The 71,377-nt window shown below is 40.5% G+C and overlaps 2 protein-coding genes and 1 long non-coding RNA gene across 7 annotated transcripts; 1 reads left to right on the top strand and 2 right to left on the bottom strand.

Annotated features, from left to right (window-relative positions):
* The first annotated feature begins 1,177 nt into the window (after positions 1-1,177).
* Positions 1,178-15,072, top strand: LOC140525581 (uncharacterized). 2 transcript variants are annotated; one of them, XR_011974064.1, is made up of 4 exons: positions 1,185-1,502; positions 4,180-4,367; positions 13,257-13,306; positions 14,390-15,072. It is a non-coding gene; the product is annotated as an uncharacterized lncRNA (long non-coding RNA). The 2 variants fall into 2 exon arrangements; XR_011974063.1 differs by lacking the exons at positions 13,257-13,306; positions 14,390-15,072 and adding an exon at positions 5,677-5,901 and having other exon boundaries at positions 1,178-1,502.
* Positions 15,073-25,622: 10,550 nt separating this feature from the next.
* ODF4 (outer dense fiber of sperm tails 4) lies at positions 25,623-31,299 on the bottom strand. 4 transcript variants are annotated; one of them, XM_072641098.1, is made up of 5 exons: positions 31,153-31,299; positions 30,497-30,741; positions 26,569-26,742; positions 26,085-26,219; positions 25,623-25,970 (listed from the first exon to the last, which is right to left on the bottom strand). In XM_072641098.1, exons 1-5 carry the CDS (start codon positions 31,167-31,169, stop codon positions 25,894-25,896), a joined length of 648 nt encoding a protein of 215 aa, XP_072497199.1. In that variant the 5' UTR covers positions 31,170-31,299; the 3' UTR covers positions 25,623-25,893. The 4 variants fall into 4 exon arrangements, with proteins under 4 accessions (XP_072497199.1, XP_072497198.1, XP_072497200.1 ...); XM_072641097.1 differs by having other exon boundaries at positions 25,623-25,995; positions 31,153-31,297; XM_072641099.1 differs by having other exon boundaries at positions 25,623-25,995; positions 30,497-30,746; positions 31,153-31,296.
* A 10,626-nt stretch (positions 31,300-41,925) lies between these two features.
* ARHGEF15 (Rho guanine nucleotide exchange factor 15) lies at positions 41,926-53,546 on the bottom strand. Its single transcript, XM_072641103.1, has 16 exons — positions 53,441-53,546; positions 51,499-52,155; positions 50,764-51,084; positions 50,189-50,228; positions 49,757-49,812; positions 49,445-49,629; positions 49,060-49,220; positions 48,689-48,841; positions 48,395-48,524; positions 47,715-47,789; positions 47,547-47,639; positions 46,877-47,037; positions 46,639-46,791; positions 46,332-46,414; positions 46,075-46,179; positions 41,926-45,344 (listed from the first exon to the last, which is right to left on the bottom strand). Exons 2-16 carry the CDS (start codon positions 52,103-52,105, stop codon positions 45,184-45,186), a joined length of 2,484 nt encoding a protein of 827 aa, XP_072497204.1. The 5' UTR covers positions 52,106-52,155; positions 53,441-53,546; the 3' UTR covers positions 41,926-45,183.
* Between the last annotated feature and the right edge of the window lie 17,831 nt (positions 53,547-71,377).

Genomic DNA, 71,377 nt, shown 5'->3' on the forward strand with positions numbered 1-71,377 from the left:
TGAAAACTGAAAGGTGGATTGTGGTTGTTTTGGGAGCGAGGGAGATGAAGGTACCTGGCTGGCCTTGGGAATATGGTAGAGAAAGTCCAAAGAGTCAAGAGAGCAGCCTAGAGAGGAAAGAAGACTTAGCTGACCTGGCCCTCTTCCCTAAAATGGGGGAGTCCTGGGAAGAACAAGCCATTCATTCAGAGGAGAGGCCAGTGTGACAAGTAGTAGTGAGTTAGAAGGATTAACTAATGCAAACTGAAATACTGTTAATGGACTTGTAAAGTGATCCAGTGATTCAGAAAAGCAATTTAGAATTCTGGGTTTTTATTTTTAAGTAACTAAAAGTCTTTACATTTTAACCAGATTGTGCTGGTAAATGTTTAGCTCAGCAACTAGCTCTCTGGGAAAAAAATGTGCACCTATGACTAACGTGAAAATGTGTTTAATAGGAATATGTGTAGAACCCATATAAGATTGCATGCCGTCTCAGGGAAGAAGGGAGAGGAAAAAATATAAAACTTATGAAAGTGACTGTTGAAAATTGAAAACAAATAAATTAAATAAAAAGGGCCTTCCTTGAAACTTAAAAAAAAAGTGCACTTGACACACAAGTGTAATCTGCATTTTCTCCTAAGCCTTCGCATTCAGCAAAACAACAATTTTAAAATATTTATTATTTATACCCTGATTTGTAGTGTATGCCAATTTCCAAAGTATAAAGGTCACACTGAAAATTCAACAATCCTCCCCCACTCCTAGGAGCTGGTTTTGAGTAGGCTTCATCATGCCCCTGCTTTTTAAACCCAGAAATCCCACTGCCAGGCGTATATCTCAAAGAGGTCAAAAGCAGATGCCTGTAGATTGGAGACAGTGCCTTACATTACGGTGGTGGTGATTTTTTTTTCTTTTAATAACAATAAAAGACCAATTCGTTTCCCTTGTCCTGCATCAGCCCTCAGGGCTCCCGACCCAAGTGCAGTAAGAAGAGTAAAGGCACTGGCATTCACTTAGAGTGTAAGTGGACAGATCAGGGTAACCAGGGAGAGGTGAACACGAAGGCGCTAGGACCCTGCCTGGCGGCAAGGGAAAGCGGGAGGTGGAGTCCATCCCGTCGGCCTTCCAGCCCCAACCGTAAACTTCCGTCTGCGCATGACCGTCTACCCGGGATTCTTAAGAGTTGCGGGGGAGATGGGCGGGGGGAAGGGAGGGGTGGAAAGGGCAAGATGGACGTGGAACCAGATGGAATGGCTACGGGCTTGAAGGGCTGGGCTGGACAAACCCAAAGCTGGTAGCAGTTCAGGAGTTTCAGAATTGGCCGGGGGAAGGTTGCGGAGAAAGGGACGCCCTACCCTCTTTGGCCTCCCCCAACCCTAGCTGGCTGCCGGGGCGGGCCCACGGAACTACAATACCCAGAAGCCCCAGAGCGTCTCCGGCCGCCTAGTGTAGGCCTTTAGCCCAGGGCGGAAGTGGGAAGTGACAAAACACACGGCTCTCCTGCTTTCCTGCTTCGCCGGGTGAGAATCGAGAAGCCTGGGTTCCGCGGCATTTCGAGGGGTTCTGGTTCCACTTCTTCTTTATAATTGAGGTTCAAGTTGAGAAGTTGGGAGTATCTTTAACATCTTAAAGTGATTAATCCTGTTCCTGAACGTGGAGTGGGGCGTGGCACCTACTGGCTTTGTGATCATGGGATTCACTTCAGCTTTTTAAAAATATTCATTAAATTTAGATCGTAGTTATTTTTTGTTGACTTTTCCCCCTTCTTTGTGGGGGTGTTGAGGTTGGAGGGGTGCTGGGGAACCCCAAAATACCACCCCCCTGGGTCCTGTTCGGATGAATTTGACTCAAGCTCCTTAAAGTCAAAGAAAGACAAAGTTTATCGAAGATTTGCCATTTTGGGTTGACTCTTAGGGATCCTAAGGGGGCGGATAGATTGTCACCTAGGCAGAGTCTGAGCTGGATTGAATCCCAGCGCCTTCATGGACCTTAAGTACAGGGAAGACTGTAGGAGGGACCTGGGGTGGGTGAGGGGAGGAGGGGTTTAGGGAGGGTCTCCTCAAGACGTCCAAGGAGGACCTCAGTGGGACAGGGGTGACTGGTCACGGGTGGGAAACAGCTGGAGGCCATCAGGAGATATCAGACAATGGAGAGCCGGGGCCAGAAGCGGGTGTCTCCAGGTGGTCTGGGGTCCCAGGGGTGGTCTCCCTAGAGCAAACCCAGGGAGCATCCTGATGCTCCCATCAGGCTGGTAATAGGATCAAAGGGAGGAATATCAAAAGAATGCTAAGTAGAAGGTGGGAGAAAGGGAATCCAAGGAGACCCCCCCCCAAAAAAAAGCCCTCCAGATCCAAGGGAAAAAGGTCTTGGCTGGGGCTTGTACCTCATCAAGGGTGGGGGTGGGGGTGGGGGTGGGGGTGGAGCTTGTTACACTCTGGAGGGGTAGAGGCATACAAGGGACATTGTAGGATATAAAAACAGCAAAAAAATCGATCTAAAAATAAAAGTACAGAGAGGAGAACAGAAAGAGGTTAAGAAGAGATCAAACAAGCAGTGCATCGTGAACTAAATTTAATATTTAACCTGAGTATATGCTACATGGAATTTGGCTTTCAAATGTTTTAGATCCAATCCCTTCTGTTCTAGGTACATAGGAACGTTCATGTTTCTTAATATTTGTTATAATAATAATTTGTTATAATAATTTTTGTCATAATGAAATGTGGAAACTTAACAAAAAAAAAAAGCAAATTAAAAGAAACAGCAAAGGAACAAAGTGTGACCATGGCACTAGAAAATTAGTATTTCTATTAGTATTTCTAATAGCTGTAACAAAATCCAGTAGGGAAATCCTATTCAAAAGAACTACAAAATGCATAAATAATCTCAGGCAGTCCACCAAGACACATGCAAGATATATAAATGCTTATACAGATGTCTGATCTTTTCAATATTTACCCATTGATTTTTTTGTGCAAGTCAAACCTACTCTGAGATAAAGGTAACAAAAGATGGAAACTTATTCAATGGATTATAGGAAGACAAACACACTAATACACTTGGTGGAGTTGTAAACTGAGCCAACATTGTGAAACAATTTTATTATGCTAAAAAAAAGTTTGTACCTTTTACTCAGAAATCCACTGCTAAGTGGGTATACCTTCAGGAAAGTCAAAGAGAAAGAAAGGTCACATGTATGCCAAAATATTCCTTGAAGCACTTTTTCAGGTAGCGAAGTATGGGAAACAAAGTAGGTGCCCACCAATTTTGAGAGGACAAAATTGTGGTACATAAATGTAGTGGAATATTTCCCTGCTGCAAGAAAAGACAAATATGATAAGTACAGGGCAACATGAGAAGACCTACATGAACTGATGGAAGGCAAATAAGCAGAACCAGGAAAACAATGTACACAATGACTGTAAATGGAAAGGCAACATTAAAACAATTGAAATGGAATGCTATGAAATTATAATGATCAATCTGAACTCCCAAGAACTGTCAGACTTGGTTGATGTGCTGGTTAGTTTTACTGAACTCCCTCCCCCCTCAGTTTTGTTTTTAATTATAAGGGATAACTCTTTGGAAGGGGTAAAGAGAAGAACATATTGGGAAATGTAGGTTATATAAAAACTCTTTAAATTATCAAGATACTGAATATAAATTCATAAAAACTAGGGAAGAAAACCAAACTGATAGAATAAAAGAAGCAGAACTAGGAAAACAACATACAACATTGACTATAACAATGGAAATAGAATAGACAATAAGGGAAAACTGAATGCTTGTGAAGCAAACCTGGCCCTGGGTGAGAAATGAGATCTCCTTCCCTTCTGTGGAGAAGTGGGGAGCCATGGGTGTGTAATATTGCATGTACTGTTAGACATGGTCCATGTGATAGTTGATTTTGCTGAGTTGTTTTCCTCTTTTCTTTTTTAAATCTTTGTTCCTAAGGAAAGCTTATAGGCAGAAGAAAAGTTGTGTGATATTGTATTGAAGATCAGGTCCTAAAGTTTGAGTTTAGCACAGATAACAGTAGGGTGGTGTTCTTAATTTTTTGTGGGTCACAAATCCCTTTGGCAATCTGGTAAAGCCTACAGACCTTTTCAGACTAATTTTTCAAACGCACAAAAGAAAACATATAAAATTACAAAGGAAATCAATTATGTTGAAATACATTTTTTTTTTTTAACCCAGGCTAAGAAGCCCTGAAAAACAGAGGGAGCCATTGAAGTTTTTTGAGCAAAGTGGGGATGTGATGGAGATTAGGTATTTAAGCAGTATTAGAATATTTAAGCACCTGTTATTTAAGAGATTCCTTGACCTGTCTTCAGACCCATCGGATCCACTTGGAGCTTCTTAATTCTCCTGGATATGGGATAAAGGTATGTCTTTCTTGTTTCCCCATCTCCTGTGACAAGGCCATTTGGAGTCTTATTATCATGGTTGTGGATGAAGAGCTTTCTATTCTGATTAGAGACAACCCCATATGCTTAGCACCCTCTACCATAAAATCGCCTTTTCTTACCAACCTACTTCACTGATCAAACCAACTCCCATGCCCCCAGCGTATAGTAGTGGAGCTATCCTTAGAGCAGTTGGAATATGCTGTTTTAGGACTCAGCGAAGTTTAAAAGTGTTGTTCTCTGACTAAACCAGGAGGAATTAGAAATGGTGCACCCTGCTCAGAGGGATGTGATTCTGGAGATACACCAGACTGATCTGTCTGAGTAAGGAATCTTAATGTCTGTCTTGTCTATCCATTGGGGATTCTCAATTTCCTTCTTTGTGGAGTCTCTGAAGTCAGCCATTCATTTTGTTATTTATAAGTCAAGGACTTAGATTCCTAAGCACTCTGGGCACAGAAGTAGAACATTCCTGTTTTGGTTCTAGGTGATAGGTCTAATTAGTTTACGTTGGAAAAAGAAAGACTATTTTTGGAGTCAAAGGACCTTGGTTCAAAATGTGGCTCTTGCACTTATTGATTGTGGGCAAGTCACTTAACCTCTCCTGATCTCACTTTCTTCATCTGTAAAATGAAGGGGTTAGACTAGATTATTTTTAAGGTCTATTTCAATTTTAGAATCCTATGACTCTCTGTATTGCCTAAAAATTGTTTTGTAGTTCTGTTGTCTGTTTTGTCTCTTCAACTAGATTATAAGATGTTCAAGAAGGACAATTTTATCTCTGTTTGCCTAGATTATTAAAATAATTTACAGTTCATCTCCTTGATTCTGGCCTATTTTATATCTAACTGCTAGAATAATTTTTAACCAACACCAACTGTTAAATTTCCTTCTACACCAAATCCAAACTCTTTAGCCTCGCAAGCCCTTTACATTTTTCTCTCTTCTTATCTCATTTACTTCCTGTTATGAATTCTGATTGCAATGACAGCTCCTTGAGTTATTATTTCCTGCCTTCAAAATGCAGCTCAGCTCAAGTCTTCCCAGAAATATTCTGTGAATATTCCCTGTGGTAAACCACACCCTATCCTATGAAGATACCCCTTTTTCCATCTTATTTCTCTACTTCTATCCTGTTTCTTCTCAGGTTGCTAGGCAGCATTTAAGAGAGATCAAAGCCACACATTCCTAGTATCTTTAACTCCAGGTTTAGTAGCCTGTTTCTTAACCATCCTTACCCCCAGCTCAAAAACCAGATTGCATCTATATTTTCTGTTTTTTATTTCAGTTTATGAGGCAAGAAGTGATATTCTGTAGAAGTGGGATCTCATAAAGTAGTACCAGAAAGACTCTTCAGGAATATTCCCCCCTAGGAACTCAATTTTGAAGAAAACCATAACCGTAAAGGAAACTCTTCAAGAAGCAACAGAGAAATCTTATGTATAAGAGATTGGTGAGCTTTCCTTTCCAAGACCAGTATTCCAGTCATTCAGTCAATAAACATTCAACATCTACTATATGCCAAGGATCATGCTAAATGCAGTGGTTACAAAGAAAGGCAAAAGATAGTCCCTATCCTTAAGGAGCTCCCAATCCAAAGGGGAAGACAACATACAAACAACTACATGCGAACAAGATATATTGGAGGTAATCAACAGAGGAAAGAAGCTAGCAATAAGGGGGTTCAGGAAGGCTTCCTGTAGCAGGTGACATTTCAGCTGGAACTTTAATGAAAGCTAAGAGAGAGAGAGAGGAGGAAGGGCATAGGTAATAGCCAGTGGCTGGATTGAAGAGCATGTAGTAGGGGGATGAGAGGTATAAAGTATAAGAAAACTGGAAAGGAGGTGGAAAGAACTAGGTTCGGAAAGGCTCTGGAAACCAGAGGATTTTACATTCAATCCGGGAAATGATTGGGAATCACTGGAGTGTATTGAGTAGAGGGTCTGACCTGCATTTTAGGAAAATCACTGGAGTGGGAAGAGACTTGTGGCAGGCTATTGCAATAGTATAGGCATGAGGAAAAGAAGACCTGTAGCAGGGTCCTCAGAGACACGGAGGAGAGAAGGGGGTAGATATGAGAGTTGTTACAAAGGTTAAATCGACATGCACTGATAATGGATTGGATTGGGGGGAGGGATCAAGGGGTTTAATACATAATGAGGAGGTCCCTCCCATATGTTCTAATTCTTCTATACAACATGACTAATATGAAAATATGTTCAATAAGAATGTATATAGAGAGCCAATATCAAATTGCATGCAGTCTTGGGGAGGGAAAAGGGAGGGAGGCAGAGAAAATTTTAAATTTAAAACTTATGAAAGTGAATGTTAAAAACTAAAAAGAAATAAATTAATTTGTAAGATAAAAACATGACAAAAAAGAAAATGAGGAGTTAAGGATGATACCTAGATTGTGAATATAGGGGAATGGGAAAATAATGGTGCCCTAGGGGATGGGAATAATGAAGGCACCTACCTTGAAAGGTTGTTGTAAGGATCAAATGTAATAGTATTTGTAGAAAGCACTTGACAGAGTGCCTGGCACATAGTAGGGGCCATATAAATGCTTATTCCTTCTCCTTGACAGCATTAGGAAAATTTGGAAGGGGAAAGGTTTGAGGGGAAAACCAATGGGTTCAGTTTTGGACATGTTGAGTTTAAGGTGTTTACAGGACATCTAGTGTTAGATTTCTAGTACAAAGTTGGAGTTTTGAGACTGGAGGCCAGCAGAGAAACTAGGGATAGATAAGTAAATTTGAGAATCATTAACAAAGACATGATAATTGAATCCACAGGAGCTGATGTGATCAACAAGTGAAGCAGTCTAGGGGAAAAGAAGTTAACATGGCCAGGATAGAGCCCTGTGTAAAACCTAGACGAATTAGATACAGTACTAGAAACAGTAAAGGAGACAAAGAAGGAATGATCGGTTAGGTAGAAGGAGAACCAGGAGAGAGTGGAACACCGAAAACCTACAGGGAAGAAAGTATCAAGATGAGAGTGATTGATAGTGTCAAAGGCTTCAAAGAGGTCAAGAAGGATGAGGATTGAGAGAAGGCCACTGGATTTGACGAGCGTTTGATTGAATGATGAATCCAGAAGCTGGAATGGAGAAGGTTGGGAAGAGAGTGAGAGAAATATAGGTACCTATTTCTCAAGAAGCTTAGACACAAAAGGTAAGAGACAGGACACAGTAGTCACTGGGGATAGATGGATTAAGTGAGGGATTTTGAGGATGGCATCACATGGAGATGTTTGTAGGCATCAGGGAAGCAGCCAGTGGACAAGAAGAGATTGGAAATAAGTGAGAGAGTGGTGATGATATAGGGAACAATTTGCTAGAGGAGACTTGGTGGAATGGGATCACTTGTGCAAATAGAGAGGTTAGCTTTGGTAGAAAGGCCCACCTCTTTGTGTGACAGGTGAAGGAGAAGATAGTGGCAGAAGGCTTCTAAATGATAGGAGATGAGGAAAAAAGAAAAAGAGGGAACTTTCAGGTTTTTTTGCCCTTAGTAATATCTGAGACAAGGTTCACAGCTGAGAGTTTGGGGGAGCCATGGGAAGTTTGAGGAAGGATAAAAAGGTTTGGAAATGCTGTCACTATGAGTGGAATAGTGAGTTAATTAGGTAAATATAAAAGGATTCCTAAGCAGTAATAAGGGGTCAGTTAAGATTAGGTACCTTAAATTTGTAATGAACAATTAGGGTAGTTACATGATTTTCTTCAATAGGATGTATGTTGTAGCAAAGACAATAGATGGTGGGAGTGATCCAAGGTTGAGAGTTGGCAATGCACAATGGGTGATTTGGTAAGGGGGCAGAGAAGAAGACAGTACAGGCTTGAAGTGGTTCATCAAAGGGTCAATTCAGGAGGAGAGAATGGATAGTGAAGGAAAGATGACCTGGGAGATAACTGAAGAGTCAAACAATTAGAGGTCATGGAATGTTTGAAGAGCAGAGTTTGGTAAGGGAAGGCAGAGGGATATGTGGAATGTTGTTGGGGTCCCCTAGACCATTTCGGGAATCCCTAAACCCCGACCCAAGGCTCTTGTCCAGCAAGAGGCCTTGATCTAGTGAGTAACGAAATGAGGTGGGAGACAAGGTGGTGAGAACTCCGTTTATTCCAGCTAGCTCACACACTTTTATAGCCTTGGTTACATAAGCATACATTGCAAGCCTATCACATAACTGATTTCCTTATGTGGATAGCTTCTTCACTCTATACCCAGAACTGCCACATTGTCAACCGGGGCGAGACCCTTCCTCCTAATGCCATCTTGTTCCACCCCTACTGACAAGCCACTAGTTTACCTAGGCAGGCTCTCAGTGTGGCATCCAGAGATGGGCAGGGGTGGGCTCCAACTCGTCCCGTTACAGAATGTTAATAGAAAATGATCAGATAAGGGAATTTCAGAATTCATGAACTTTATGGATGATAGCAAGATCAAGGGTATGACCATCTTTGTGTGTGGCTGAAGTAGGGTGGAGGAATAGGTCTTGGGAAATAAGTTGAAACCAGAAAGTTAGGGTGTTTAAAGAAGTATCAATATATATATTGAAGATCCCTAGTATGAGAGCAGGTGTTAGGGAGAAGAGAAAGATTGTGAACAAAGAATTGAATTCATTGAGGAAAGGGAGTGGTGGTGGTGGTGGTGTAGGTGTGGGTGCGGGGGGGGGGGTGTCCTTGAGGTCTATAGACAATAACTACCAAGGTTTTACCAGAGTAGTAGATGTGGATTTCATGAACCTCAACAGAGGAGAAGTTACTAAGTGATGATGTAATGGGAGAATTTGGAAATTGCAATGAAAATCAAGAAGTATTCCAAATCCTGTACCTCAACCAGTGAGTTGAGAGAAATTAGTAAAAGTGCAGCCAGGGAGACTGTCATCAGGAGAAAGCCAGGTCTCAGTGAAAGCCAAAAGATGAAAGGAGTGAGAAAGGAAAAAAATTAAGATGAAAATGAGTTTGTTGTCATGGAAAAAGCATTCCAGAGGGCACACAGTTAAAGGGGTAGGGAGCTTTTGGTTGAGAAGTGGTGTGTTCAAGGGAATGAGAGTAAGGAACTGGACAATAAGAATGGTGAATGAGGTTTGAATGAAGACCTATGGGGATTCATGGGATAGAGAGGGTATGACCATGGGGGAGTGGTTTGTTAATCATTAAATGAAAATTTTAAAGAGAATTTTAAAGTTAGTAATATTGTGACTTTTGGATGGAGTCTTTTCAGAGTCTTGGGAAGTTTAGGTGAGGGAACAAGAAGTTGGAGCAGAAGGAGTAGTGATACTCTCCTTTCCCCAAGACAGGAAGCCAGTTAGAAATGTTGACCTTTACCTTCCTCTCAGTGCTGGATAGTTAGGATGGAGTGGCATTTCTCTTGTTTCTGCAGGAGGTTATAGATCAAGCAGGAGAATTATGGAGATCTAGCAGGAAATGAGAGGGACATGATGATAAGGTGCTCTCCTTTTCTCTTCCCCCCATAGATTGGCATTCAGAAAGGATGTGTGGGGCATGATGATATGGCACCCAATTCTCCCACTCTCACCAGAGGTTGGAGACCAGGTTGGAGACTTATAGATATCAAAGTGGAGGCAAGCAGGATGTGGGTGTGTTTACTATTCTCCTGGTCAATACTGAGGTCTGTGAGTGACCATAAGTATTCTTTTCTACCCTGGAACTGTGACCAGGGTCCCTGTTCTCTTCAGGTGCAATATCTGGTGTTTTCATACTCCTCCTTGCCCTGGGACTGTGACTGGAACCTAAATTGGATTAAGGGTAATGCAACAGAGCCCTGCATCTCATGTCAGCAAAGAAATTCCATAATCTTCTCACCATATCATCTATAGGCTAAAAGCTCTTGAAGCAGCTGTTGCCCATCACTGATTCAGTCGCCCCTAAGTCCCACTGCTAGTTTCCTGTGACATGGCCTGTACTGGCACAGCTTGCTCTGGAATGTGCTCCACTCTAGCCCTGGTACAACAGACCTTTCCTGCCAACTTTCTAAGTTGACTTGGGCTGGAAAATTGTTTCACCCCATCCTTTTGTGGGTTCTGCTACTCCAGAATTTGTGTTGAGGCATTATTTAAAGTTGTTTGAAGGGGACTTTGGGAGAGCTGAGGTGAGTCCCTACCTTTTCTTCACCTCTTGGCTCCACCCCCAGCTCATCATTTATTATAGCACAGTAATATTCCCTCACAGTCATATATCGCAACTTGTTCAACCATTCCCCAGTTGATGGTATTCCCTCAATTTCTAATTCTTTACCACTATAAAGAGCGCTACTATAAATATTTTAGAACACATAGGTTCTTTTCCTTTTTCCCTAATCAGCTTAGGAAACAGACCTAGTAGTTGTTGCTGGTTAAAGGGTATACACAGCTTTATAACTCTTTGGTATAATTCCAAATTGCCCTCCAAAATGATTGGATCAGTTCACAGTTCCACCAACAGTGAATTGGTGTACCAGTTTTTCCACATCCCCTCCAATATTTGTCATTTTCCCCTTCTATCATTTTAGCAAATCTAGTAAGTGTAAGATGATATCTCAAAGCTGTTTTAATTTGTATTTCTCTAATCAAGTGATTTAAAAGCAATGAATATATATAGTTTTGATTTCTTCATTAAAAACTGCCTCTTCATATCCTTTGATATGAATATATTAATTGGTGAATGACTTGTATCCTTATACATTTGACAAAGTTCTTTATATTTTTAAAATATGAGACATTTATATGAGAAACTGTCTATAAATTTTTTTCCCAATTTTTCTGCTTTTCCTTCTAATCTTGGCTACCTTGGTTTTATTTCTACAAAACCTTTTTAATTTGATGTAATCAAAATTATCCATTTTATACCTCATCATGCTCTCTATTACTTATTTATTCATAAATTATTCTCCTCGCCATAAGTCAGATTGGTACTATGTTCCATGTTCGTCTAATTTTCCTATAATATCTCCCTCTGTATGTAGGTCACGTATCCATTTTGATCTTATCTTGATAAATGGTGTAAAATGTTGTTCTGTGCCCGATTTCTACCCATCGGCTTTCCAGCTTTCTCAGCAATTTTTATTTTTACCAAATAGTGAATTGTTATCCCAAAAGCTTAAATCTTTACATTTGTCAAGCACAAGGTTACTGTAATCATTTGCTGCTATGTATCGTATATCTACTCTGTTCCACTGATATACCTTTCTATTTCTTGACCAGTATTAGATAGTTTTGATAATTACTGCTTTATAAAATAGTTTAAGATCTGGTACTGCTAAATCTCCTTCCCTTATCTTTTTTCCATTAAATCCTTTGATATCCTTGACCTGTTTTTTTTTTTCCAAATGAATTTTATTATTTTTTTCTAGCTCAATAAAGTATTTTTTGATAATTTAATCAGGATGGCATTGCATAAATAGATTGGTTTAGGTAAAATTGCCATTTTTATTATAGTAACTCTGCCTACCCATGAAAAATTAATATTTCTACAATTATTTAAATCCTATTTTGTTTAAAAAGTGTTTATAATTATGTTCATGTAGTTTCTGGGTTTATTTTCATAGGTGTACTTCTAGGTACTTTATACTGTCTAGAGTTATTTTAAATGGGGCATCTCTATCACTCCTTATAAGGTTTTCTTGGTGACATATAAAAATTATTATGATTTCTATGCGTTTATTTTATATCCTGCTACTTTGTTAAAATTATTAATTGCTTCAACTATCTTCTTAGTTGAATTATTATGGTTTTTGAGTATATCATCATATTATTTATAAAAAGAGATAGTTTCATTACCTCATTGTTCTGATTCCTTTAATTTCTTTTTCTTCTGTTATTGCTATTGCTAGCATTTCAATATTGAAAAATATTGGTGACAATTGGCATCCTTATTTCACTTCTGATCTTATTAGTAAGACTTCTAGCTTATTTCCATTACAAGTAATACTTGATGATGTCTTAAGGTAGATGTTTCTTATCATTTTAAGGAAAAAATCCGCGTATTCTTACACTTTCAAGTGTTTTTAATAAGAATGAGTATTGTATTTTATCAAAAGTTTTTTCTGCATCTATTGATATAATCGTATGAGTTTTTTTCCTTTTATTATTGATATAATCAACTATGTTAATAGTTTCCCTTATGTTAAACCATCCTACATTCCTGGTATAAATCCCACTTGGTCACAAATGTATAATCTTTGTAATATATTGTTGTAGTCTCCTAGCTTGTATTTTATTTAGGATTTTTGCATCTATATTCATTAATGAAATTGATCTATAATTTTCTTTCTCTGTTTTTGCTCTTCCTGGTTTAGGTATTGCTATTTTGTTTCATAAAAAGAATTTGGTAGGATCCCTTTATCTATTATTGCAAATAATTTATTTAATATTGGAGCTAGTTGATCTTTAAATGTTTGATAGAGCTCACTTGTAAATCCATCTGATCCTGGTGCTTTTTTCTTAGGAAGTTCATTTATAGCCTGTTCAAATGCCTTTTCTAAAATGGCTTTATTTAGAGACTGTATTTCCTCTTCTGTTAATCAGGGCAGTTTATATTTTCCTAGCTATTCTTCCATTTCACTTTAATTGCCAAATTTATTGGCATATAATTGGGCAAAATAACTCCTTACGATTGCTTTGATTTCATCTTCATTAGCCCTTCATTTTTAAAACCAGTGATTTGAATTTCTTCTCTCTTTTTAAAAAAATCAAATTAACCAGTAGTTTATCTATTTTAATTGTTTTTCATAAAGCCAACTCCTAGTTTTATTTATTAATTAAATGGATTTTTTGACACTCAGTTTTATTAATCTCATTCTTAATTTTTAGGATTTCCAATTTGGTGTTTAATTGGGGATTTTTAATTTGTTCTTTTTTTTCTAGATTTTTAAAATTTCATATCCAATTCATTGGTCTTTCTCTATTTTATTGATGTAAGTATTTAAAGATATAAATTTTCCTCCACTTACTGCTTTTGCTGCATTCCATAAGTTTATGCATCTCATAAGTATGTTGTCTTATTATTGTCATTCTCTTTAATGAAATTATTTATTGTTTCTATGATTTATTCTTTGACCCATTCATTCTTTAAGATTAGGTTACTTAGTCTCCAACTAGTTTTGAATATAATTGAATATAATTTTTATTGTATTGTGACCTGAAAAGGGTGCATTTAATGTTTCTGCTTTTTTACATTTAACTATAAAGTTTTTATGCCCTAATATATGGTCAGTTGTTACAAAGGTACTATGTACCACTGAGAAAAAGGTGTATTCCTTTCTATTCCCATTTTCTTCTCTCTCTCTCTCTCTCTCTCTCTCTCTCTCTCTCTCTCTCTCTTTCTCCCTCTCTCCCTCCCTCCCTCCCTCCCCACGCCCCCTCCTCTACCCTAGCAACAAGCCATGAGTATTCAGTGACAAATTAGAGGAGCAAGGAATAGTTTATCTGTCAGATTTATGGAGAATGGAGGACTTTTTGACCAAACAAGAGATAGAGAACATTATGAAATGCAAAATGGATAACTTTGATTACATTAAATTGAAAAGTTTTGCACAAATACAGCTAATGCAGCCAAGATTAGGAGGGAAGTAGAAAACTGGGGAAAAAATTTTTTACAACTAGTATCTCTCTGATGAAGGCTTCATTTCCAAAATGTATAGAAAACTGAGTCAAATTTATAAGAATGCAAGTCATTCCCCAATTGATAAATGGTCAAAGGATATATGAACAGGCAGTTTTCAGAGAAAGAAATTAAAGCTATCTCTAATCATATGAAAAAATGCTCTAAATCACTATTGATTAGAGAAACTCAAATCAAAACAGCTCTGAGGTAACACATCACACTTATCAGATTAGCTAACATGACAAAACAGGAAAATGATAAATATTGGAAAAGATATGGGGAAACTGGAACACTAATTCATTGTTGGTGGAGCTGTGAGCTAATTCAATCATTCTAGAGAGCAATTTGCAACTCTGCCCAAAGGACTATATTGACTCAGCAATATCACTTCTAGGTCTGTATCCCAAAGAGATCATAAAAATGGGAAAAGGACCCAAATGCACAAAAAATATTTATAGCAGCTTTTTTGTGGTGGCCCAGAACTGAAAATCAAAGGAATGCCCATTAATTGGGGAATGACTGAACAAATTGTGTCATATGAACGTAATGGAGTACTATTGTGCTATGAGAAATGGCTAACAGGAGGACTTCAGAAAATCCTAGGAAGACTTATATGAACTGATACTGAGTGAAATGAGTAGAACCGGAAGAACATTCTACACGCTAACAGCCACAGTGTACGAGGACTGTTTCTGATAGACTTAGCCCTTCGCAGCAATGCAAGGACCTAAAACATTCCTAAAGGACTCGAGGCAAAATGCCATCCACATGCAGAGAAAGAACTATGGAATCAGAACAAAGAATGAAGCAGACTATTTTCTTTTTTGTTTTGTTTTGTTTGTTTTTCTTTCTTGTGTTATGTTTTGTTTTTGTTCTCATGGTTTCTCTCACTTGTTTTATTTCTTCTATGCAACATGACTAATGTGAAAATGTGTTTAATAAGAATGTAGGTGTAGAACCCATATAAGATTGCATGCCGTCTCAGGGAGGGCGGGGAGAGGGAGGGGGAAAAAATTTAAAACTTATGGAGATGATTGTTGAAAACAAAACCAATAAATTAATTTTAAAAAAAAGAAATGATGAACAAGTAGACTTCAGCAAATCCCAGGAAGATTTATATGAACTGATGCTGGATGAAGTGGGCAGAACCAGGAGAACATTGTTCACAGAAAGAGCCATGGTGTGTGATGGCTGACTTTGATAGACTTAGCCTTTCCCAGCAATGCCAGGACCTAAAAAAATTCCAAAGACCTCATGATGAAAAATGCCATCCACATCCAGAGAAAGAACTATTGAATTGGAATGCTAAGTGAAGCAAACTATATTCTTTTGTGTTTTGTTTAGTTTATTTTTCTTTCTCATGGTTTCTCCCAGTTATTATAATTCTTATATGCAAGATGACTAATGTGAAAACGTTTAATAGGAATGTATATGTAGAACCCATATCAGATTGCATACCATCTTGGGGAGGGAGGGGAGAGGGAGATGGAGAAAACTTAAAACTTATGAAAGTGAATGCTGAAAACTAAAAATAAATTAATTTTAAAAAAAAGAGAAATAGATCTTGTGTTATCCTAATTGTAGCTCTACAGTACTTAAATTGTTTCTTTTCTTTTTGCTTATAATATTTTCTCCATAACCTGGGAGCTTCAAAACTTGGTTATAATGTTCCTGTGAATTTTCGTCTTGGAATCTCTTTCAGGTGATGATTGATGGATTTTTTCTTTCTATTTTGTTCTCTTGTACTATAACTTTAGAACTTCTTTAATAATTTCTTGTAATGTAATATCTAGACTCTTTTTTATCATAACTTTCAGATAGTCCAATAATTCTTTTATTATCTCTTGTTGATCTGTTCTCTAGATCTTTTGTTTTTTTAATGAGGTGTTTTACATTCTTTAACCAAGAATGAATAACTGAAGAGACTTTTCCCCTAAAAAAAAGCCAACAACAACAAATGAGCCCAGACTTGAATACCAAGTTTCATAGGTTATGAAAGTTGAATTTAACTCAACCATTGACATACCTCAGGCATCCTGGTTTTGAGTTAAATTTTAAATGGTTTCCAAACTGATGATTTTTTTTTTTAGTATAAATTCTAGAAAAAGTTGAAAGAATATCATGTGCAATATTTTGTAATATAGTGTATTGCTATTGCACTTTTGCAGTTTTCATTTAATGTATAAAACTTTTACGTTACATCTTTTATAATGTAATTATTATAAAAGTTCTAATGCACACATAATTCCATCTTATTTAATAGCGTTTTACCGTAGACTTCTACTTGTCAATACCATTTTCATATTCCGGTGATAACCCTATAGATCCACTGTTTTGTTAATGTAGTTTCAACACAACATCCTAACAGATTCTTTTATAAGTCTCTACCCATATTTTAAGTCAGTCTTTGTAAATAGAACATTTTTGCTTTGGTTCAGTATTTATTTATCTTTCATTCTTTTGATTTATTATTTCTTGTTGTCTTGTAACATCATTAGCCTAATTCTAGTTTTTAAGGAGTTATTTTCTTCCTTAAATTTTTGGATCTCTTCTCCCAATTAATTGACTTTTTCTCAAAATTTTCTTGATTTTCTTAGGCCTTTTTGAACTCATCTAAGCACTCCTTTTGGACCTGTGACCATTTGACATTTTTCTTTGAAGCAGGAGTTACTTTTTTTTAAAACTTCATTATCTGCTTCTGAGTATGAGCTGAAATCTTCTCTATCCCCTAGCAGCTATCTATGATCAGCTTCTTTCTCTTTTGTTTTAGTGGCTTATTATTGTTATACTCAAACCTGAAAGTTTGGTTAAAGAGGCAAACTGGCTGGGTGATATTGTTTCATATTGTTTATTTCCTTAAAGCTAGCTGAAGCTAGCGTAACCTGTATGTACAAGGAGCCAAAACATAAGTTCTGACAGCCTGATACAAGAATGACCAGGCTCAAATCTGTTTTAGGACAACTCCAAGATGTCTGTGTCCCTTAGATTTATGGTCCCCATAGGTCTTTATCTATACCATGAGAAGGGAATTTTCTTAGTTGAATAAGTTTTAAATACATATTGACAATACAATTGACAAAGTTGGAATTTAGATCCCAGGTTGTCCCTGCATATCCAGATAAGAAAAGTCCCACTCTGGTTGCAGGCATCCTATCACAAACAGGTCTTTGAAGTTGTGACACAGGAAAGTGCATTTATAAGGCAAAGATAAGCAGTCAGACTGATTAGTTTAGGCTTTGGCCTTTATTGAGGTTATTAAATTGATATTGAATGATTAGCAGGTTATAGTCCCAAGAAGTGGGGGATCACGCCTCAGGCTTTGTGTTTTTCATACTGTTGTTTTCTGAATTTTGCTTGGAGGGGCCTAACCTGGAGCATTCCTCTTCCCCTCCTCCCCAGCCCTCCAGCCATGACTAGGGCCCTCAGACAAGCTGTCACCACAAAAGCTCTTTCTCCCTGCTTTCCCTCCCATAGCTGCAATTCTGGCTGTCTCCTCTTCCCTGGAAGTGAAACGAAGGGCTTTGCTTTCCTGTAAGTGCTCACAGCCAGCAGGGTCCCTGCCCCTCTGCTACCACACTCAGTAGCTATGTGCTCCTCCTCACCCACAGCCATACTCAAACCATATCTGGTCTTCACAACTAAGCCTTGCAACCAGTGATAGCAGGGGGGGTTCCAATCTTCCCTGCTCAGCAGTCTGTCCCCCACATCTGTGGGGTGAAAGTTCCTGAAGATGAGGCTGCTGCCTAAGCCAGCTGCCCCCAGGACTTGTTGTTTACTGATTCAGTGGAGTCTGCCAAGAGGTGTTTGTACTTTAATCAAGCTAAACCTGAGAAGTCAGTCTTTCCTAAGGCTGTCTTAGGACAGCCTTCCTCTCAGGCTGTCTTAGGACAACTGCTTTACCCTAACTTTCAAATACTGCTGCTCCTCAAAGTTCACTTTGAGGTGATGCTTTACCTTGTTTATGGGAGAATTGTGGAGAACCCAACATTTCCTGTCTTATTTTGCCATCTTCTTAGAATTAGTAACAGCACCCATCTCCCAGAGTTGTTCTGAGGATCAAATGATGTTGGGGATGGAAGCTCAATTCCATGTGGACAGTCTCGGGCGGGTAAAGGTGGGAACTTCTAAATCTTAGAGTTCTCATGAGGCCCCCCAGAAAACAGCAGGGAATCGAGGAGTGAGACCGAGCTATCTCATGTATTTCCGCCTCTTCCCGTGAGAAATGTGATGGGAGGAGCATCCCCCTCGAGACTGTCCCGGATCTGGGCACACCTATTGTTATCTAACAGGCACGGTATTCAGGTGCAAACTACGCGGCCGGAGAGCTTAAGTAGGGTCAGGAAAGCCCGAAGGCGCTCTTAGCTCGGGAGGGGCCCTTACAGGACAGAGGGCTCCGTTTTTCCTCTCTTCGCTCTCCCCTCCCCCTCTCTCCCCACTTACACTTCTGCTTCCAGTCTCTTATCGTAAGATCTTTGCCTCCTTGGGAGATTTTCTCTCTCCCTCCTAAGGAAGAGCTTCCCCTGCACATGTAACCGAGACCTTGAATAAAGCTTAACCCTTGTTCGACTCCGGAAAGTCTCTTCTCTCATACGTTTATCCGGTTTGGCCAGCCGAAGACCTGCGATAGAGGTAAGGTAAGAGTCGGGTAGCCCTCAGGCCTCTAGGACTGGCAAAATGAGATAATATTTGTAAAGCACCTAGCACAGTGTCTAGACACATGGTAGGTGTTATAAATGCATGTTTCATTCTTTTTGTGCAAACTATGTTATATTAAACTATACTATAAAGCAGAAATCATTAAAACAATTAAATACTGGTTAAAAATTGGAAAACTCTGTCAATGGAATAGACTAGGTCTACAAGATCCAGAAACAACTGAGCACAGTAGTATAATGTTTGGTAAACCCAAGGACATCAGTTAATGAAGTTTGACAAAAACTGCTGAAAAATTGGAAAGTTGTCTGTATTAAACTAGGCCTAGAACCATCTCACACCATAATAATAAGCTCTCAATGAATATATGAAGTTATAATGGTTATAAATAAACAAATTAGACTGGAAGAAGATGCCTTTCAAATGTAATTGGGTGCTGGATTATACACAAAATGTATTAGCATACTCAGTAGGTACAAATTTTCCACATGAAGATGCCAAAGAACCTGCTTCCAGGAGACTCGTGATGATGTGGAAGAGAAATGCTTTGGAGAGACTGTGAACAGGCATAGACATTCTGTAACTGGTTCCAGTCTTCTAACCAAGTGGTTAAGAGGAATCCTTTATAGATTACTTTTCAACTGGAACTGAATGTGTCTCCAAAAGGACCCAAGTCTTTCCCCCTCATTCTCTTGGTGGCTGTGCTCATGGTTGGATTTCACTCTTGGCATCCAGTGAGAAATAATATTATAATTCAGTGTTACCTAGTCCACTTCTACTTTGGGATTCCCGTCATGGGAGTAATAGTGAATTTTTGTGTCTTTAAAGGCCTCTGCTAACAGAATGCCCCCACTTTCCCAATTACAAGTGACACCTCCTCACAAATCCAGTTACACTCCTTTCTTTACATACTGACAATGACAATAGAACTCACATATATTCATGTGGTCCCAGTCCCAAAGTACATTGGTATAAGACTCTCTCACTGGTGGAGATGAATGCTCTGTCTTCCTTGAATGGTGGGGCAGAGTTGGTAAAAAGTAAGAAAGCTTCTATTCTCATCCAGTCTTCAGGACTCTTCAAGCTTCAAGTCACTTGGGGCATTTTTGGCTTCTAGATTTGAGAAGGAAGATGAAAGAGGCCAACCCCACTTCAGGTTGAAGGAAAAAAGATTCTGGGAAGACATGGGATGGCACTTTCTATCATGTCCCTATCCCCAGCTTGCTACTGTACAGATTTTGTGGAATTTGGGTAAGAGCTGTTGTCCTTCCTTCTCAAAGTGGATCATGACTTCAGGAAGATGATTCCAAGACTTGCAAGTGAATTGAATTTAAGTGAGAGGGGACAGTGCAAGGTCACCAGCCTTACTTTCTCCTCTGGAGCCATCTGGGTCCAGTGGCAAGAGTAGAGATGGCTCCACGTAAGATCTAGAATTCTCTTAGTTGAACTGAGTTACCTTACTCCTTTACTCTGAGTTGTCTGGTATATATTCTGCTATGTATACCTTCTCTGATTTGTTTTGCTGTGATTTGGACAAATGGATTTATTTGCTATTGACTATTCATTATGGAGCTGGTATTTGGCAGAAAAGGGATCAAGCTTTGGATGTAGAGCATGTTCCCCCCAGTAGTGACACAGGGATCAGAAGTTAGATTGAACCTGATCATATCCCCTATTCTAATAATATTTAAGGGAACTGATATATAATTCTGGCCTAGTACCCTCCTCCTCTCCTCTGAGGAGAGCAGAGTGGCCAGCTTTCTTGCAGTAATGAAAGTCTCCCTTAGAAAAAGATGGAGAAATAAGAGGTTAGAGATGTCCATTTTGCCTTACTTTGAGCCCCATAGCAACATTCCTATCTGGGACAGCCCTCACCTGGGCTCTCACTACACTTGGGACCTCTCTGTTATACTCATGCTATGACACCTTCCTAGATCTCTTGCTTTCTGTTCTTACACACGCATATGCACACACAGTGACACCTCCTCAGAAATGCAGTTATTCTTTAAAACATGTAATAGTTCTACATCTAAGCAGTAATAGTGCTACATCTAAGTGGTGCAGTCTCATATGGAATCACTCATCTTGTCAGCTGAGGAAGAATGCCCTAAGTAGTGGTAAAAGCATATGGGCAGGATGTGTTTCTGCTGGGGCAGTGAGGGTGCTTGACATCCCTGGAGTCCCAAGGAAAATTAAGGTTATTATCCCTGGAAAAGGGCAGGGAGAATCTAACCATCAGAAGGCCACAAACCTGATTTTACTGAAGATCAGATAATACTATTCCCCAGGTATGTAATCTGTGGCTGGCTTTGGTTTATTTTAGCCTTTCTCAGGATTCAGATGAGAGACTGGGAATGCTTGCAGTAGGATAATGAATTTGGGGCTACTGTGACTTACAAAATCATGGAATTTAGAGAGATAACAGACCTTAAAGTTCATCTGGTCCCACTCCAATAATTCGATGACCAGGATAAGGTCACAGAGCTAGGATCTAAATCTAGGTACCTGTTTTCTTTCTAGTTGATATCACCTTCCCTCCCTCCTCCCTTTCCCCACCCAAAATTTAGTAGATTTAGTTGTTCAATAAATGCTTATTGACTCTGGGGATTAGGGTTGCTTACAGTTTGGAAAAAGCAAAGGAACTTTTAAGGAGTTGCCCCCACTTCCCCAAGTCTTAATTCTAGAGACCATCTTCTTTGGTTCTTTGGAATATCTGATGAAGGTAAGGAGCTTGACCATTATTGACAGTAGAAGTGTTTGAGGGCCTTCCAGGGAGGACCCCATTTTGAAGAGGAGTTGTCTAAGTCAGAGGTGTCGAACAGGCTGCCTGGGCCTGAATTGTAGCAGTAATACTCTAGTACAGGGGAACCAGATTAAATTATAATTGGGAAATATTTTTTAAAATAAATAAAAATAGGACAGAACATTGATAATGTTAATATGTGACTTTCCAGGATTCCTATGTACTATTTAATGGCCTGTTTTTATTTTAATATGGCAACCACTGATCTAAATAACATTTAAAAAAATAATTCTCCCTCCAACTGGTGTTCATACTCTACTATATTTTGGGTGTGTGTGTGTATCATATATATATGTATATATATATATATGTATATATATATATACATATATATATGCATATGTGTATGTATTTTATATATAGATCCTGACTCTCATTAGGTATTATATAAGGAAAAGATAAAAGGATATAAAATAATATGAAGTCCACAAGTTAAGGGATCCTAGTTATTGAAATCTAGAAAGCTTTGGTCCAGTGGAAAGAACAGTGGATTTGAAGTCAGAGAACTGGGTTTTGAATGCCTTCTTCGACCTTAGTTTCCCAAGAATAAGGGAGGCGGGCTGGATGAGCCAGGCACCATTGATCAATTAAGTTCCCAGGTAACAGAAACAGTGAGGTTTTGTCCGTTTTGTACTTTGAGCTGTTGAATTTACAACTCCCAAAGAGTGTGAGGCTTGTGGCTTGTATCTGAGGGACCTAGTTACACACTGTATAATATAAAACTGGGAGTGGCCCTTCCTGAATTCTTTGCTCTTTTACTGTAGTCATTCTCTGATGAAGAGATGGTCCTCAGAAAGGCCAACATCTCTTGTACCCTTGATACCTTCCCTCCTCCTCCCTCCCTTTTCTTTTTCTCCTTCACCCCACTAAATTTTGTCATTTCTACCTCCACAATAACTTTTAGATACGACTCTTCTCTCTATAATCATATAGCCATCCACCCAGTTCAACCTTCCATTGTCTCTTGAGTGGCCTTCCACAACAGCCTTCTAAAGGGGACTTTCTGCCTCATTTTTCCTCATTCTAGCTTCCACACAGTGACCAGTGATTTTCCTAAAGCAGAGATCTGACTTGTCAGTCCTCTACTTAATAAACTGCATTGGTTCCCTATTATTGTTTTTAAACTCTCATTTGGCGTTTAAAGTTCACAACTGGTCCTCCCTTGCCTTTCTAAACTTACTATACATTACTCTCATTCCTACACACTGTTGTCAGTCTAACTGGTTTTTTGCTCCTACTCCTCTCCTCTCCATGACTTTGCCCTGCCTGCCCACTTTGTGCCTGGAATGCATTCCTTCTTTATCTCTTCCTTTTAGAATTCCTTCATTAAAAACTCAACTCAAGCACTCTCATCCTCATGAAGCCATACATGCACATACACACAGCACACTCACGCTGTTGCCAGTGTCCCCTACTCCAATATTATCTGTATTTTACATGTGTACATGTCTCCCCTAAAAATATAAATTCCTTGAGGGCAAGAATTATTTTATTTTAGTCTTTGCATGCCAAGTACCTACCACATAAGCACGTAATGTTTTATTAATTTAATCTGTCCCTATTCACTGGCTCCTTCCCTGCTGCCTACAAATAGGTCTCTCTCATTCTTAAAGCCCTCATTTGACCCTACAGTCCCCTTCAAATTATCTCCCCTCTTCTCTGTCATCACTAAATTCAGTTATCAAGCATGTGTTAAGTACCTGCTATGTAACCAACATTGTGCTGGACGCTGGAGATACGAATAAAATAATCCCTCTTATCAAAGAGCTTATACTATAGTGGATAATGGCTCTGTCCAAAGTCACCGATGATTTCTTAATTGCAAAATCTGATAAGTTTTTCTCAGTCCTCATCCTCAACCTGTCTCAACTGTCAGCCTCTGACAGCGTTGACCACCTCCTCTGGGTTTCTCCCATCTGCCTAGTCTCATTAGATCACTATCCTTATCCTGCCCTCCCAGCTGTCCATTCTTGGTGATCTCATTAGCTCCCTTGGGTTTGATGAGAATCTACATGCAGATAACTCCCAAATCTACATGATCTAGTCCGGTTATTACCTGAGCTCCACATGACCAATATGTCTCATCACCCCTAGCCCTATCCTATACATTTCCAAACTTGCCTGTTTCTGTGGAAAGCATTATTACCATCTTTCTAGTTCATCCAAGTTCACTACCTTGCAGTCACCCTTGCCTCTTTCACTCTCCCTTACCCTGTGTATCCAGTTAGCTGCCAACACTTGTCAATTCTGCCTCCACATCTGTCACATCTATCCCAGTCTTTTTACTCATGTGGCCCCCCACTCAAGTTCAGGGCCATGGCATCTCTTACCTAGACTATTACAGTAGCCTCCTAGTTACTTTCCCTACCTCAAATCTCCGTTCTCCAGTTTATCGTCCACACAGCTGCCAAAGAGATATTCCTAAATCACAAGTCTAACCATGTTACTCTCTTACTCAGTGAATTCCAGGTCCCCAGTGCTTCATCTGTTTGGCATGTAAAGTTCTTTACCACTTGACTTCAATCCACTTTTCCAGCATTATACATTTTTCCCCATCACACACACACGCACGCACACACGCACGCACACACGCACACTCTTTCAGTCCAACCACACTGGCCTTCTTGGTATTACAATTACACTATTATCTCCTGTTTCTGTACTTTGCACATCCTATTCCCTGTGCACATCTTCCCCAACTCTGACTCTGAGAATCCCTAGCTTTCTTCAAAATCCAACTTACCTGCTACCATTTATGTGAGAACATAAGGTCCTGTTCCCCTCGACTGTGCCTCCAAAAATTTTACCTTGTACTTCTTTTGTATGAACTTTTATGTGTATGCCATCTCCCCTTGTTGAATGTAAGTTCCTTGGGAACAGGTACTATTGGCATTTTTGTCTTTGTGTGCCCAGCACCTAGCACAATGCTTGACAAGCTACGGGCATTTAATAAATATTGTTCATTGAAGGAAAAAACCAAACCTACGTTTTAGCCTTATTTGCTAATTTGGGAAGTGTGAAGACCACCTTTAGTCAAGTTATAAGGCATTTGGCCATTGGATGGCTAAAGAACCAGCCTATCCCTGGTGGCCTTAAATAATAGTAACTGTTACTGCTTCCCTTCCAGTCTGACGTAGTTATTTTTCTTTGCCTCATTAAAGGGGCCATCCCCTGACTACTTTTTAAACAGGCCTATTCAATGAATAGGTGTTACCTCACCCTGAGTGAGTACTGAATAGACTATGGCCTAAAGGGGTCCTGATGAATGTCTGGTCCCTGGATCCAGATGGCTCCGGAGGAGAAGTGAGGCTGGTGACCTGCACAGCCCTCCCTCCCTCAAAGTCAAGTGCAAGTCATGTCATCATTTCTCTGATGGCGTGGTCTTCCTCAGCAACAAAGGATGAACACAAGCTAGGTAGCTCATAATCAATTGAGGGAATAATAATAGCTAGCATTTATGTAGTGCTTGCTGTGTGCCAGGCCCTGTGTTGACCACATTACAGTTGTCTTATTTAGGTCTCACAACAATTCCTTGCAACTTTTTCAGAGTGCTTGATGAGACAGAGATCCCCCTCCTCCTCATCTTCCCATCCCCATTCCCACCCCCAAAGAGCAATTCTGTCAGTGTGGCCATGAGAGTTGAGCTCTGGAGAGGGGTAGGCCCAGACAGCCCAAAAGAAAGTCTGCTCAGCAGAAGCTCTATGCCCGGGGAGAGTAGCATGACGACATTGGCAGAAAAGGCAGTTCCAGAGGTCTGAGTTGCCCTCAGCATGTGTATCCCCAGTGTATACTTCTGTACTTTCCATGTCTGCCTTCTCTTCCCTGTCACCAATACACTTATTTGTGGGAGAGCACAGAGATCCATAGGAAGAATAGTTTGTTGCTACTGCTATTACCATGCCATTTTAGTAAATGCTTTGTCTAGAATTTATTGCCATCAACTAGGTGACTCAAACATGAAGTGGGGGTTTGTAAGCAGCAGTTTTAGGAGGATTGACCCAACGCCAATTGGATCATGGCAGGTGGGGGTGGCAGGGTGGGGAATGACGGTGTATCTGATGGAGTATTCATCAAAATTAGTGGGATGGGTTAAAGGACTCTCAGATTTATGTACGCCCTAAGGCTTACGATTTCTTTCTTCCCCACCCCACCCTAGTAGTTTATCATCAGATTTAAGTATAGACCAATACTTTATTCTTTTAAACTAAGTCCTAGACTAGATAGTAAGGAAAGAAGGTGCAGAAGGAGGAAGGGGCAACGTAGAGCCTGTATGGTAGACTATAGATGGTTTAGGACCCAACCTGGGGCTCATGCTGGGATCAGCTATCCTCCATAGGCCAGTCAAGGCACCAAAGGGAGTTTAGGTCCTAGAAAAATATCATTCCCCAGGATACCAAGAGAGCTCATTGCCCCCTTTAAGCTGGCTCCAGACTGGAAAAGATTCAAGTTTTCCTCTTCATAGTGCAACTAAAGGCTGTTGGTACGTGACTGTGGTTGAGGATACATTCTGGCAGGAATCCTGTTGTTGAGAAAGCAAAGGGTAGCTGGGAAAGGGAAGGGGTAGGTAGATTGAGATAAAGGGAAGAGTTTTAGACCCTATCCCTGAGGACTGCCCACACCCCCTCTGTCTCACCGCATACGATGTATATCAGGAACACCAGCCAACCAAGATAGTAGATCTTGTCCAAGATGAACCTCCTTTTAATTGTCATCTCTTGGATCCAGAGGTGAACAGGGAATAATATGAGGGTGAAGAAAACACAGCTGGCTAGGGAGATAAGAAGACACAGATGTCTACAGGGAATAGAGGGTCTCATCCCCATTCAAGAATCCCTTAGGGGTTTCATCTGATCTCAGGGGATAACAGTAATGCCTATGATCCCCTGACACATACACTGCCCCCCAAAAGCTCACAGGAATATCCTTCTTCCCCACGTGTACATAGGATTGGGATACTACTATTCTCTGGAGGTCTTGAGGCTCCTCCTCTGGCTCAGGCTATTACCCCCCAGGGGTTTAAGGAAACTGATGTGCACTCTCTTGGGGAGTGACAGGAGAAGACCACCCAGTTAGGAGGCATCAAGGAATTCTGTAGGCCTTCTGTGAACCAGTCCCACCTGCAAGTACATTGACTAAGCCCCCATTGCAGTCGAACTTTTGGAAGTTTTTTTCCAGGGTCATGGAGATGCAGTGGAACCAGATGGTAAGAAGAAAGGATAAACTAAGAGAAAATAAAAAGGTCATCTTGGCCATCTCTAGAAAGATGCAGAATGACTTTGATTTTTCAGAACCTAGGGAGAGAAAAGAAATAGAGATGGGTGTGGGTTGAAGGAGAACACAAATAATTAGTAGGGAGGTGGAGGAAGCTGGGACAGTGTTAGGATTTCTTTTTAACAAGTATGGAAAAGTGGGGTGAAGCATTGTGACTACTCACAATCTGGAAGGAAGGTACTGGGTATAGCTAAGGGTATCAGGAAAGAGTATAATAGGGCAGTATAGGCACAATTCACTAAACACAGTACAGATAAATAGAAAGAAGCCTTGGTTATCTAATAAATGAAATATCTGTTAGGCAGTACATAGAATCTTGGAATCTTAGAGCTGGAGGGGGACTTTAAAACCATCATGTTCCCTAAATTACCAAGTTATAAATGGAAGCTGCCAAAATTATATTTGAGTAAAATCCTTAGGTTGAAATCATTAGAAGTTCATTCTCTTGATAGCAGGAGCTATCTTTTTTTTTCTCTTTCCTAAGTGTCTAGCATAATACTTTGACCACCTTAAGTAGGTATTTAATAAATATTTGTCGAATATAATTAATTTGCCACCTAGAAGGTGGCAGGGAGAGGTAGGAATGAAGAATGGAAATAGAATAGGAAATATAAAAAAGGAAGGAATGAAAGGAAATGAGAGAGATGATAAGAAAATCTACAGGGATATGGGGAGGAGAGAATAATAATAAGTGGAAAGGATTCTAGGGGAGTGTGGTGGTGAAGGAATATATAGGTCATAAGGGTGACGTCTCTCAGTATTTGTAATATGAAGTCTTTTTTTGTCTCGGATACAAAATACTTAACATTTTTAAAAGCCTCAAAACTCTCAACTGCCTTCTTGGCTCATCAAAAGTGGTGTTACCTAAATGAATCAACAAATATTCATTAAATGCCTACTCTGTGCCTGAATTGTGCTGGGCACTGTAGACAAAAATAAAACGGCTCTTCTCCTCAAGAAGCTTACATACTATTATATGATCCATGAAATCGTTCACCCCTGTAAAAAAGTCTATGCATTGAAAATTTGTTATCTTTATCTTCTAAACTGGTAGAGCATGAGGAGAGGTTGAAGGAAAAAGTGAATTGTGGGTCTCTCAACAGTATATCTGTATTTTGTTTTGTTTTGCGTTTTATTTCTGGCACAAAAAACCCAACCCTAAACCTTATTTGTAATTTACTCAAAAATTAAAATGAGCCAAAAACCTCATCTCATCAAAAGTGGTGCCTTTTGATATAAGGGAGGAATTGTGGTATAATGGAAAATGCATTAGATTTGGATTTAGGTTCAATTCAAATCTTGATTCTGATACTCACCTTGATAACCTTAGACAAAACACTTTACCTTGGTCCCCCATTGATTTATGTGTATGGAGCAAGGAGGATCCCATGAAGCAAATGGTGTGACTCTATGGAGATGAACGTACACATTGGCATCTTGCTGAAGGGTAGATTGCTTTACTTGGCTGAGATGAGATAGAAACTCCCAGTGGGTCCCTTTTATCCTTCTTAGGATACAACCTAGGAGTTGTATCAAAGAGGATTGGCCACTGAGAGTCATGGGAGAAGGACTCTTGTGGATGAACCTCTCTTCCTTCAGTAAACTACTGTAGAAGAGCTAAAGAAAGGTCACCTTTCTTTTGAGCACAGTCACTTTGCGATTCTGCCAGCTCTCACAAGTTTTGGAACTTGAGGTTGGCTGAAAGAAACCATCTCACCTTAAAGTAAGAAAACAAACTGACCTGGGTAAAAATTTATCCTGTGAGTATCTCCAGCACATATGGCAGTGGATCTCTGTCAGTGCATAGGGATATCTAGATAAAAGACTAGACAAAATTTCTCCAGGGCTTCCTGCAACACAGGGAGCTTCATTTCTCCAATGGAACCCTGCAAAACCTTTCCAAATGGAGATCCAAAATCACCTGACAGTAGGACAAATAGTCTAGCTCAAAAAGAAATCAAACAAACTTAAATGAGCCCCAAACACATGTACAAAAGAAATTAAGCACATGGGATTGACTATCCTTAATTCATCAGATCCTGGTCAAAGAGCCCTAACTCTGGAACTCACACGGATCAAGTTCAGTCCTGGGGAAACTGGACCCTCATGAAGGAGTCAGTCTTCTCTCTTCTCTCTCTGGCTCATTATGTCCCCATCCCTCAGGAAAAATCTCTACATGAAGCTTAGATATGGCTCACGTTTTAGGGTAATGTTTAGATTTTTTCCTAAAAGAGATGAACAGAATCCTTCTAGAAAAGATATTCTATGGACAAAGTAAACATCAAGTATAAGGCAGCTGTTTATTTAGTCCCATATACTTGAAGCACAAGAGAGTCATAAATGCAAATGAACAAATACATAAAACATAAAACAATGTACCCACCACCACAATTATACTCTCCCAGTGCAGCTAGGTGGTGCAGTGGATAAGAGCACCAGTGCAAGAGTCAGGAGGACCTGAGTTCAAATCTCACCTCAGACTCTTGACACTCACTGCCTGTATGACCTTGGGCAAGTCACTTAACCCCAATTGTCTCATCCTGGGTCATCTCCAGTCATCCTGATGAATATCTGGTCACTGGATTTAGATGGCTCTGGAGGAGAAGTGAGGCTGGTGACCTGCACAGCCCTCCCTCACTCAAAACAAAGGCAAGTGCAAGTCATGTCATCATTTCCCTGGTGGCATGGTCTTCTTTTGCAACGAAGGATGAACACACATTCTCCCAATAGGTAAAGACACCTTTGTAGGACTGCTATACAATGTTCCACATTCACTTCAGATCTGCACTATCCCAAGCAACTCACAATGTCCAGGTCTACTGGCCAGAGACAGGTATGGCTCTTTAATCCCTTGGAGTTCAGAATAATCCTGTTAACAGCCATCTCCTCAACCAAAGAGCAGTATAAAAGAGCAAGAAGCACTTCCTACAGGTCAATCAGCACAAATTTAGGAACCCAAGAACCTTGAACTCACAAGGTCACCATCATTTCCCCCAGCAGCAATGGTCACTACAAACTGAGCATATGACAGCAAGAACATGTGCTTGCATGGTGAGACTGAGCCTGGACCTCCCGTCCGTGGCTGCTTCTTCTGCCTTGGTCACTTCTGTGACCAAGTATACAGGTCACAGAACAGGAATCCTGAAAGATGGGCATTTCCAGCCTTGATGAAAATTCCCTCCAACCCTTGCTGGAGATCCAAGGGAGAGCTAATATTGGATCTGTCCCAAGTGATGCCCTCAAAAGAGAACCTGTCTACAATTCTGTACCCTGCTGAGGGGGGAGGTTCCTCCACATGAATTTCTCTCCAATAATGCTCAGCAGCCAAAACTCTGCAATAGAATCACTGATCTCAGACACTGAGGGAGAGAGGGACCAATCAAGAGTTGCAGTATCATCTCAGCAAAGTGAAGCTTCTATCTGTCTCTCAACAATAGGTCAATGTGTCTGTCATTTTCCATGGAGCCAAATTGAAATCGCTCCTAAAATAAGAGGGATTGGATTAAATCTTCTCTAAGGTTCCTTCAAACTCTAAAATGAATTGTGAATTTGGACTGTGGAAACCACTAGAACAGGTGATCCATAGAGTCTTTTCTGATGAAATAACTTATGTATGCCCTAGACTAGGGGAGAATGAGGAGTAAGGAAAATCTGGGGAAGTTTAGAGGGCAGATTGAGGGAACAGGAGAGAGAGCCAAAGACGACAGAATAACAGGAAATATCAGGTGACAAGGGTGGAGACAAAGAAATTGTGGGCACCAGTGGAAATCTCACTTGAGTTGTTGGAACAGTCCTGGATTGTGCAGTAATCCCAGAGACCCCCGTAACTGTGGCTTCTATCCCTGGAATCAGTGGTCTCATTAAAAATTTTCATAGGCATGTACACCCATTGATGATAGAAGGTCATAATTAGCTGCAGTATGAACCCAGTGAAGCTCAGTTCTGCACTTGCCATCCTACTCAGCCACCGGAAATGGTACAGCAGGCTCCATTTCCCAAGAAAATGGGAAGTAGTCTGCCTGTACTGACACAAAGAGTAAGGTGAAGGGGAATGCCTATTTGCAATTCTGTGGTGGTCCCAGACCTCAGCTCTCCTCATTCCTTGCTTCTTAGTCTGACTTCCTTACCCTGCTACATAGCCTGCCCTCCAAATCTCACACTTCTCTCAGCACATGGGTACCTCCCCCAATCCATCTTTCCCTTCTAGGGATTCATGTTTCATGTCCTATGACTTCTAAAAAACAATTCCCATGACTCTTTAATCTTTTCCATCTTTCAATGCCCCACCCTCCAATTTTAGGCTTTCCCTGCTCACCACCCTCTCTTCTCTCCCAAGACACAACCATCCTGCTTGCTCTACCTCCTTATCCCACCCTCTTGCCACTCAGTTCGTTTTCCTGGTCTCCCTCACTCCCAGCCTAGCTTGTCACCTATTAAAACTCTCCATCACTCTGAACAGGTACAAGATGGGGGACTAAAAGTGTCATGGGAATCCTTTTCTTACACCTTCTTCCCTTTCCTAAATCCAGGTCAAGTTTCCAACCCAATCAAAGGGGGAGGGGAAGCCTAACTGCCATAGAACACACAGGAAGTAACAGAAAGTGGGAGGGGGAGCCCAGTGAAGAACCTGTTTTGTGCCCTTTCTGTTCTTGCCTCTTTCACTCTGCCATCCCCCAAAAGCCCTCCTCCTCCTCCTGTTGTCCTTGATTTCCAGATCTCAGGTCTCTCTCCATCCTCAGTCTCTCCATGCCTCAGAGATCCAGGGCTCTTATTTTATCATCCATTCCCACTCCTGTGTGGTATAGTAGGAACAGACAGGGATTTTGAGGCTAATGACCTAAGTTCAGATCCTGGCTTAGCTACTTACTGCTTGTGTGACCTTCAGCAAATGCTCTCTGAATTTAAATTTCCTGCTCTGGGAAATGAGGGAGTTGGACCAGTCCATTATTGTTTAGTCTCCTACTATCTCCTAACTGTCCTTGACCTCCTGCACCTAATGCCCTTCCCATTTTTTTTCCAGTGAGTCAGACTTTACAAAAATAATTGAAGTTACTCTGCAGTCAGACACTATACTGAAAAGATGCTTAACCTTATTTTCTCCATACATTCCCTAGGTCAGAATTACCAGGAATTCTTCCCTGAAATGTAACTTTCATGCAATGCTGTCCCTCAAAGAAGTTTATACTTACAGCCAGCATCTCCTTTTTCCTATCAGGATTAGAAGATGATTGATTAGGAAGAGTTTCTTATCTCCTTTCCACCTCCCCCACCCCACTGTTGGGAGAAGTGATATTGCTGGAGGTCAGTGGTAATGAAACCTCATAGAGTAGGGCTGGAACTGTCTATAACCTGAAGAAGAAGCTCCCCATCTAGGACCAGTTGGTGAATCTGGAGCCAGAGAAGCTGAGCAGTGGGAGCAGCAGAGGAAAGTAGGTGAATCTCAGATAAAAACAGAGAAAGCTCCAAAGAGATGCTATCCCTCGGCAGAATTCATTCACCAAGTACCCAGACTGTGAGTTTGGTGAAAGTGATCAAGCTGTTGGGTTGGGAATCTGGGGACAAATGGTGCTGCACCTGAGAATGGGAGAGAAAGCCTTTAGAAAAGGTAGAATAATAGGAATGTATACGTAGAGCCTATATAACATTGCAAGCTGTTTTGGGGAGGGGAGAGTGGTGAAGAAAATTTAAAACTTATGGAAGTAAATATTGAAAACTAAGAAAAAATTAATTACAAAAGAAAAGGCAAAATACTTTTTATTATTGCATTTTTTAAAAAATGTATTTTGTTTTCAACTCATGGAACAAAATAAGTATTTCCATAACATAGTACAATAACAAAGGTGATTGAATATCAAATGGCAAATCTACCACATATAGGTTGCTTTCCCTTCAAATATACAACAAAGATATCGACAGATTTGGAATTGTAGAGGGGGGGAAAGCAATGAATGGGCTCAATCTTCTCATTAAAGTAAAACACAAACTGTCATCTGCAAATAGCTCCTGACTCAAGTTGTTTACATTGTATGGTGGAAAACAACATGTTTAAGCATTTATCAAATACAAGGTAACTTTTTGATGAAGAGGCACCAACAGCAGGGTAATTGGAAAAGACTTCATATAGAAAGTATCTATGAGTAGAGATTTGAAAGAAATTATTGATTCTAAGAGGCAGAAAAGAGGAGGGAGTACATTCCAGCAATGAAGGATGGAAGCCTATGCAACAGGCTGAAGATGAGAGATTGAATATTATACATGAGAAACAGCAGTAAGGCTAGTTTGGCTAGACTGGAGTACTTGAAGCAGGGAGTGACATGTTTGTCTCCTCTAGAAGGCATGGGAGATGTTTTCCTCTCAGTATCAGAGTAGCAAGTATAGAGAGAGAAATGAAAGAAAATTAAATCAAGGTTGAATTTCTCTATATAGTTTCCTGACTTAAGGAAATGCCCATCAATTCAAAGAGAGTAAAAAAAAACCAAGAAAATGGCTAACACAATTGTCTTCAAAAATGTCTGAGGATCTTCAGGACTGTGTGTGAATGAAGCTTAAGTCAGACATAAGTAGAGCTGGTAGCCATATTGGAATCCCAATGGGTAAAACTTGGCAGGCTTTTGATCTCCCACATCCTTGTTTGTGGTCCTTGCTACTGGTTCTAACAGGAAAAGTTAGGCTCTAGCTGGTACGAGAACCTAAGGATAAGAAGACTAACTTCTCCACTTGTTTCCTTGATTATATGACCCCATTTCTTCTCATCCCCTACTGAACCTTCTTTCATCCTTCATCCATCCAATTCCTTTCCTTACTTCTTCCTCCTCTCATTGAATATTTAGTCTCTTCCTCTCTACTGATTCCTTCCCCTCTGACTACAAGTATGTTCATCTTTCCAATTATGAGAAATAAAAGGAAAGACTTTACTCTGTCATCTTCTGAAACTATTGCCTTCTTTTCTGTTAAATGTCTAGAAAGAATGGCCTATACTTGCTACCACCACTTCCTTGCCTCTATCTACTTCTCATCCTAATGAAATCTTATTTCTGAGTGCCTACAGTTTTACTGAAACTACTCTCTCTTCCAAGTTATTTGTTATTTCTTAATTGCCAAATCCAGTGACCTTTTCTGTTTCTTCTTCCTTCTTGACCTTTTTGCCGCATTAGATACTGCTGACCGTTCTCTTCTCCAAAGTCTTGTTTCTTGGTTGTTGGAATTCAACTTTTCCTTGGTTTTCCTCCTCCCTTTCTGATTGCACATCAGTCTTCTTCCCTGATTGATCTACCATCTCTCACAAACATGCCTATTCACTGGATGGATGTTGCCTCACCCTAAGTGAGTATCTGAACAGACCTTGGCCTAAAGGGGCCAAGGTCTCCCATTGCCTCCTGGGCCGTCTCCAGTCATCCTGATGAATATCTGGTCACTGGATTCAGATAGTTCTGGAGGAGAAGTGAAGCTGGTGACCTTGCACAGCACTCCCTCATTCAAAACAAAGTCAAGTACAAGTTACATCATCATTTCTCTGATGGAATGGTCTTCTTTGGGCAATGAAGGATGAACACAACAACAACAACAAAGATATGTAAATTTCTTTTTTTTCCTTTTTTTCTTCTCCCCCTGCACTATAGATGGCCACCATTAGACACAAATAGCTGCATACACACACATATATACACACACACATCTATGTGTATGTATATATGTAAAATTATTCTATATATATTTCTATTTATCATTTCTTTCTCTGGATGCAGATTGAGTCTTTAGGTGTCCTTTGTTTTTAATTTATGTATTTAAAATAGTCAAAATTACTCAGTAGCTCATAGTTATTCTTAAAAACAACTTTGCTGTTACTGTGTACAATGTTTTCTTCGTTCTGCTCTCTTTACTATTCATCATTTTGATGGACTCCCAGCCACTGCCCCCAGACTCAATGTCTCAACTTCCTCATGGACCTCACTGAATAGCAGACCCACTGCCCCTGGCTAGCTGCTATACCCAGACTCAACATAGCCACTGCTCCTAGCTAGCCAGTGCCACCAGACTCAATATTCTAACTTTTCTATATGCCCCACTGAGCAGCAAGCATCACCTAACCACATCATCCATTTTTCCAGACAGGATCACAATACCTAGCTATTTGTCTTGCCCAAACAGGACCATAATAGCCAGTCAATCAGAAAGCAGCAGCACCAGGATATATAGATCAGGATGCTTGACAACTAAACCATAGAAGGGGCTTTCCCTAAGATGGCACTGATGCGATAATAGCAAAAGCTGTCCTTTAGATGAACTTACGATGTAAAGAGGCTTATTATAATAGTATTATCATACATACATGCCCCCCAAAAGGGTTTTTCTGTATGCATTGTAGGTAATCACATGTGAAGTTCCACCAAAGCTGGGACCCCTCCCCTATTAATCCCTTGGCAAACATTTTAATATTAATATTTTCTATGCCATGTTGACATTTTGTGTTGTATACTCAGCATGTTATACTCTATAAAATTGCCTGTCTTGTCTTACTGAAATTGCTAGTTCCTCTAAGGAACTTAGCCTGTCTCCCAGAGCAAGAAACCTTGAAACTACAATAAATATCTTTGCTAGGCTGGGAGACAGTCTGAGTCTGTGAAGTCTTTTGAGACAGCCCCACCACAACACAACCTGATCCTGATCAATTTTATGCAAGTCTTTCCATGCCTTTCTAAAATCAACAAGTTCATCATTTCTTATAGCACAGTAGTATTTCCATCACACCACAACTTGTTCAGCCATTCCTCAATTGATGGGGATCCCTGCAATTTCCAGTTTTTTGCCACCACAGAGAGGTGCTATAAACATCCCATTCACATTCAAAGTTATAGTTGCTATTTGTGAATTTCCCTCCATCTTATTTTTACTCAGTTTTCTTCCTCAGACTCTCTTTTTACCCTATCTCTGTTACCTTATCTTCTCCACTCACCCTCCCATCCCCCAATCTCAATCCACACACCTCTCCAAAAGTTCCCATGTCCTCTCCTCCAACCCTTCCAAATCCCAATCCACATATCCCTCTAAAAGTTCCTCCCCCACCAATTTTCTCACCTCTCTACATGTTCAGAAGACTTCTACACCCTTCCAGATGAACACATAATTTCATCTTCAATCCAAATGATAGTAAGGCTCCAACATTACCAGCCCCCACTCCTTGCTTCCTCTGTGTTAGTTCTTCCTTTCATGCCCCATTTTTATAATATAATTGCTTCCTTTTACCTTTTCCTACTCAGTTTTGTTTTTTTAGAATCACTGATCATAAACAACTTAATTCCAATTTTTCTTTTTTCCTTATTTACCAGTTACATGTAACATGTTACATGTTTTTGCCAGTTACATGTAAAAACAATTTTAACATTCATTTCTAAAACTTTGAGTTCCAAATTCTCTCCTTTCCTTCCTTGATTGAGAAGACAAGCAGTTTGATATAGATTTTACATGTGTAGTCATCCAAAACACTTCCATAATAGTTATGTTGTGAAAAACTAAGTGTATTTCTCTCCATCCTAATCCCCCTCCTGTTTATTTTATTCTCTCTATCTCCTTTCATCCTGTCACTCCTCAAAAGTGTTTTGCTTCTGACTACCACCTCCCCCAAACTGCCTTCCCTTCTATTCCCCCCTTTCTCTTACCCCCATTCCCCCTACTTTCTTGTAGGGTAAGATGGATTTCTATACCCAGTTGAGTATGTGTGTTATTTCTGCTTTGAGCCAGTTCTGATGAGAATAAGGCTCACTCACTCTCCCTTACCAATCCCTCTTCTCCTCCACTATAAAAGCTTTTTCTTTATGTAAAAAAAATTTATTTATTTATTTATTTTTAGGTTTCAACATTCATTTCCACAAGATTTTGAGTTCCAAATTTTCTCCCCATCTCTCCCCTCTACCCACCCGAAGACAGCATGCATTCTAATTACCCCTTGCCCCCAATCTGCCTTCCCTTCTATCACACCCCTCCCTTCTCTTATCCCCCATCCCCTCTATTTTCTTGGAGGATGAGAGATTTTTATACCTCATTGAATGTATATCATATTTCCCAGGTGCATGTAGAAACAATTTTTAACATTCATTTTTAAAACTTTGAGTTCCAACTTCTCTACCTACCTCCCTCCCCACTCATCCTCACTGAGAAGGTAAGCAATTTGATATATGTTATACATGTGTTATTATGCAAAATACTTTCATAGAAGTCATGTTGTGAAAGACTAACTATATTTCCCTCCATCCTATCCTGCCCTCCATTTATTCTATTCTCTCTTTTGACCCTATACCTCCTCAAAAGTATTTACTTCTAATTACACCCTCCTTCCATTTGCCGTCCCTTCTATCATCCTCCCTCCCATCCCTCACTTATCCCATTCTCCCCTACTTTTCTGTAGTGTAAGATATAATTTCATAGCAAATTGAGTATACGTTATTCCTTCCTTAAGCCAAATGTGATGAGAATAAGGTTCACTTTTTCCCTCTTACCTTCCCTTTCTTCCCTTCCATTGAAAAAGCTTTTTCTTACCTCTTTTATGTGAGAGATAATTTGCCCCATTCTATTTTTCCCTTTCTTCTCTCAATATGTTCCTCTCTCACTCCTTAATTTTATTTTCTTAGATTTCATTCCTTCCCATTCAACTTACCCTGTGCCCTCTGTCTATATGTATACAATCCCTCTAACTACCCTAGTACTGAGAAAAGTCTCAAGAGTTATAAATATTATCTTTCCATGTAGGAATGTAAACAGTTCAACTTTAGTAAACCCTTGATGATTTCTTTTTCCTGTTTACCTCTTCATGTTTCTCTTGATTCTTGTGTTTGAAAATCAAATTTTCTATTCAGCTCTGGTCTTTTCATCAAGAATGCTTGAAAGTCCTCTATTTCATTGAATGACCATTTTTCCCCTGAAGTCTTATACTCAGTTTTGCTGGATAGGTGATTTTTGGTTTTAATTCTATCTCCTTTGACCTCTAGAATATCATATTCCAAATCCTGTGATCTCTTAATGTAGGAGCTGGAGATCTTGTGTTATCCTGATTGTATTTCCACAATACTTGAGTTGTTTCTTTCTGGCTGTTTGCAATATTTTCTCTTTGATCTGGGAGCTCTGGAATTTGGCTACAAGTATTCTAGGAGTTTTCCTTTTGGGATCTCTTTCAGGAGGCAGTCGGGGATTCTTTCAGTATTTATTTTGCCCTCTAGTTCCAGACTATCAGGGCAGTTTTCCTTGATAATCTCATGAAAGATGATGTTCAGCTTCTTTTTGTGATCATGGCTTTCAGGTAGTCCCATAATTTTTAAATTGTCTTTCCTGGATCTATTTCCAGGTCATTTATTTTTCCAATGAGATACTTCACATTACTATTTTTTCATTTCTTTGGTTTTGTTTTATAATTTGATTTTTCATGAAGTCATTGGCTTCCATCTGCTCCATTCTAATCTCTAAGGAATTATTTTCTTCAGTGAGCTTTTGAACCTCCTTGTCCATCTGGTCAGTTCTGCTTTTTAGGGCATTCTTATCTTCATTGGCTTTCTGGATCTCTTTTGTCATTTGAATTAGTCTATTTTTTAAAGTGTTGTTTTCTTCAGCATTTTTTTGGGTCTCCATTAGCAAGCAGTTGACTTGTTTGTCATTATTTTCTTGCATCATTCTCATTTCTGTCCCTAATTTTTGCTCTACTTCTCTTGTTTTTCAAAATCCTTTTTGAGCTCTTCCATGGTCTGAGACCAATTCATGCTTTTCTTGGAGGCTTTGGATGGAGTAACTTTGACTTTGTTGTCTCCTGTTTGCATATTTTGGTCTTCCTTGTCACCAAAGTAAGATTCTATAGTCTGATTCTTTTTTTGGTTTTTGCTCATTTCCCTAGCCATTTACTTGACTTTTGAGCTCTTTGTCAAGGTAAATCTCTGCTTCCAGTGGGGGTGGGGGTTGTACTGTCAGCTGCTCAATTCCCCTACAATCTGTGGGCCTAGAGCTCCAGAAACAGTCACTGTCTCTTCCCCTGCTGCTGCTGTGGCTGCCTTAGGTTCCTCTGCCCCTTTCCTGCTCTGCTGCCCTGGGGCTGGGACCAGATCACTCCACTTCCACTCTGGTCCCACAGGATTTTTCCACTGACCTTCCAATTTGTTCTTGGCATTTTGGGGTCCTGAAGTCTGGAAACTGCCACAGATGCTAGAGGTTCAGTTTCCCCAAGGCCTGCTCAGGTCCTGTCTGTGCCAGTGCGGCCTAAAGTGGACTGTGCCCTGCCCTCAGCATGGCACAATAAACACTTCCCAGTGACCTTTCAGGATGTCTTGGGCTGGAGATTTGTTTCACTCCATCATTCTGTGGGTTCTGCAGCTCCAGAATTTGTTTAGAGCCATTTTTTACTGGTATTTGGTTGGGCTTGGGGGCAGTGCTCTAGAAAGGCTGTGCTGTTACTCTGCCCCATAAAAGTTTTTTCTTGCCTCTTTCATGTGAGATAATTTACTCCATTCTACCTCTCACATTGTATTTCTCCCAGTACATTCCTTTCTGTCACACCTTAATTTTATTTTTTAGATATCATCCCTTCATATTCAATTCATATCTGTACCCTCTGCCTATATATATTTCTTTTAACTGCCTTAATAATGAGAAAAGTCTTATGAGTTACAAATATCATCTTTCCATGTAATAATATATAAACAGTTTAACTTTAATAAGTCCCTTATGATTTCTCTTTCCTGTTGACCTTTTCATGCTTCTCTTAAATCTTGTATTTGACAGTTATATTTTCTATTTAGTGTTGGTCTTGTGGCCTTGAGGCTACGGGTTCCCCACCCCTGCTTTAGGCAAATCATACAACCTCTTTGGATCCCAGTTTCCTCATGTATGAAATGATTTGACTGGACTAAATGGCCTCTAAAGTCCTCTCCAGTTCTGTGATCCTGTGATTTCAGGTCCAAGTGAATTTGGACCAGGTTTGACATAAGAATGGCTCAACCCTCACATGGGATTTGGCCCCTGAGAATATCTGAATTTGCCTCATCACATGGCTAGTATGGTCCTAGATCTCATTTTCCTGACCCTAAAGGCAAGCCCTCCAACGATTTTATCATGATGCTGCTAACAAATGGAATAATAAGTAAACAGTTTGACCTTAATGAGGTTTTCCTCATATTTATTCTGGATCTTTTATATCAAATTTTCTATTGAATTCTAGCCTTTTTGTTACTAATACCTAAAAGTCTTTCAGTTTGTCAAATTTCCATTTTTTTCCTTCAGGATTATACTCAACTTTGCTGGATAAGTTATTCTTGGATGCAAGCTCTTTAGCTCTTTGAAACTTAATATCCCAAGGCTACAGTCTTTTAGAGGAGAAGCTGCTAGGTCTTGCGAAATCCTGACTGTATTTCCATAGTATTTAATTTTTTTTCTTGTTGCTTGCAATATTTTCTCCTTAATCTGGGAAATTTGAAATTTGGCTATGTTTTTCTCCTTAGGATCTCTTTCATGTGGTGAACAGTAGATTTTTAAAAATTTTTATTTTACCCTTTTGTCCTAGAATTTCAGGGAAATTTTCCTTAATAATTTCTTGTAACATTTTATCAAGATTCTTTTTTTGATCATAATTTTCAGGAAGTCTAATGATTCTTATATCTCCTTGATCTGTTCTTCAGATCAGTTGTTTTTCTAATAAGATGTTTTAGATTTTCTTCTATTTTTTTCTAGCTTTTTTTTGTTGTTGTCTTATAATGTCATTCAATTCCTCTTGTTCAATTCTAATTTTCCAGGAGTTATTTTCTTAAGATTTTGGACCTCTTTTTCCAATTATTTAATTTTCTTTTTATAATTTTCTTGGAAATCAAGTTCTTTACTTATTTTAAATATATGAAAATGTCATCAGTATTCTTAAAATTCTCATCATTACGAAGGTAGTTTGAAAGAAAGTTTGGGGAGGGTGGAGCCAAGATGGCAGAGTAAAGGCAGGAACTCGCCTTAGCTCTCCCTAAAACCCTTCCAAATACCTTTAAAAAATGACTCTAAGCAAATTGTAGAGCAGCAAATCCCACAAAAAGACAATGAAACAAATTTCCAGCCCAAGACAACCTAAACATTAGCGCTTTCTAAAAGTGGAATGGATTGCTTTAGGAAGTAGTAGGCTCATCCTCTCGAAGTCTTCAAGCATAGATTGGATGACCAGTTTTCAGGTATCTTGTAGTTACCCAGGTCTGTATTGAACTAGGTGACCTTTGAAGTTCCTTCCAACTCTGAGATTCTATGATTGTGTTTGATCTATCCTTACCTACCCCCAGCAGGAAATAAAGAAAAAGAAAAACAAGAAAGAAAATCTCTGAATAAAAACTGGAAGTTTGGAAATTATGTGTTTGTCTTTCTTGATTCCTTTTAGAATATCTGTAACTTTCTCTCTTTCTTCACCACATCATGCTGAAGTCTAGGGAGAAACATCTATAGTAACACAACCAGAGCTTATTCTTTGCCTCTCAGTCTCCATGTGTGTCTTTTCTCTTTCTCAATATCTTTCTCTGTCTCTTGCTGCAGAGAAAAGAGGGTGAGAGTGATGCCCCAGATCCCCAAATGCCTACAGGCATGCAGAGTCAGCTTGGCTGGTTAATAATGATCTTTATTCCTGGTACAGTGTCTGCCCATATCTGCTTTTGGCTTCTGCAGTTGAGTTACCTGCCAACCCCCAGATCTAGCTATAGCTTTATATTAGCTTTCTTTCTTAGCCTCCCCATCCATTTACTTCCAGCACTTTTTCAGGAAGCTCCTGGTTATAACTGCTATTGCAACCTCTCTTAAAACTAAGGATATAAGGAACTTCCAGACCACACTATTCCCTCTTAACTGATCCTATTTCCCAGAGGAGGTAAGACCAACAGGAATAGATGGAAAACACTTTTCCATTTGTTTCTCCTATCTAATCTCAACTGTAAAGGACAGTTCATCTCAGGCACAGTGATGTTGGCTAGTAAAATCAGACCATATAATTATAGATTTGGAGCTGGAAAGGACATGAAAGGTACTTAGTCCAACATATTCATTTTATACATAAAGAAACTGAAGCCCTGAGAGGAAAATTAAGGAACTTGCTCAAGGTCATACAGGTAGCAAATGGCAATTGATGGAACTTGAACTTCAGTCTTCCAATTGCAAATCCATAGTTCTTTCCACATCATGTTGCCTCCCAGTACCCCAGGAGCAATCACTCAAACAGTCCACAGATATTTATTAAGCACCTTCTACTTGTCCAGACATTGTGCTAAGCACTGGAAATACAGAAAAAGGGCAAAAACTAGCTTCTGCTGTCAAGGAGCTCACAGTCTAAGGGGAGTGACAACATGCAAACAATTATGCAGAAAGAGATATATATACAGGATAAATTTGATTTAATCAACAGGACCAAGGCATTAACATTCAAGGAGATCTAGAATGACTTCTTATAGAAGGTGAGATTTTTTACTAGGACTTGAAGGAAGCCAGGGAAAGCAGAGAATGGAGGAGAACACAGAGAGAATTCAAGGCACGGTGGATAGCCAGGCAAAATGAAAAGAGTAAGGGAGATTGAGTGGAGTAAGGAAGGAGATCGAGTGTCCTGTGCAAAGAACTAGGAGGCCAATATCATTACATTGTAGAATGTTTGCGGGGATGCGGGGTAGGAAGGGGATTAGGTATAAGAAGACTAGAAAGGTAGGAAGAGGCAGGGTTATAAGGGACTTTAGAAGTCAAAGCAAAGGACTTTATATTTGATCCTGGGGTTATAGACAGATCCTGGAGTTTATTGACATGGGGCAGTGACATGGTCAATTTAACAGTTGAGTGGAGAATGGAGAAGAGTGAGGAGAAATTTGAAGCAGGGGGCTGACCAGAATGCTAATGGAGTAGCCTAAGTATGAGGTGATAATAGTCTGCATCAGGGTAACAAGTGTTAGAAGAGAGAAAGGGGATAGAGATGTTAAGAAAGTAGAACTGGTAGGATTTAGCAACTGATTAGATATTGGAGAGGGGAGATGAGAGAGAATAAAGAGTCAAAGATGACATCTAAATAGGGAACCTCCATGACTGGGAGGAAGGTGGTACTCTTGACAGTAACAAGGCAGATAGGAAGAGGGACAAGCTGAGGGAAGAGAGGGAAGAAGAGAAGTTGACTTTGGGGTAAGTTGAGTTTAAAAGGTCTAGGAAACATCCAGTTCAAGATGTTCAGTAGGCAGTTGGAGATGTGAGTCACCAAGCCTCAACTTTCAAAAGTCGTGTTACAAATATATTCCAAATGATTATATCTTAAATAATCTCTCTATGTTAAATCTTACACTCTCTGTATTGTGAACTCCCCATATGTCTGCATTTAGTAAGTTATTATACCAGTCAATAAAAAGGGAGAAAGAAAGGTTCGCCCAGTGCATCCCTTTGTTTCCACAAAACATCTGATCCTTTCTATGTGTTCTGTGTAGCCCTCTATCTCTTACCATAACCAGGCTTAATCCTGGGGTAGTCATTGCTTGAGAAGCTCACAATCCCTATTGAGGAACATCTTCTGAGAAGCCACCAGAATGAACAAGAAGAAACCCAGACAACAAACCCATGGACCTCAAGTGCTCCAGCTGCCAAAATTGGAAGACCATGCCCACTTGGAGGGGCTGTATTGCTTTCCACTGTCCCCAGGCCTCATCTTCCAGCCTTAGCTCCTTCCATGGTACCCAAGAGGTGGATAGCACTAATGCCACATAATTCTGCTTTCCCCCTCCCAGAACCTTAAGTTAATCATGACTTCTCAATGCCCAGTCACTCATTTCCTCATACTCCAAGCTCCCATTTCTTTAATATAATATGCTTATCTCTGTGTGTATATGTGTATATATGTAGGTATCACTTTATAGTTTGCTAAATGCTCTTATCCATTATCTTATAGATTATCAAACAATCCTGTGAGGTAGGTATTAGTCCCATTTTAGAGGCTCTAGAGAATGTGAGCACTTGAGGACAGTGATCATGTTTTTTGCCTTGCTTTATAGTCCCCATGTTTAGGACAGTTCCTGACACATAGGAAGCTCTTAATAAATATGTGTTGACTGGAGTTAGGAAACTGAGTCTCAGAGAGGAGAATTGACTTGTCCAAGGTCACACAGCTAGTTAAGTGACAGAATCTCCTGACACCCTCCCCCCAGTCTAGATGTATTTCTTCTACTCCTTGGCCCAAGCAACCACTCTTCTCCTCTCATACCCTCTCCATGTGTTTTCCTACACTCCTACCCCAGCATCATTCACTTCCAAGACCCATTTATGATGTACTCCAGAAATGGGGAGAAAGAAACCTAGTGGAAGAGAGGAAAGCTTTGGCAACTAGTCAAAATGGTTTGGCATATCAACTCTTAGAAGTTCCAACCTGGGTTTTAAAGCAAACTCATCACATTTTCTTAGTTTTCACACCATATTCAGATCTCCTCTCCACATACATACATCTTGGATACCACAGTGATAGGACGGAGCATCCCAAAAACAGTGGTCTAGGGGTGTGGCTGAGGCTCAATAAGAAAAATTTTTGAAGTTCCACTCTTGTTGACTGATTACCACATTGGTGCCTTCAATCCTCATTGACGATTTGGTCCTGAATGGCTTCTTGGCTAGTAGTGTCCTCACAAGCTGTAAGCTGTTCATCCTTCCTCTCAAAGAGGACCACTGACATCACAGGGGTGATCTCCTGACTTAAATGTGCATTGTATTAAAGTGAGATAGAGTTGCACACTCTAGCTCTCTTCCAGAGTCATATAAATCCAGTGGCAAGACAGGACAACTGGCCATGGTCTGGGATGCTGTGGGTGACCTTTGCGTCTTCCATGTCTAAGTGCTCCACAGCATCTGCTTCAACTGCCTTCGTGGCCATTGGAATAAACTGTTTATATCGGCCCATTAGGCCAGGGAAGTCTTCACGTGCTTGGGGTAGGCGTTCCCCTAAGTCACTGATAATATGAGGCCTCTTGATTACCCTCAACCCGGTTTAGCGCATCTGTCAAGAAGGTTTACTGGGATGTGGCTGCTTCCTATGCTACAGCTTCTTGGAGCCCCAAGTGAGAGTTGAAGGCCAGGTAAACACTCAAAGTGGATGAGCAGCCAAGGGGCTCACAGCAAGCTCTCACACCAAAGATTTTAGTCCTTCCTGAACACTCTATACATGAGTTTTGTACACCAGGTCCTCACAAGCTCTAAGCACATTGCAGATGAAGAGACTTTGTTCTACAATCTTTTTAAGAAAAGAGAGGCATATATCTCTATCTTCATTGGCTCCAATGTCTTGAGAGTCTGTCTCCCATTGGTTGCCAATTCAAGGAATTATCATTTTCCTTAGTTAGGGTCTGAGATGACTCTGTCTTCATTGGTTGCTCACAGGAATGCCAGTCCCATATTGGCTGTTCTGAGAGTGGAGTTGTGAGCCTGGATCCTTAACGGAACTACCTTAGTGTGGGAGGCAGCTGCTAGCACCCGGAGAGGGAGAGTGTGGGCGTTGGATGTAGGGCTTTCCCAGCCTCTCGAAGTAGCTGCTTCTGCTGTTGAAGGTTTTTCCGGCGGGTGTGCTCACCTGTCACCTCACTTGCTAACTGAGCGGCATACGACCCATGGATACCCTTCAGCCAGGCTGGGAAGAAAGGAGGGTTAAGTGGTTCCTAGGATTCTCTCTCTGAGATGCGAGAATTCCATTAAAACAAAACAACCAGATAACTGTATTTCAACAGAATGTTTCCCTTGTAGTCCAGTGTGTTATATTTACGCATTTTAAAACATCCTGAGTTTATAGGCTTCATCAAATTGCCAAAAGAATGTAAGACAAAAAAAGGTTAAAAGTTCCTCCCACCCCACCCCCACCCCCTCGGCCCCATCCCATGGGTGTTTGGAATGAGAGGGGAGGACCAGGAGAGTGACCTGAGTAATAGTTCTCCTACTTGGGATGCCTTTCCCATCTCTCTACCCTGATCTGTTGAAATCTTGGCCATAGGCTAATAGAGCCCATTTCAGATGCCACCTCTTACAGTTAAGCTAATCACCTCCTTGATTTCACCTCCTTCCAGCTGGTAATGAGTTTTATTTCCCTCTCATGGATCATTCTGCATGATCTTTCTTAAGGGTTTATGCAATGTTTTGTGTTGTAGCTATTGTTTATGTGTAAGATCCCCTGAATAGACATTTGTAGGGACCATGTTTTATCTAATGTCCCTTATCTATGTCCCCTAATGCCTACCACAGAACTCAGCAAATAATAAATATTTGTTGAACTGAATTGTATCTGTGGAGTCTCATCAAGAGGGGCTTCATAAAGAAAAGTGGGAGGATGAGTGGGAAAATGTTGGGAAGAATATGTTTTCCCTTACCCTCTGGACTTTTGTGAAGCTGGTTGGCAAAGTTCCCAGACTCCAGGTCCAGATCTTTTGTATTGGCCGTTCCATGAGAATTTATGCTCAGGGCCTGGGGGCAATCTGGAGGAGGTATGGGAGAGATACAGAATGAGGCTAGGATCCAGGTTCCCAAAAAATTCCCCTGGTTCATCCCTCCCCTTTTCGCCCCCAAACTCCATTTCCTTATAATGTCATTTCCCCCACCACCATCTTGTCATCAAGCTTGTCCTCACCCCACTCCTCATAGATGGTGTCTGGAGAACAAGGAGGGGGTCCTGGAGTGGGGAAGGCCCCCAACCAGCGCTGCATGTCAGACCTGGGAGAGGGATTAGACAGAACATGGAGAAGTCATAGCTGGTCCCCTAGATTCCTAGGAGCAGCCCAGAGGGGAGGAGCAAGGATTGTGATAGAGAGGGTTGGTTTGGGGGAAGAGATTGGAGGAATCATGGAGTTGTTGGGCTATATAAATCAAGGGAGTCAGATAATATGTTCTGGATGGTCTCTCTAGAAGTATCCAGGGATTGAGATGTCAAGACTCACAGAGAAGAAGTTTGGAGTAGTCGGTGGGTAGGGCAGCCCTGGTGATTGCTGAGTAGTGAGAGGCGAAAAGTTGGGGGACCAGAAGGGTCTGGAACCGGCTGGGCTTGAACCAGGGATCGGTGAGCATAATCCAGAACATATAACCTTTGTCCACTGCCCAGAAGAGAGATTATCAGGAAAGATTTCTGGTATCCCCTCCCACATGCTTCTCCCCCCATCATCCAGAAGCACTGCTTACCTCTTAGGCTGAGTGATGAGCAGTAGGTCACTGAAGAGCAGAAGACAGAGGGGAGTAAGTCTGGGGCGAGAATTGAAGAGGGACCTGCCCTTCCTACTTCCTAACTCCATCAGCTCTCCTTGCAGTTCCAGACGCCGGGACCAGGAGACCAGAGGTAAGGCCTGGGGTGGGGATGGGAAGCAGAAGTAAAAGACTCACAGCTCTACCTTTCTGCACCCCATTCTGTGCATTGTTTTGTTCTCGTTCAACTGTTTTCAGTTGTGTCTGACTCTTTGTGACTCCATTTGGGGTTTTCTTGGCAAACATACTGGAATGCTTTGCCATTCCCTTCTCCAGCTTATTTTATAGATGAGGAAACTGAAAAAACAGGGTTAAGTGACTTGTCCGGGGTCACACAGCTAATAAGTATCTGAGGCCAAATTCTAACACAGGGAGATGAGTCTACCTGAGCAGGCCCGACCCTCTATCCACCATGCTCCTTAGCTGCCCCTAGCACGTCTCCCCACCCACCCTGTATGCTTCCCTCACCCCCTACCCCACAAAAACTCAGGGCCTGGGCACTACCACAAATGGGAATTTGGAGAGCTAGAACCAGGAGTTAGGAAACCGGAGGAGGGGGTGAGTGAGACCTAATGGGGGGTTTGGATGCCAAGGACACAAGGCCACTGACCTTGACTTTATGGAAACGCAGCCTCTGGCTGAGCCTGATCAGCTCCTCTGTCTGCTTCATTCGCCCAACTTCAGCGCTGCATCGCTCAATAATCTAGGGAAAAGGACCTGTGTCACCCTATCTCCTCCTTCCTGCCTGTTTCCTTCCCAGGTCTCAATTCCCCCATACCTTGCTTATGGCCCCCAATGCTTTCTGGGCATTCTCTCGTCTGCTTGAGCCTTCCTCAGTCTGACGAAGGATGTTCTGTGAACAGAGAAGGTAAGGTGACCCCAGAGCTCTAGGATCACAGGATCATTAATATAGAGCTGGAAGGGAACTAAAAGGTAATTTAATCCAACCCCCTTATTTTACAGATGAGGAAACTGAGGTCTAGAGTTGACATGATTTGTCCATGTTCACACAGATAGCAGAACTAGAGTTTGAACACAAGTACTATACCCTCTTTCCATTGTACCCACTGTTTAATTTGTAAGTGATGCATCTAGAAGCATAAAAAAGTGAGTTGGAGTGGGAGCAGGGATATCAATTAATTGGGACAAACATGAATTTCTAAGGAATGATAAATCAAAAAACCAGAGATTCCCAGCTCCACCTTGGGTGACATGATTTGGAGGTTCTGAAGATGGCATGCCCTCATTTGAGGACTATGGAGTTTGGTCAAGCTGTAGAATGAGTCATTGGGTTCCTGGATTGGGGATTCCACACTGGGAGGTTCTCTGGCTAGGAGAAAATCCTCCCAACTGGCAGAATCTTTGTATGAGCAAGACCTGAGGATGGTTGACTCCCACCCCAGAGCAGGCAAACTCTGGTTCAAGGGGTTCCAGGCAAAGGGGCCCCGGTCCCAGCACCTGAAGCAACATTCGAAGCCGGGTTATTCGCTGGAAGGGAAGCAGCAGGAAGGAAGGCAGTGGGAGCCTCTGGCATTGGGGCAGGCTCTGCAGCCGATGCAGTTCTGCTGAGAAACGCATGTTTGTCTCCCTGCAGAAGGAGGACACAGGATCTAGCAGCAGAGCCCCAGGTTCCTTCTCCAGGATCTAATTAATTGCCTACCTCCCCTCCCCCTTAGGGCTTCCAAACCTCAAACCCTCCCCTGATTTTTTTCCTTCCAGTCCCCAGATGTCAGGGGTCAAGGCAGTCCTTACATCAAGCGTCTGTATGTCTCCTCCTGATACTGCTGATTCCTCACATAATCCACATACACAGAGAAGGGACCCTCAGCATGGACATGTACCACATCACACAAGTCACTGATGTGAGGGGAACTCCTCACTCGGGATAGTAGAACTCCCAGAAACCTATGGAAATGAGAAGATCCAGGGTAATTAGGGAGCCAGGACATCTGGATCCATGAGAAGAGTCAGGAGAAAAGGGGAATACCCTACAGAACTGAATTTGGGGATCTAGAGAGGGCCTGAGATAGAGAAAGAGAGAACTGGGAATTGGGGAATTGGAAACCAGGAATCTAAAGGGAAGTAGGGATAGAGGGGACAGAAACCTGGGAAGGCAGACTGACCGCTCACTGACACCCTGGACACGATGTACATTAGAGAACAGAGTATGGTGATCTCGGGGTGTCAGTGTATCTCGGAGCGAAGTACTTAGCACAAAAGTGTCCATCAACAGTTGAAGGGAACGGAGGTAGGAGGCCTCTGATGTCACCACCTCAAATAGACTCTGGAAAAGAGTTAAAAGATCTGGAAGAGACCTGAGAGGTCCCTTCTAGCTTAAGATCTATGAGAATCCCAGTTTCTTATCCCTAGCTAGTCTCCCCTGATCCCTCCCAGTCTCAAATTCCACTCATATCCAAGAACCAGACCTCCAACCCTCCAACTCCAAACTCTTTCTTTCCAATCCTTTCCCTTCAGTTTCCATTTCGTGTGCCCACCCAGCTGTCTGACCTCCTGCATCCGCCTCTCCTGAGGGCTCAGGGTCTTTAAGAGGCCACTCTCCCGAACTGTAGGGAGCTCCTGCCACAGTGTATTTCGAGGTTCTGTGGGTTCTCTGAGGTTTGTTGGAAGAAGCTTCCCATCCTTGCCAACTCCCCACAGCTCTTCTGCCAGCACAGCTGTCTGGTACAGGGGCTCTGAGGAAAAGGTACTAGATGTTCAATGTGCTCCTGGGCAATGACCCAAGTGGCCAGCCTCAAGTCCCTTGCCCTCCCTCTCCAGATCCCTCTATCTTCAAAGACCCAGGAGTTCAGAGTCCCTCACCATCCTGCAGAGGCAGGCCCCAATCCTCTTCATTCAGAACCTCTAGCTCTTGGTCCCTGTGGAGAGAAAGAGAAATAAAAACTCCCTGAAAGTTTAACTGAGGCAATATTCTATGTGCTGTGCTGAGAGGATGTAAAAATATAATCTCTTCCCTTGAGAAATGATGGGCAAATGGGGGTAGGGGGGAGAAATAAGACATAAACACTGAATTAGATAATCACGTAAGATGAGTTGTCACAATATGGTACATGACTAAATGTCAAATGAATAGTAAGTACGATTCATGCATGTAGTGACAATTGAAAAGCAAGGAGAACCACTCAGCATGAGTGAACGAGGTTCATGGAGGAGGAAGACTTTTCCTTTGATCTTAAAGCAAATCAAATTTGGAGATGGTTGGGGTGTTGGACATTATCGGAGGATGTCTGGTACCTGCCCACCGAGGTCTTTGGATATTCTTCCACATTGTCCCCTAGAGAGAGAAATCACAGCAAGGGGTGAAAGGTCTCATTACTCTCAGGGACCCAGGCATTTGATTCCCATAGCCAAAGATTCCCCAGGTTCCATCAGAGAACTACTGAACAAACTACATCACTTATCAGATATTGGAGTAAAGGAGATGCTAATGAAGGAGCCAGCAACTTTGGGAACCACAGAATATCAAAGCTGGCAAAGCCCTCAATTCAAACGAATTTTTAAAGATATTATATCCTTTCTACATGAAAGATACTAAGCTAGGTGCTGGGGATATAAGGAAAATATGAGACAGCCCCAGCCCTAAAAAGAACTTTGGCTAACTTCATCTCTGGACCGATGCGACATAGCAAGTCTTCAGGAGCAGGTCTTGTGCTGTTTCTCAACCTGAGTTGCTGCCTCTTGGTCCATTGAGAATTGTAGTTCCCTCCCTTTCATGGAGTTATATTCCTTTTCCCTCTTCTCTCTCCCTATTCCCAGCATCTGCTTCCCTCTGGAATTCAAGCATCCCTGCCATTCTCCAGTTCCAATACCTGGGTAAGTCTCATCTTTGGAGGGTAGGTTGGAGTCTGTCTGTGGAGGATGCTCAGGACAAGTGGCCTCCTTCTTGGTCCAAGTAGGTTTGGGAGGTGTGAGAGGCGGGAGGAGTTTGTGCTCCACCATGGATCGGTAGGATGTGAGAACGACAGAGGTGTTCTTGTTACTAGGGGGACTGGGGAGAGAGCGAGTGGGGCAACGAGGAGGAGCTTGGGGGACTTCCTCACTGTCCCCCACAGATACCCATTTAAGTTCCAGGCCAGGATGTGCCAAATGACAGAGACAGGGACAACGAGGTGGGCAAGACAGGGGAGTATCTGGGAAGAGACAAAAGACACTTGAGTAGAACTCCAGCCCCCTTGTCCTTCAAGAGCCAAGGCATTTAATACACTTATTTAAATTTTGTCAGTATTGGAATGTATTTTACTGGTCATAAAATCCAACTCTCACATTATATAGAGGAAAACAACTAAGCTACCAAAAGAAGGCTTGACCAAGGTTACACAACTAGTTATTAGCAGATCTGGTTTTGAACCAATGTTCTTACTTCTCTAAGACTAGTACTCTTTGTACTACATATAATACAGTCACTGGTTCCAATTCTCTACCCTCTAAGTCTCTTGAAGACCTATATATTCAACTTCCCAGATTCAGTTTATCTTTCTGGAATCTGGTTTTTTCCAGAACTCACAAATCACTCTATGTCCTCAAGCCATAGTCCCATTGCTTACCTAGACATCCATTCTCCTGGGCTCCACTCCCTGCCAGAGGATCATGACAGTCTTCTTTCTCTCCATTCTCATTCACTCCACCCTGAAGACAGGGAAGTGGGGCTTCCCCAACTTGGTCCCCTACTGTGGACCCTGCCTCAAACCTCCCAGCTAGTCTCCGGACAGTTCCAGATGCTGAGGGGTGATGGGGAAGGGACAGGGATTTGGGAGATGAGGACTGAGAGGGACTGATAGGTTCAGGGAAATTGATCTGGGGAGCTGGGAATGGGGAAAGTAGCTTAGGGAGACCAGGGCTTAGGGCCTGGGGACTTGGGGACCTGGAAGAAGATTCTGGTTGAGCCAAAGAAAGGGAGCTAGATTTGGGGGATGGTGTAGATGGACGAATAGGCTTGGTAGAAGTGGGGAGAGAATCACACGGTGGGGAGAGTGGGGTTAAGATTAATGGATCATGAGAAGCAGGTGGAGTGGCTACCGCCTGGGGAGAGGACCCATTGAAGAATGACCGTGGGAGTGGATTAGTCCGTAGTCTCGAAGGAGGGTGGGGACGAGTGACTCGAGGAGGCTTCTGAGATGGAGGTGTTGCTGGGGGAAGAGACTGGGCTGACATCTTTGTCTGGATTTAAGAATGATAGGGGGACCTGGTCCTGAAGGCATCACCTTGATTGGGGAGAAGGGAAGAGATTAAGGTCAGTAGCTGAGGGTTAGAAGAATATAAGCATTTGAATTTATAAGCTGACATTTATAATGTTGTAAACATTAGTAACCAACACATTATTTGGGAGTCCAAATAGTGAACCCTTAAAAACAGAATTTCTACACTTTCTCCCTCAATTTTTCATTTTCTCATCTTTCTCCCTCTCCTCATCTTGCTCCTTTCCTCCTCTTCCATTTCTTTCTTTCCTGCTTCGCATTCCAATTCTAGTGTCTTATTTGAGACGTCCGTCAAAAGTGACACCTCAGTCTTGGTTCCTCAGTTTCTGTCTTTGCATTTCCTGACTTCAGGAAACTGGGGAAATGAGTCAGAGCTAAAGGAGGGTGGGTGAGAAGGGGGCAGAAGAGAGGAAGAGAGAGTGGATGTTTTGTGGTGGCATGGCTAGGGGATGGGGGGGTGTCATAAATTAATAAAAGGAACTTGGAAGTGAGACAGATGCAAAGACTGAATGCAGAGATAGAAAGACAGGGAGCAAGACAGAAAGAGAGAAGGGAGAGAGGCAGGGAGTATATATCACTGTTTTCTAGTTCCCACCCCCATTTCCAAGTTCCTCTTTCTCCTGGACTCTCCCTTTCCGGATTATTTTTAGCTTTATTTTCCTGCATGGAGAGTCCGGGAGTCTCTGACTCAGGGACATCCAAAGAGAGAACTAGCCCTCTCCACTGCAGCCTCTTTCTACCTCAGCCTAAATCTTCACAGCCCCATATTTGCCCAGAGAGAGAAAAATGAACTGAGGAAAGGAACTGAAGTTGGTGCTTTTGTGAAGGTAGGAGGATATGGATAGGGATGAGTGGGAGTCTCTGTGATGGAGCTTGTTCTTAGTGTGAGAAAGGAAATGCTGAAATAGGGTAGAGTCTCAGAGACAGTGCCAGGCCTCTGGAACATCCAGGGGCTTCCCAAACCTGCCTTAGGACCTAGGAGGACAAAGGCATCATCTCCTTCTCCCAGAGCCCCAGTCATTGATGATTTGTGAGGTAGACTCAAGCAGATGAACCCCTCCCCCACAATCCCAGACATTCTCCTCTTCTGCTCAGGAACCCAGGTATACAGTTCCTAGCCCCACCTGCCCATTTTCTTTAGGGACTCAGGTATCCCAGCCTCTGGTTCATCCCTTTCCTCCAGCTTCCATGCCCTTGAAGGCCCCAAGTATCTGACCTCTTGATGCCTACTTCTTTTCCTCCTCCCCCAACTCCCATCCCTTCCAGGGACCCAAGACACCCTAACTCTTACCCGGCAGTCCCCTCCGCTCTTGATCACCTCCTGTTGCCCTGTGAGTTGGGGCAGGAAACAGGAATCAGGTTCCTCCTCCCAACCGGACACTCCTCTCCTTTCCACCCCCCACCCTCAATCCCCCCCCAGAGGGATACTGAACAGGGCTTTTTACTGGATGCTGGAGACTAGGATGCTTAGATCCCTTATGGCAGTGAACTTGGGTGGGGGGGGGGGTTCCTTTAGGAAGCAGGTCTAAGAGGAGGACCTGTGAAGGCAGATATATGCCTTCTTTGGATCTATGACCTTGTACATTCGTATTAGACTGTGATGGCTTTATGTGGAGATGGGCCAGTTAAGGGTGTATCTCTAGGGACAATGGGTGTGTCTTTCCTCTTGGTCTGTTTCTCAAGTGTGTGTCTCTCCTTTCTTACACTAATCTAAGGATAAGATTCTTGATTGTGAGACATGCTAGGTTTGACTTCTGAACAAATACTTGCTTTGGGGATACAAATTCTAACTCTGCTACTTACTACTTGAACAAGTCACTTCAAGTCTCAATTTCCTCATGTGTAAAATGAGGGGAAAGGACTAGATGATCTCTAAAGTTCCTCACAACACTAAATCATTCTAAATTATTTTGTGGTTTCGTCTCTTGTGTCTCTCTCCCTTCTCATATTTCTGTCTCTCTTTGCCACTATCTCCTGATTTTTCTCTCCACACAAATTTCTTTCCCCCTATGTCTCTATCTCCCCTTATGCCTCTCTCTCCTTGTTTCTCTCTCTCTTTCTATGTGTCTCTCCATCTGTCTCTCCTTATGTTTCTTTTTCCCCAACATTTCTCTGAGTGTCTTTATTTCTCTCTCCTTGTTTCTTGGTCTCTGTCCTCCCCCTTCCCCCCACCTCCTACTTCTTCTCCTCCTCCTTCCTTTCCCTGTCTTCTGTACCTGTGTGAATCTTTCTATCCCTGAGTCTCTGTCTCTTTGCTTAAATAAGATGCTATTTTGGAAATTAATGGAAGATCCCTGACATGTTGCCAAGGGATGTCAAATTTAAAGATTAGGATATTCCAATCCCCACCCTCAAACAACCTGAATTCCCACAATAACTCATTCTGGTTCCATCATCCTTAAGTTTATCTAAACCTTTTAAAAACACCTATATCTGTGTTAGTCTTCAGCACCTCTAATACCCACTATGCCTAAATCTCCTCTTCTTGGCTTCTTGCTGTATCTCTTAGGCCAGAGGTAAGGATACAGATAGGGATCTCTAAAGAGGAAGCCAGTTCCCTGGCCCCTCCCAGACCATTGTGTCAGGGACTGGGCTGTGGATGTTTGTGTAGCAGCAGAGGGAGGCAGGGCAGTGGGTAATAATAGGGGGACAATGCCTATGACTGACAAGTCATCTCCTCCTGCGCTGTCTTACCATTCATGGGCTCTTTAACTCCACCAAGATCTCTGTCTCAATTCAGACATTTTAGTCTCTCTGCCTCGGAATCTCTGTAATTCTGTTGCCCTGCTGGTGTGTGTATGTGTGTGTCTGTGTGTGTGTGTGTGTGTGTGTGTGTGTGTGTGTGTGTGTGTGTGTGTGTCTTTAGGGTTGGGGAGAAGGAGAAAGGGGTAACTTTTGTTATCCAATCCTCAGCTCATAAGACCCTTTGAAGGAAGCAGAAATGTGGCGAGAGACAAGACAGCCAAATATACAATTTTATATCTGATCCTGGAGGTGATTAAGAGCCACCAGAGTTTATTGAATAGGGAGGTGACATGATGATACCTATGCTTTAGGAAGATAGCTTTGACAGCTGAGAGGAGAATGTACTAAAGTGGGGAAAAACTTGAGACAGAGAGAGACTAATCAAATGTTTTTGGAGTAGTCCACTATAAGAGGTGAAGAGGGCTTGCATCAGGAATGTGGAAATGTCAGAGGAGAGAAGGAGGCAAGGCTGGGTAACTGATAGGATGATGGTGACCTCAACAGTAATAGGGAAGTTAGGAAGAAGGCAGGGAGAAAGATAATGAGTTCAATTTGGGACATATTGAGTTTAAGAATTCTATAGAACATGCAATTTGAGGTGTCCAACAAGCAGTTTGGAGACTAGAAGTCAACAGAGAGTTTAGGACTGGATGAAGAGATCTGAGAACAATCTGCATAGGGGTTGGTAATTAAATTCATGAGACCTGATGAGATCAGTAAACAAATAACATGAACAGAGAAGAGAAGCCAGGACAGAGTGTTAAGGGACACTCCCCATTAGTGATCATGACCTGGATAAAGATTCAGGAAAGAAAATTGAGAAAGAGTGGTCAGACAAGGAGAAGGGGAAACCCATATTGCCAACCATAACCATAGTGCCAAGAAAACCATGAGACCATGAGAAGAAACCATCAAGAAGAAAGAGTGATCAACAGTGTCAAAGACTGTGGAAAGATCAAGAAGGAGAAGAAGTAAGAAAAGGTCATTAGACTGGACAATTAAGAGATTACTGGTAACTTTAGAGAGATGGTTCAGTTAACTGAATAATGAGGTAAGAAGTTACACTATAGAGAATCAAAAAGAGTGAAAGGAAAAGAAGTGAGAGTTGTCTTTTGTAGATAGCCTTTTCGAGGGGTTTACCTATGGAAGAGAAAAAAGATAAAGAATGATAATTACTGGAGTTGGATTACATAAGAGTTTTTTGAGGTTGGAGAGATATGGTCATATTTTATAAGCAACAGGGAAATAGCCAGTAAAAAAGGAGAGACTGAAAATTACTGAGAGAGGAGAGATGATAGAGGGCACAATCTGCTGCAGAATACAGAGAGAAATACTACATTTCATGGCATAATTGTTGCAGATTTGATGACAAATCTTTTGCAAAAAAGTGGAGTGCAACCAGTATGTGAAGCTTTAAAAATGTGCAAATATTACTTAAAAATAATTTGTTGCTAAACTGTATTGCTGGCAGATGAACCATACAGTTTAGCTGGTGTGGGAAGAGGCAAGTCTTACCATATAACTTGACTTACTCATGGCAGCTTCGCCTACCTGCCTGCTCCCCTTGTACCTATGGCTCTTCATTGGATTGAATGACAATACCGTTAGTTCTGCAGCGTTCCAAACAAACCAAACAAGTTGGCTTTTGGAAATATACTGACAATGCACAAATGCGGAAAATTCTAGGCTTGTGGGTCACAGTGCACAAGCAAAAAGTGCATATTCATATGCCACTGGTGAATACATGGCTCCTCTGTTTACCTTTTAAGTAGCATGATGAACAGAATTATACCACACCACCATTATGCAATGAAATGTTATAAACCCATTTTTGAACTGAAAAACAATCAGGATGTAACAATTATGCGGTGACAGCAATCATGTGGTGAAATATAGTGGGATCATTTGTGCATGTAAAGGAGGTTTTCTTGGGAAGGAAAAGGGCTGCCCCTTTGTGTGAGACAAGTCACTGATGTGAGGGGAACTCCTCACTCCGGATAGTAGAACTCCCAGAAACCTATGGTAATGAGAAGATCCAGGGTAATTAGGGAGCCATCTGCTTGGAAATCCTCTGTTCCCTTAAAGATCAATTTAATTTTGCTGGCAAGTTATTCTTGGCTGTAAGCTCATATCTCTTGTCTTCTGGATTACTGCTCCTTTATATTGGTAGCTTCTCAATACTGTATGATCCCAACAATGTCTCCTTGATATTGAAATTCTGGTTTTTTTGGATGCTTGCAGTATTTTTTCTTTGACTTGTAAACTCTGGATTTTGGCTATGACATTCCTGGGAGTTTTCATTTGGGGTTTTTTTTCAGGAGGTAACTGGTAGATTTGTCCTATTTCTACTTTGCAATGAATCTGTTCGGATCTTTTAGAATCAGAAGGCTCTTTTTTGGGTCATGGTGTTCAGATAGTCCAATAATTCTTAAATTTGTTTTCTCTTCAACCCGTTTCCCAGTTCAGTTGCTTTTGCTCTGAGATACCCTACATTTTCTATATCTTTTCCAGTCTTTTGACTTTATTTTAATATTTATTATTGCCTCACGGAGTCACTGTCTTCTATTTGGGTCATTCTAATTTTCAGGGAGTTCGTTTCTTGGGCAAGGTTTTATACCTTTTGTATCAAGCTGTTAATTCCCTTTCTTTTTTCCTTTTTTTCTTTCCATTGCTCTTTTCTTTTCCATTTTTTCCTCAAGCACTCTCATTTGATTTATAAAAACTTTTAAACCTTTTTTTAAAAAAACTCTTGCTTTATCTCTTCCTAGAATTCTAGTTGAATTTTTCCCCAAGCTGTACTTTTTTCTGAATCATTGCCTATAGGTGTTTTGTAGTCCTTATCTTTTTCTGAATTGGTTTTTTGCATTTACTTGCCACCATGATAGCTGTTTATGGTGGAAGTCTTTTTTTGTCTGCTTATTCTACCAGTCTTTCCTGACTAGATTTGAGGTTAGGGCTGGGTCCTGCTCCTCTTAGGGAGGGAAAGTCCAGATTGCTCCTGTTGCTGCTTTGGGAGAGTATTGAGTACTATGTTATAACACACCAACCTCTTCTCAGTCTCTGGATAGTTCTATTGGTTCAGACTGACAGAATTCTAAGTCCTCCTTTGGTCTGGGATTCCTGCCCTGGTTATTCCTCTGCATGCTGGATCAGATGTTGAGGCAGGAGACCTCATTTTGCTCCTGGGGTCTGAGCCACCTCATTGCTACTGGCTTCTGAACCTCCTTCCTTCTCAATATACCATCTTGGGCTGGGTCTCTGTATTGCTAATGTATTTTTGCTTAATTTGAAGATCTCTCCCACCAATTAATAGGCCTTTGGGATCTTCTTAAATCACATGGAAGCCTAAGTCACATGTGATGGGAGGGGCTTCCTGATATGGATGGAATAGAAAGGGTGGAGCAGAGCTGCGTGGTAGTTAGTGAGAGCAGCTAGGGCAGAGGAGAGAGGACACAGGCAGGCACAGCTAGTGTTGTGAGTGTTTGTGGGTTGTTGTGCTTGTCCTTCCTTCCCAAAGAGGATCATGACATCAAGATGATAACATGACTTGCATTTGATTTTGATTTGAATGAGGGAGGGCTGTACAAGGTCACCAGCCTCACTTTCTCCTCCACAGCCATCTGGGTCCAGTGGCCTGATATTCATCATGACAACTGGAGATGGCCAAGGTCTTATTAAACTCTCACTTTGCGTGTTGTTTGTGGGAAGGTCCGGCCATGGGGGCAGAGGTGGAGGCTTGGGAATGATGTTGTCTCCTGCAATGCTAAGGAGTATTGATAGAGGGCGTATGAAATTTATAGGTATACAGAATCCTTTTGCACAGCAAGCTTTTAGAGATAACTATATTCAAAGAGGTAAAAATAAGAGTAATTTGTTAGCTTTGACTGCAGAAGGATGCAGTAAGCAGCATCCTACTGACTCTGTGTGGCCTAGTGGAGAAAGACCCTGGTATTCATTTAAGGACAGTCTGAAGTCTGCCATAATGATCAGAAATGCAGATGCATGCTATGATACCCCCTTTGCAGTTTCCCATAGGAATATAATAGTGAAGATGGCTCCTCCTGGCTACAAGCATCTAGTTCTGACTCTAATAACTGGGGAAATAGGGCACCCTCTTTCAGAGGAGCTGGACAAAATTTCACAGTTAAATGACTTAGGGGACTGGGGAAAAGATAAATTTCCTGGAGAGAGAAGAGTGAATAGCCAGCAGATTCAAAGTCAGAAAAAAAGAGTTATTTACTTCTCTATTGAGGGCAGGGGTAGATTTTGGAAGAATAGATGATATTCCAACTAATGAACTATACAGAACGTACCCAGAAAAGGGGATTGATAGTAGACAGAAAAGAGAAGTAAGAACTGCCCCTACAGATCCTCCTGAACCCTTGTAACCAAATTTGTCTCACCTTCAGGGAGAATAGGAAATTGGCTGAGCCCCAGCTTAGATTAAAGAAATACGCAGTTGGGATTGCAGACCCCATGTCAATTTGACCACATATTGGAAAAATGATCAACCTCCCTTAAGGCAGAAACCTCCCTTATATATGGAAACCCTGATAAGTTTAAACATGGAACTCCTGTCACCATCACTGGTAGACTGGGAGGGGCTGAAATACGAGCCAGACAAGTCAAACTAACAATGAAAATTGGACAATTACCTAAGAAAAAATATACCATGGTAATTGTACCCATTCCTGAATACATCACTGGGATAGTTATATTGAGAGATATGACTTTAAAGTTGCCAGAGGAGAGATAACAGTTTGCAGTAAGGAAAGTAGGAATTAATACAGTTTTAGTAAATAAAATAAAAATTTACCCAATCATTTTACCTAAATCTTCTGAAGTAATTACTTTAAAGTAGTATCATGTGCCAGGTGGGCAAGGTGAAATTACCAATACTATAAAGGAATATGTTGAGACAAAAGTGTTAGTCCCTACAGCCATTCAATGAAATACTCCTGTCTGGTCAGTATGAAAGTTAAATGGGACATGGAAGATGACAGAGGATTATAAACAATTGAATAAGGTAACTCTTCCTTTGTATGCTGCTGTTCTAGATACCGTTACCTTAATAGAAAGGATCCAGAAATATGATGGGACTTGGCATGCAGTTATTGATTTAGGCAGTGGTTTCTTTACTTTCCTAATAGATTCGCAACAATAGGATTAATTTGCTTTCACTTGGCAAGGCTGACAAAACACTTTTACATGCTTGCCACAAAGATATCTGCATAAACTCACTATTTGTCATAGAATTGTGGCTGAACATTTGGATGAATTAGAGCTATCTGGTGTACAGCTTACCCATTACATAGATGATATTATGATACAGGGAAAAACTGTATAAGAAGTGGAACTGGTGGGAGAGTAACCCTGCAAAGATTCGAGGGGCAGTTCAAACCATAAAATTTTGGGGTACACAATGAAATAAAGGGCAGTGAGAGATTCTTCCACAAACCTAACAACAGATTCGGGATTTTCCTATCTTCACCAATAAGAAAAAGGCCCAAAAGTTTATAGGATGATTTGGATATTACAGACATCACATACTGAATCTGGGATAAATTTTGAAACCCTTATATATAATTACTAGGAAAAATATGAATTTGATTGGGGACTTGAGCAGAGTAAAGCTTTTTCTTTTGAATGGTAAATTTTTTTTATTTTTTTATTTTTAGTTTTCAACATTCATTTCCACAACATTTTGAATTCCAAATTTTCTCCCCATCTCTCCCCTCCCCCCTACTCCAAGACACTGTGCATTCTGATTACCCCTTCCCTCAATCTTTCCTCTCTTCTATCACACCTCTCCCTTCCCTTATCCCCATCTTCTCTTTTTTCTTGTAGGGCAAGATAGATTTCTATACCCCATTACCTGCATTTATTATTTCCCAGTTGCATGCAAAAACAATTCTGAACATTTATTCCTAAAACTTTGAGTTCCAACTTCTCTGTCATCCTCCCTCCCCACTCATCCGCACTGAGAAGGCAAGCAATTCAATATAGACTATACATGTGTAGTCATGCAAAAGTCTTCCATAATAGTCATGTTGTGAAAGACTAACTATATTTCCCTCCATCCTATCCTGTTCCCCATTTATTCTATTATCTCTTTTGACCTTGTCCCTCCCCAAAAGTGTTTACTTCTAATTACTCCCTCCTCTCATTTCCCCTCCCTTCTAGCATCCTCCCACACCCCACTTATCACTTTCTCCTCTACTTTCCTGTAGTGTAAGATAGATTTTCATACCAAATTAAGTGTGCATGTTATTCCCTCCTTAAGCCAAATGTGATGAGAGTAAGCTTCACTTTTTCCCCTCACCTCCCTTCTTTTCCCCTCCACTGAAAGAGCTTTCCCTTGCCTCTTTTATAGGAGATAATTTGCCCCATTCCATTTCTCCCTTTCTCCTTACTATATATTCCTCTCTCACCCCTTAATTTTATTTTTTTAGATATCATCCCTTCCTATTCAACTCACCCTGTGCCCTCTGACTATATATATGTATATAATCCCTCCAACTACCCAAATACTGAGAAAAGTCTCAAGAGTTACAAATATTATCTGTCCATGTAGGAATGTAAACAGTTCAACTTTACTAAGTCCCTTATGATTTCTCTTTCCTGTTTACCTTTTCATGCTTCTCTTCATTCTTGTGTTTGAAAGTCATATTTTCTATTCAGCTCTGGTCTTTTCATCAAGAATGCCTGAAAGTCCTCTATTTCATTGAATGGCCTTTTCTTCCCCTGAAGTATTATACTCAGTTTTGCTGGGTAGGTGATTCTTGGTTTTACTCCTAGTTCCTTTGACTTCTGGAATATCATATTCCAAGCCCTTCGATCACTTAATTTAGAAGCTGCTAGATCTTGTGTTATCCTGATTGTATTTCCACAGTACTCAAATTGTTTCTTTCTGGCTGCTTGTAATATTTTCTCCTTGATCTAGGAACTCTAGAATTTGGCTACAATATTCCTAGGAGTTTTTCTTTTGGGATCTCTTTCAACAGGTGATTGGGGATTCTTTCAATATTTATTTTACACTCTGATTCTAGAATATCAGGGCATTTTCCTTGATAATTTCATGAAAGATGATGTCTAGGCTCTTTTTTTTGATCAAGGCTTTCACGTACACTATAATTTTTAAATTGTCTCTCCTGGATCTGTTTTCCAGGTCAGTTGTTTTTCCAATGATATATTTCACATTGTCTTCTATTTTTTTGTTCTTTTGGTTTTGTGTTGCAATTTCTTGGTTTCTTATCAAGTCATTAGCTTCTATCTGCTCCATTCTAATTTTAAAGAGCTATTTTCTTCAATGAGCTTTTGAACTTCTTTTTTTCATTTGTCTAATTCTGCTTTTTAAAGCATTCTTCTCCTCATTGGCTTTTTGGACCTTTTTTGCCATTTGGGTTAATCTATTTTTAAATGTGTTATTTTCTTCAGCATTTTTTTCGGTCCTTTAGCAAGTTGTTGATTCTCTTTTCATGATTTTCTTGCATCACTCTCATTTCTCTTCCCAATTTTTCCTCCACCTCTCTTACTTGATTTTCAAAAATCCTTTTTGAGCTCTTCCATGGCCTGAGACCAATTCTTATTTTTCTTGGAGGCTTTGGATGTAGAAGCCTTGACTTTTATGTCTCCCTCTGATGGTATGCTTTGTTTTTCCTCATCCATAAAGATGGAAGAAAATACCTTTTCACCAAGAAAGTAACCTTCTACAGTCTTATTTTTTTCCCTTTTTTGGGCATTTTCCTAGTCAGTCATTTGACTTTTGAGTCCTTTGTCAAGTGGAGGGTATACTCTAGGGACCTATAAGTTCTTACTTCCTCCAGGGTGGCACAATCAAGGGAGAGGAGTTTACTCCTCTCCTGGCCTGTTCTCTGGTCTGGGAGCAACCACAAGCTTTTCTGCCCTGGAACTGTGAGTAGGGTTCCCTCTCCAGAACCTCCACTAGGTCCATCACACCAGTGCTCCTCCTCACCCCAGCACTGCCACTCAGGACTGAGATTCAGATCAGCCACTCTACTCCCCCAGGGTCTTTAGGCAGAAGTCTCCAAAAATGGACACTGTTGCTGCAGTGGCTGCAACCGCCCTGAGACTGGGGCCGAGGCTGGGGCTAGACCATGCTCCCCTCCCACCCTGGTGAAAGAGCTTTCCCACTGACCGTTGAAGCTGTCTTTGGAGTTTGTGGGTTGAGAAATCTGGGAACTGCAGCTGCTACTTGTGATTATGCACCCTAAAGCCTGCTCCAGTCCTATCTGCGCCATGCAGCACAGCCAAGGCTGTGCTGTGCTCCACTCTGAGCCTGGAACAATAGACCTTTCATGTCATCCTTCCAGGTTATCTTGGGCTGGAAATCTCTTTCACTCTGCATTCTGCTCCACCATCTTGGTTCTGCCCCCCAGAGTAAAGCTTTTGAAGAAGCAAAGGCTGTTCTACAATTGGCCCTAGATTTATGGCCTAAGAAAAGTGACCTGATGGAATTACAAGTGACTATACAGGATGAATATGCAAACTGGAGTTTACAGGCAAAGACAACAAAGCTGAAATATACCCTTAGGATTTTGGTCTAGGAAACACCCTTCATCTGGAGTTCAATATACCACTTTTGAAATGCAGTTATTAGCTGTGTATTGGGCTTTGAAAGAGACTGAACAACTGACTTTAGGTCGTGAGGTAATATTAAGGCCTGGAATCCCCATTATGACCTGGTAATGAGTACCCAGCTTCTCATAGAACTGGACATGTACAAGAGGCTAGCATAATTAAGTGGAAATGGTATGTTCATAATAGATCTAAAACAGGCAAAAATAGAGATTCTGTTATACTTCGCGATTCAGAACTACACTAGCATATTCATAGTCACTCTTGGTGCTGTGAATATCACCTTGGTGATACAGTCTCCCTACCCAGGAATACCACCCTAGGGTACAGGTCCCCTTCTCTGTTTACTCTGGATCTGTGTCTTAGAACTGGGTAGTGAGTGACAAAGCTCCTACTTGGCACTTGTCCTCATTGCAGCACCCCAGTATGGGTCTGGTGGTGCCTTGGTATGCATCTGGGACCTCCTCTTGCCACAGGGCTGTGTCTGAGTGTCCCTGCTTGTTTTGGGGTGCTAGAGTTCTCCACCCCCAGCATGTTCCTGGCCAGACCCTCTTGCCAGTGTCTGCAGACCTGGCTGTGTTCCTGTGCAGATCCAAATGACTCACTATGACTTTTTCTGAATTATCCCCATCAGAATTTAGTTATAACCTCTTTAGAGAATGAGACCAATTAATGAGCACTGGTTTTCATTTAAAATCCTCTTCTGCATTAACTCCCTATAAAAGTGTTAGACAATTGTTAGACTCTTTAAATTCAGATTGAGGTGAAATATAAGTTTTAGGAGGCATCATTTTCCTGAATACACCTGTTCATTCATAGTAAAAAATTAATCAATGTGTCCATCTAATTTGATTATTTTCTTAGCTATCATGTCCTCATCTACACTGGTTACCTCTTCAGTAATTTTAATATTATGCAATTAATTCAATTTGCAAGATGATCTAACCAACCAAAGCTTTAAGTCTCTTCACCATGCACTTGTTTCCCTTTTCTTCTCTGCCTTAAATAAACTGTAAACTTTTGTCTGAATGGCTGCTCTGCTAAGAATGTATTTTTTTATTATAGTCTTCAATCTACATAGCTAAAAAATGTGCCACTTTTTAAAGTCATTGTAACACTTCTATTTTTTGTCATTATTTGCAAACTATAAAAAACTGATGCAACTTTGCCATTTTCTGTTATTGCTTTTATGTGTCTTTTAATATACCTCATCATATATTCAAGCATTCCTACATTACTATGACCATCGGGGTTTTTTTAGCAAGTAATTTTTATTTTTTTCTCAATCACATGTAAACAAAAACTTTTAACATTCATTTAAAAAAATTTTTGAGTTCCAAATTTTCTCCCTCCCTCTCTCCCTCTGCTCCCTGCTCCTTGAGAAAGTAAACCATTTGATAGCTGTGGTACAATGACCACGTTCAAGCTGTTCTGCCACCTGTTTTTGTATAGCCCACAAACTAAAGATGGTTTTTACATTTTTAATGGGTTGAATTTTTTTAAAAGAATAACATTTTTGTGACATGTGAAAATTTGAAATTCAAATTTCAATGTCCAGAAATAATATTTTATTGGAACACAGCTGTGCTTGCTCAATTATATCTATGGCTGTTTTCATGCTACAACTTAGGCAGCATACTCATCCTTTCTCATGTCTGCTTAGAGCACTACAAGTTGCTGTGAGGCAGTTCTAGTTTGACGTCATTTAGAGCACCATGTCTATGAACCTGCTGTAACATCTTTCTTTTTAGTTACCAGTACATACCCATTCTGTCAAAACAAGAAAAGAAGAGAAAAATAGACTTCAAATGTCATGTTTTTAAGGCACAGTCGAGTGTAGATTACTGTTATCAAATTAAATGGCAAAGATTTATGTTGATTATGCAGTGAATATATATGTGTGTGTATATATATATTATAGCTGTACTAAAAGAATACAATGCATGTAGACATCAATCAATCAGTAAATGTTTATCAAGCCACTACTATATTCTCGCCCAGGGCTACATATGTGGCCTGCCAGAAGATGTTGGCCAGGTGGCAAAAAATGTAAAGGTAAATGTAAAAATTGTAGATGTAATGAGTGCTTTGTTTATGCCCTGCTTCACCCGCCTTTCAGTAGTCACTATTGTGCCTGTCCTGTAACTTGGCGAGTGGGTTGGAGTGGGTTGCCACTGAACACTCACTCCTGTTTGTCACGTGACCCAGGCAATGAACCACTGTCACTGTCTCAAGTGTGAGAGGAGGGATTTCATGATAAATAAAAATCTTAAGTAATAAGTGTAATTAATTGAAATTTCCTTCTTTAAAAATATGGTTTATTTGCATAATAATGTAATCATTAATTATACCTTTACTTGGAAAATGAAAACAACCTATCTGCAGCCTGAAGAAGTTTAGCCTATTTAATTTTGGCTCCTACCTAGTGCCAAGTTGTGCAGGTCTGTGCCAGGCACAGGCTCTATGCTAAGGGCTGAGGATACAAAAAGACTCAAAAGACAGTCCATGCCCTCAAGGAGCTCACAGTCTCAAAGGGGAAACAAGTGGACAAATATAAGCAAATAAACAACATATAAGAGGAACAGGAAATAATAGAGGAAAGATACTAGAATGAAGAATAGCTAAAGGGCATTAAAGAAAGCCAGGGAAGACAGTAGGCAGAGATGAGGAGGGAGAGCATTTCAGGCTTATAGGACAAGCCAGATAAGAGAGATGAACTATCTTGTTCATGGAACAACTGGGAAGCCAGTGTCACTAGATAAAGAACTATGTGTTGGGGAGTAAGGAGGAAGAAGACTGGAAAGGTAGAAGGGTGCTAGGTTATAAAGGGCTTGGAATGCCAAATATAGGACTCTGTATTTGATCCTGGAGTTGACAGGAAGACAGTGAATTTGCTGAGTCCAGAGGACTGACATGGTCCACCTTGTACTTTGGGAAAATTACTTTAGTGGTTAAATGCAGGATGGAGTAGAGTGGGAAGGGAGTAGAGGCAGGCAGACCAACCAGTAAGATAGTAAAATAATTGAGGCTTGAGGTGATGAGGGAGTGCAGTAGGAAAGAAGGGAACATATTCAAGAGATGTTGCAAGGGTGAAATTGATGGATCTCGGCAACAGATTGGATATGGAAAGTGAGAGATAGTGATTACTCAAGAATGACACCTAGGTCACAAACCTGAGGGACTGGGAGAATGGTGTTGCCCTCTCTGTTAATAGGGAAGGTAAGGGACAGCAAGGGTTTAGAAGACAGAAAATGAGTTCTGTTTTGGATAGATTGAGTTTAAGATGGCTACTGGACATCAAGTTCATTAAGTCTGAAAAGCAGTTGGAGATGCTAGATTGAAGATTAGCAGAGAGTTTGGGTCAAGATAGCTCCATTTGAGAATCAACAACATTTGTTGTTGTTGTTCGGTTGTGTCTGAGTCTTTATCACCCCATTTGAGGTTTTCTTAACAAAGATACTGGAGTGGTTTGCATTTCCTTCTCCAGCTCATTTTACAGATGAGGAAAATGAAGCAAACAGGGTTAAGTGGCTTGCTCAGGGTCACACAGTTAGTAAGTTTCTGAGACTGGCTTTGAATTTAGGTCATCCTGACTCCAAGCCTAGTGCCCTATCCGCTGTGCTACCTAGCTGCCCCTATCAACATAGAAATGATAATTAAATCCATGGGAGCTGTTGAGATCACCAAGTAAAGTAGTATCGAGGGAAAAGAGAAGAGGGCCCAGGATAAAATTCTGTGAGACACCTATGGTTAGACATTACCACAGCAAGCATTTATCACAATATTCCCAACTCAACAGGAAAGCAAAAGTCAGAAAAATTAGAAAAAATTTAAAATGGAATTTCTCGTCATAACAGAATTTTTGGGCAAAAATGAAAATGAGGCTGAAATCAAAGTTAATTTACAAGTTTTTCTTTTGTTAGCCAAACAAGAAGGGCAATTTACTTAATTAAATGACTTAATTAAACTGTGTTTGATTAAATGTGTCCAGAGAATATAAACTTGTTCAAGACTATTACCCTTTAGACTCAATTAAAATCACATGTTCATATATTGACATTAGTATTTGACAGCACCTGTCTGTATGAAAAGATATTTTCAAAGGTGAGATATATACAATCTCCCTACAGATCAGTATTAACAAATGAATATTTATAATCAATTTTGATGATAGGGAACACCAACTTTGAACCTCAATTAAGAAAAATGTTATACCCTCAAAAAAGAACTCAATTCTTCTCATTAGTAAATCTTTATTAGAACAAGTTTGTACTCAATTATATTTAAAATTTTATCAATAAAAATTTGTAGAAATTTGTTTTCTCTTGTTATATAAGTTTCTTCTTCTTCTTCTTCTTCTTCTTCTTCTTCTTCTTCTTCTTCTTCTTCGTCTTTGTCTTTGTCTTCATCTTCATCTTCGTCTTCTTCTTCCCAGTGGTGGTATTTCCACCTGAAGTATGACCTCTCCACTCTGGAAGCAAAGCCCCACTTTAGCATAGAGTTAAAAATCAAGAAATAGGATGGAAAAATGAGCAAACAGCAAAAAAAGATACAGACTATAGAAAGTGACTATGGTGATAGACAAGATCAAAACACAAACTCAGAAGAAGACAACAAAGTCAAATTGCTATATCCAAAGCCTCAAAGAAAAATATGGATTGATCTCAAGTCCTAGAAGTGCTCAAAAATATTTTTAAAATCAAGTAAGAGATGTAGAGGAAAAACTGGGAAGACAAATGAGAGTAATGCAAAAAAACCATGAAGAAAGAATCAACTTGGTAAAGGAGGCACAACAACATACCAAAGAAAATAATATCTTAAAAAAACAGAATAAATCAAGAGGTAAAAAGAATCACAAAAATCCAAGTGAAGAGAAGAATTCCCTGAAAAGCAAAATTGGCCAAAGGGAAAAAGACATACAAAAATTCACTGAAGAGAAGAACTTCTTATAAAGCAAAATTAGTAAAATGGAAATTGTACTGAATTCACTGGAGAAATTCACTGTAGAAAATAACTCCTTAACCTAAAACATTTCCAAAGGATTCATAATGTAAAATGCCATTCACATCCAGAGAAAGAACTATACAGTTAGAAGACAGAATGAAGTGGACTATTTTCTCGTTTGTTATGTTTTGTTTTGTTTGGGTTTTTTTCTCATGGTTTCTCCCAGTCATTTTAATTCTTCTATGCAACATGACTAATGTGAAAATATGTTTAATAAGAATGCATGTGTAGAACCCATATAAATTGCATGCTGTCTTGGGAAGGGATGGGGGAGGGAGGGGAAGAAAATTTAAAACTCATGGAAGTGATTGTTGAAAACTGAAAACAAATAAATTAATTACAAAAAATTAATAAAGATACTGTAGACACTTAAAAAAAGAAAGAAAAGAACTTCTTAAAAAGTAGAATTGGCCAAATGGAAAAGGAGGTACAAAAGCTCACTGAAGAAAATAATTCTTTAAAAATGAGAATTGGGAAAGAGGGAGCTAATGACTCAATGAGACATCAAGAAACAATAAAACAAAATCAAAAGAATGAAAAAAATAGAAGAAAATGTGACATATTTCAATGGAAAAGCAACAAACCTGGAAAATAGATACAGGAGAGATAATTTTAAAATTATTGGACTACCTTAAAGCCACAATCAAAAAAGAAGCCTAGACATCACCTTTCAAGAAATCATCAAGGAAAACTGTCCTGATATTCTAGAACCAGAGGGTAAAATAGATTTTGAAAAAAATTCCATTGATCACCTCCTGAAAGAGATCCCAAAACTAAAACTACCAGGAATATTATACCCAAATTCCAGAGCTCCAAGGTCAAGAAGAAAATATTGTGAGCAGCCAGAAACAATTCAAATATCATAGCGCAACACTCAGGAAAACACAAGATTTAGCAGCTTCTACATTAAAGGGCTGCAGGGCTTAGAATATGATATTCCAGAGGGCAAAAGAGCTAGGATTCCAACCAGGAGTCACCAAGCCAGCAAAGCTGAGTATAATGCTTCAGGGGGAAAAATAATTATTTCTTGAAATAGAGGACTTTCAAGCATTCCTGATCAAAAGCCTGGAGCTATATACAAATTGACTTTCAAATACAAGACTCAAGCATAAAAAGGTAAACATGAAGGAGAAATCATAAGGGAAGATGATACTTTAAACTCCTAAGACCTTTCTCATTATTAGGGCAATTAGAAGTATATGTGGAGAGGGGGCACAGGTTTGAGTTGAAAATGATGAGATGATTACCTAAAAAAATTAAGGGGTGAGAAAGAGAAATGCATAGGGAGAAGGGGAAAGGGAGAGGTAGAATGGGGTAAATTATGTGGGTAAATTATAGGGTAAAAAATGGGGTAAATTAACATAAAGGAGTCAGGAAGGAGCTTTTACAGCACAGGGAAACATGGGGCAGTGATGGGGAGTGCTTGAACTTTACTCTCATTGGAATTGGCTCAAAGAGGGAATAACAAACACACTAAGTTGGACATAGATATCTATTTTACCATATAGAAAAGTGGGAGGAGTAGAGGACAAGAGAAGGGAGGGTGTTGATAGAAGGGAGAAAAGATTGGAGGAGGTAAAAATCAGAAGCAAAACACTTTTGAGAATGGGCAGAGTGAAAGGAGAGAGAAAAGGATAAACAGGGAAAATAGGATGGAAGGAAATATAGTAATTATAACTGAAAAAATTTACAACAAGTTTCTGATATAGAGCTCATTTCTCAAATACATAGAGAATAGAGTCAAATTTATTTAGAGTCATATGATAAAATGCTCTAAATCACTATTGATGAGAGAAATGCAAATTAAAACAAGTCTGAGTTACTACCCCACACCTAATAGATTGGTTAATATGATAGAAAAGGAAAATGACAGATGTCGGAGGGAATGTGGGAAAACTGAGACACTGTTGGTGAAGATGAATCCTGATTCAACCATCTGTAGAACAATTTGGAACTATGATCAAAGGGCTATAAAACCTTTGACCAAGCAATACCACTACTAGGTCTATATCCCAAAGAGATTAATAAAAGAAGAAAAAGGTCCTATATGTAAAAAAATATTTATAGCAACTCTTTTAGTGGTGGCAAATAACTGGAAATTGAGGGGATGTCCATCAATTGGGGAATGGCTGGACAATGTGTTGTATATGATTATGATAAAATACTACTGTACTAAAGAAATGATGAGCAGGATGCTCTCAGAAAAACTTGGAAAGACTTACACTGACAAATGCAAAGTGAAGTGAGCAAAACCAGAAGAATATTGTATATAATAACAGCAATATTTTATGATGATTAATTGTGAATGACTTAGCTATTCTCAGCAACACAAAGATCCAAGACACTTCTGAAGGACTTACGATGAAAAACGTTATCCATCTCCAGAGAAAGAATTAATGGTCTGAATACAGATTGAAGCTTACTTTTTCTTTGCTTTCCTTACTTTTCTTGGGTTTTCTTTTTATCTATGTTTTCTCTTACAACATGACTAACATGGAAATATATTTTGCATGACTGCACATGTATGCTTGTCTTCTCAAGGATGGGAGGAGGGACAGAGAATTTTGAACTCAAAAATTTTTTTAATGAATTTTAAAATTTGTTTTTATATGTAATTGGGAAAAATATTAATTTTTTTTAATTTAAAAAAGAAATACATCAAACTTAACAGTGAAACAAGTAGCTTAATAGAGAGTAAAATACAATAAAGGGAATAACCACAAACTTTCTGATCATAAAAAGGGATTTTAAAAGGGAAGGATGACAAGAAAATAACTAAAAGCTAAGGGGGTGCCTTGAAGAACAAATATGTGAATATAATGAAATGACAAAAATGGTAATTTCACAGAACCCCAAGTAGAATGGACTGACACACTGTGAA

Source organism: Notamacropus eugenii, chromosome 2, assembly GCF_028372415.1.
Source record: "Notamacropus eugenii isolate mMacEug1 chromosome 2, mMacEug1.pri_v2, whole genome shotgun sequence".
NCBI lineage: Eukaryota > Metazoa > Chordata > Mammalia > Diprotodontia > Macropodidae > Notamacropus > Notamacropus eugenii.

Coding starts and splice junctions, on each gene's coding strand:
- ODF4 (XM_072641098.1), bottom strand. Junction 26,743..30,496: donor GGACTGTTCCAACAACTCAA/GTGAGATTTCCA, acceptor TTCTCTCCCTAG/GTTCTGAAAAATCAAAGTCA. Junction 25,971..26,084: donor CCTGATATACATCGTATGCG/GTGAGACAGAGG, acceptor TCTCAACAACAG/GATTCCTGCCAGAATGTATC.
- ARHGEF15 (XM_072641103.1), bottom strand. CDS start 52,105: ATGTCAGCCCAGTCTCTTCCCCCAGCAACACCTCCATCTCAGAAGCCT. Junction 49,630..49,756: donor GGGCCTGCCTCTGCAGGATG/GTGAGGGACTCT, acceptor CCTTTTCCTCAG/AGCCCCTGTACCAGACAGCT. Junction 45,345..46,074: donor GCTTCACAAAAGTCCAGAGG/GTAAGGGAAAAC, acceptor CTTTCTTCCCAG/CCTGGCTGAAGGGTATCCAT.